General features: G+C 43.3%; 2 protein-coding genes across 2 annotated transcripts; one reads left to right on the forward strand and one right to left on the reverse strand.

The window, feature by feature from the left end:
* The first annotated feature begins 25,711 nt into the window (after positions 1-25,711).
* LOC116494367 (rho GTPase-activating protein 20-like) lies at positions 25,712-44,202 on the forward strand. The gene is made up of 14 exons (XM_032196230.1): positions 25,712-25,791; positions 28,402-28,572; positions 29,047-29,196; positions 30,951-30,992; positions 31,748-31,832; positions 32,675-32,752; positions 33,918-33,984; positions 35,398-35,586; positions 36,051-36,226; positions 36,581-36,742; positions 37,939-38,048; positions 38,947-39,136; positions 39,761-39,878; positions 40,449-44,202. Exons 1-14 carry the CDS (start codon positions 25,712-25,714, stop codon positions 42,167-42,169), a joined length of 3,339 nt encoding a protein of 1,112 aa, XP_032052121.1. The 3' UTR covers positions 42,170-44,202.
* A 2,633-nt stretch (positions 44,203-46,835) lies between these two features.
* LOC116494506 (adrenodoxin-like) lies at positions 46,836-52,675 on the reverse strand. The gene is made up of 4 exons (XM_032196423.1): positions 52,469-52,675; positions 47,895-48,019; positions 47,216-47,345; positions 46,836-46,967 (listed from the first exon to the last, which is right to left on the reverse strand). Exons 1-4 carry the CDS (start codon positions 52,645-52,647, stop codon positions 46,847-46,849), a joined length of 555 nt encoding a protein of 184 aa, XP_032052314.1. The 5' UTR covers positions 52,648-52,675; the 3' UTR covers positions 46,836-46,846.
* Between the last annotated feature and the right edge of the window lie 3,800 nt (positions 52,676-56,475).

Below are 56,475 nucleotides of genomic sequence, written 5' to 3' on the forward strand. Positions count from 1 at the left end.
CCTGTGGGAGAACTTTAAATGTATTGTAGTCACATTTTTCTCCTAGTCTAAATTATCCCTTGATTCTTTTTTCCACTCGCCTTCTTGTTTGGAAAAAAATAAAAAATAAAAAACACCTTTCATAAAGCAGAAAATCAGTCCTTTTCCTCTTGGCTTTTGCAGGACCCCTACGGACACATATACATACATACACACGTCTAATATTTTAAAGTACATCTAGTATCCATTCTCCCTCTGGCCCCACCTCAAAGAAAGAGGCCTCCGAAGCATCAGCCCCAGAGTATGATCTCTTCTGTACACTCACATAGGGATGTAGCTATATTTGCACTCTTCCATAGTTCCACATACACTCCCAGGCATATTCCCTTACAGCATCCCCTCCCTTTTTATTGGCCATGGTTCTGTGTGAGATCACAGGCTGAGTGTAAGAAAGGGCAATGACTGGAAATTGCAAACATTAAAAGGTGTTTAATAAGACTGTGGCAAGAAGGGCTGTTATAAAACAGACTTTTTGCCCTGAGGAAGGAAAGAAAAAGTAGTATCTGCCCTTAGGAAACATCTTAATTCAGTAGCCTTCATGGTCTTCAGACATGCCAAATCATTGTACAGACATCCTAATGGTATTTTCAGCTCCAAATGAAGCTACAGCAGAAAAATGAACCAGGCGAACAGGATGCCAGCAAGTCCTGCTAAAGGAAACATGATGTAAATCTGGGAGAGGAATACACAATGAATATAGAATGCATTTTTTCTATAGCAGGGGACAGCTAAACCTTTGGCTTGAGAACAAGATCCAGTCTAAGCAGCCATGTTAAATAACATTGTGTAGGAAGGAGGTGATGAGTCTTCATGTATCAAAGGTTATCATCAAAATTCAGGGCACAGGAACACAGACCTTTGTAAAGATCTAATCCATGCCCTGGTTAACCCAATTTCCTACTCCCAGTCACAGCCTGTGACTTAATTCTTCAAGGGAAGGAGGAATTTCCCTGTGTTTCAACTCACAGACAGTGCAGCACTAGACACAAATAAGTTTCTTAGGTGATCCCTACTCACCTCACTCTGTAAGCGTCAAATACAGACTGATGGACGTCAGTTCATTACAAATACAGGTAGCAATGTTAGCAGTATGGCAAATAGCAGTATGCAATAATGAGTCAAGTAGTATTTCTTCAGCACTGTAGTAAGGAAACAAATCCAGGAGCACAGTAAATTTATTTGTTGATCACATGTGTTGGCAAACTCTTTCAAATGGCTTCTCAGATAACAATAAAAAAATAAATAAAATAAAATCCAATCTGTTGAGAAATTTACTTTTAGCCAGCACCAGCCTGCTTCTGGTTGAGTTGCTCATGCCATACAGACACTTCATCATCTCTGCTCATGCAGCAGGGTCAAGAAGTTTGGAGAAAAAAGAAGTTTTCAGCCATGTCCCATAAACTAGAGAAGTATTCCAGGGCTTTCCCCTGCCTTCACAGGAGAATGAGGAATGGACTACACTCTGTTTTGAACCAACTCCATAACCAGCAAAAGAAAGAACTGTATTGTAGTGGAATTGCCTGACTGGTCCTTTATTTTGTAATGTAGATAGGGCCAGTTGTGTGGAATTAGGTCAGACTGAGATGCCTCCAATGTGATAATCTATAGTTTGCATCTTTCCAAAGCACAACAATTTGGAACAACAGTTGCCAGGCAATTTCTCTTGAATATCCTTTTGAAAAAGAATTCCCAACAGTTGCTGTTTGCTTTATTTTGGTGTGGTTTTTGGTTGGTTGGTTGTGTTGTGGATTGTTGGTGGCTTTTTTATTTGTTTGTGGGTTTTTGGGGGGGCAGGGAGCAGTGAATAATTCTAAAAACTTATTCTGAGTTCATTTTGATCTTTTTGCAAATGGGCTTCTCTGTTGGAAAAGGCTGTTTCAGTGGTGCACTGACATTTGGTGCCCCTTTGAAAGACATCAGGGACCTAAAGATCATTGATGCTCTCAGATTTCAAAAGCTGAATTCTTCCTCAGAATATCCAGGCTTGCAGCCGATTTGGTTGTCTTGGAGCAGTTTAATCTTTAAAAATGCTTGATGTGTATTCACATTAAAAAATAAAATACAAATACAAATACAAATACAAATACAAATAAAGGAAGAAATAGATTGCAGAATGATTCAGAAAGACAGGCATATGATGGAGTGGAACAACAAAGTCACAAGCAAAGACAACCCAAGAAGAAATGACCTTCCTTCCTAAATTCCATACCATCAGTTCTGCCTCTTGGAGAGAGTGCCTCAGCATTTATATCACAGTATGATATTTCCTTTCTCCATATCTGATCCTCTACACAGCTGCTGTGATATCATAAAACAAAACAGTCTGAGAAACCAGCAGGCTATATCTGAGCCCACTCTTATGAAGATGTACCACTCTCCAGAAAACGATTGTTCTTGCATGTTTCTAGAGGAGGATTCTAAGGGGAAGGAAGAAGATCCTCTAAGTTTCCTTGAAAATTTAGGAGAAATGTTCTCTTGACAAACTTTGCTGATCTATAAGACACACATATCCTGAAATCCTATGCCCATGCAATGGAAGTAAAATAAAACATAGCTGAACTATCTTAAGTTACCGCCATAAGTATAACAAGCTTAGAGGCTCTAGAGCACCTATATTTAATATAAAGAGTGTTATTCAACTCAGAAGTCAGAGGAACTTCCAACTACAAGGAAAAAATTTTTATGCTTTCTCTATTAGGAAAAAGGTACTAGCACTTTGGAAAGAAATGCTCAATAAATTTTTATCTGGAGATCTCCTTTGGAAAAGGCTGTACTATTTTCATTATAGTATTGTTGCTATAACAAGATAATGGGTAGAATTGTTACAGGATTGCAGATCAGGTACATAAAAATACGAATGGAAAGCACTATAAAGCACTAGAATTGTTTGAAATCTTAAATTTGTCTGGCCCATTTGTACTTTTGGGCCTACAGGAAATGCCTCCAAAGGTATTTCCCATGAGAACGCAAGCCGATAGGGAGGGATTACATGTGTGTTTTTTTTTGTAATACTCTGTGAACATATGCTGGCTGCCTTGTTTTTCTTTTTTTCCAAAAGTATCTCTCAAGTATCCTATGCTGAAAAATATTTGTAAGAGTTGTTTAGAGACAAAGCAGTGATGTCGTTACGGAAAAAGATCAACTTTTCAAATCTCGTATTCATAGAACAAACATAAAGATCAGATCACAGCATATCTGGCAGCAAATAAAGCATTCCTCATCTTTCGTTATAGTTTTTAAAAATCACTTGATTTTCCAAGACAGTCTGTGTGACTGAGATGTGGTGCATTTTTTTTTAAGAGTTTAGTTTATTTAACACTGTAAGTATGTGTTTGCATGACTGAACTTTTAATGTGGAAGAGATCAAAATCTTAGCATAGATTAGAGTACATTCTACCTCTTTAATGTATTCTTTTCAGTACATCTCCAGAGAGGATTTTATAGAACAGATATTTCCCCAGAGTGACAGAACTGTGAAAGCATCTGCCCTCGGTACATGTTTACCTTGAAATAGTCTCTGAAGCGGCTTCTTTCTCAACACAAATAGAGTTCCCCTCAGAGACAAAATTTTCCTGCAGAGCAAATTAGAAAGCTTTCTAAATAGAATTTCCTATTAAAAGTAAAAAAAAAAAAAAAAAAAAAAAAAAGAGGGGAGGCGGAGTTAAACTTGGTTCCTATTGCTTTTCATGTCTTCTCAATGGTAAACGGTCCCAGATACTTCAGCATGTGAGACATCCACATGGGCAGATCCCACTTTAAGCAGCACCAGTAATGAAGGATGGCAAGGAATTTGGGCATTTACATACCTCTCAACTCTGTTTATGATGGCAAAACATTCCCATGACAGAATCTTTAAAATCTTGGAGTAACGACTTAGTAGAATACCTACTGGCTTTAGCTTAACTTTCAGCAGGACTTAAGTCCCTGCTTAACAGTCTCTTTCAAAAAATTCCAGCCTTATACATTATGGTAACACTAACAAATACCATAATGATAAAACCTATTATCACAATTGTCATTAACTTGCTTCCTTGCAGAAAGATAAAGGAAGAGGTCAAACAAATATAGGAAGGAAGATAAGTAAGCCTTTCTCATAATGAGATAGCAGCTCTCCACCTAGAGCCAAGCATGAAAAGGGAATGATATAGGAGAAGCACGTGTATTCAGTCTGCATTGTGGTAGCACAGTAAGCTCCCTTTGCAAGGTCACCAGTCTTCTACCTTCTATAATGCACAAAGACTTGTTTAAAATATAAATAAATTAATACAGTTAAAAAAAAAAAATCATACACAGTAAATAAATGACAAAATGTTCCAAGTAGATATTTAATAAGAGAGCTACAAAGGGGAACAATACAGGCTTTGCCAGCACACAGAAGAAAGATGAAAGATCTAGAAGAAATGTTGATAAATGATGGCTCCCCACAAATATTCACCTAGTAATAATTAGAAAGGAAAAAGCAAGAGGATAATCTAGAAATCTTTCCAACACAAGAATCTGCATTGCTAAATGTCTTTCCTCTTTTACCATAACTCCCTTTGAGACCCATTGTATTTCTCATCCATCAGCCCTACCACAGGGTTGTGAACATTACACGTATGGTTGCTTCAAGTAGCAGGGAGGATCGCTGCATAGCAAGTTCTCTGTGAAAGACATAGAAGAGTAGAAAACTGGATGACTGCCAACATACGTTATTTCTGATCCCATGAAATGTGCTGCAGTCATGACTTTTGTCAATACAGGGGAAGCTGTAGGAATTTTATATGCTTTCCACAGTAGTTTCTGCCCAGCAATCATGGTGGAATTACAGAATTAATGTATGGAATTTCTACCTGCTCAGGAGCCCAAGGACACTGTAATTTGTGTCTGTTTTTGTAAGCCATCAGAACTGCCAGCAAAGAGACATGCCCCTCATGGAAACATTATCATCATAGATCCTTGGTCTTCCTGACCAGATACCAGGCATCAGATGCCTTCCTTGAAAGTAGGAACCCACTCACAAGGCCCCTGCATCTGATTGACCCACAGAAAACTGACCTGGTCTGTACTCATAGGCTCTGGAAACACAAAGTTTTCAGATAGACAGCTGTGAAGCTGAGCTGAGCTGCCCAAGCCAAAGTTTTCCCTTAATGGGCTTTTGCCCAAGTTCCATCAGATTTGCCAGAACAAACATGTTTCCCCAAATGTGAACTATTCATCTGTTTCCACTGGGGAGAAAAAAAAAGAAAAAAAAAAGAAAGGAAATGGAAGGGGAGGGGAGGGGAGGGGAGGGGAGGGGAGGGAAGGGAAGGGAAGGGAAGGGAAGGGAAGGGAAGGGAAGGGAAGGGAAGGGAAGGGAAGGGAAGGGAAGGGAAGGGAAGGGAAGGGAAGGGAAGGGAAGGGAAGGGAAGGGAAGGGAAGGGAAGGGAAGGGAAGGGAAGGGAAGGGAAGGGAAGGTTCTGCTGGAAAATTTCTGACCATTTCTTTAGTATTTGTATTGCATTAGATTGTAGACAGAAGTAGGACTGGTAGGTTGTGGTTGCAGTCTCTCACCCAAACAGCCACAATCTAACTGGAGAAAAGATGCAAAGTGGAAAGCCTGAAATGAAAGAGGTGAGAAAGCTGGAAGGAGGAAGAGGAGGGGTCAGCAGAAGATCATGTGATACAGAGGAAATGGCTACAACTTGATGGTTGCAAATACACTGATGTGTACCATTGAGCTGTAACCAAAATTTTCCTCCCGAAGGAATGAATGGACTGCTATGTTGGGCCAGATTTTAGGGGACTGTCTATGGAAATATGTAAGGAATGATACAGCAAAGTGGGAAGCCAACTGGTGTTAGAAGCTGGAAAATCAGGTGAGCAAGGCTATTCCGGTAGATCTGGGCATGAAAGTGAAGGAAGAAATTGGCAATACCTTGTAAAGTTATGCTGAGGTGCCTGGACTTGTAGGGACAACTGCTTTCCAGAGCAAGAACATGACCATCTCTGGCCCCATCAGTTCTTGGCTCTTCTGCTCAGTATGCCCACAAAAGCTATCTGTTAGCATGAATTTCTGTGTAGCTTTTTCACCATATTTAGCCCCTGACTCCACCCTTGGGCAATACCCACAGTGAAAAGTGAGTTTCTGCACCACTGGGGATAGCAAAAACATCTCCTAGCCCGCATTCTATGCCAGGTTCTCTTTGCGTTGCTTTGTAGTTTTCCAGCCTGCAACAACTTGTGCTTAAACCCTGCCCAGAAACACTTTCAAGAGGCAGATCCTGCCCTTTTCCTCCAGCACGACTCCTTTTTTTCTCTTTTTTTCTCCTCAGTGCTTTGAGCAAACAAAGGACCCTCAGGTGAACAAGGAGATGGGTGGATTCATCCCAGCAGGATGAGTCTGGCACATGCCAACCCACCACCCTCTTCGCGCTGGGTGAATTTTCCCACTCGTCGCGTTTCTCTGGAGGGAGCGCAGGCTGGGAGTGCCGGCAGACCTCGCTGCTGCTGCTCGCCCGCGGAGGACCGGGTCGTCCCCCCGGGCACCCACAGCCGGGCGGGTGAGCGGGCGAGGACGGCGCTCATCCCACGGGCCTTCCCACCTCCGCCAAGCTCCAGCCCCGCGTCCCCCCGCCGCCCGTGCCCGAGAGGAGCAGGGCGCCGCCCGGCCCCTCCGTCCCTCCCTCCGCCTGCCCGGCCCGCCCCGGCCGCCGCGCCCGGCCAATGCCGGCGCCGGGCGGAGCTGCCCCGCTCGCAGCGGCTCCGCGACTCCGCGGAGCTCCGCTCGCCGCCGCCGCCGCCGCCGCCGAGCGCGCAGCTCCCGCCGCTGCCGCCGCCGCCGCGAACCATGCGGCGCGCCGCGCCCCGGCCGCGGGCATGACTCGGCCGCAGCGCCCCGAGCTGCGCCGGGGGCTCCGCGCGGAGCCAGGCAAGTACCGCGGCGCCAGCGCTGCCGGCTGCCGGACTGGCCGCCCTCCGCCGAGCCGGTGCCCCCCGCCGGCCTCCCGCCGAGCTGCCCGTGGGTCGGGGGTCTCCGCCCGTCCCCCGGAGGTGGCGGCGTCCCTCGAGTAGGTGGGCGCCTTGGAGGGTCCGCCGAGCCGGGCGCGGAGGCGCTGGGGCCGGGGGAGCCGCCGGCAGCCGGAGGGGAGGCCGAGGGGCTGGCGTGCTCAGCCCGGCTGCGAAAGGGAAGGGAGGCAGGGGGAGGCGGGAGAGCTCGGGTGCGGGTGCGCACGTGGAGCCGGGGATCCGTCTGTCGTGGGACGGGTCAGGAAGGAAACAGCCGGAAAATTCCTGCAGCACGCAGTTTTGAGAGCGGTTTTGCTCGATGCATGTTTGCAGTAGGCTTCTCCAGAGTGGTGGCAGAATCACAGCGCTTTTGCCTCTACGTGCTTTTGCAGGAGACCCGTCGAATGAGTTTTACGTTTGTGTCAGGTCATTGTGACAGGCAAAACAGCCCTTGTGTTACTGCCTTGTGTTTTTAGACCCGTGTGTCCTGTGGTGTGAAGAGCATGTGGCGGTGACTCCAGCAAAGCAGAAAGCGTGCTGGTGGGGAAGAGATGCTCAGCCTGTACTGAGTGGCAGTTGCCTCTAGTGATTCTTTTAAAAGCAGTAAAGCAAACAATAGAGTATCAAACTAGCTTGGAGTTAGGCTGAAATAATGGAAAATAAGGGAAAACCGTAAACATTACTCAAAATGCCAGTTTGAAATTCTGAGAACAAATCATCCAGAACAAACAGTAGCTGAGTGGAACAATTTTCTTTGGAGGCTGTTTCCACTGGAATAAATAGCAAGTTCAGTTAAACAAACAAACAAAAAAAAAGGTCTGCAGTTAGTTGTGATACTAACAGTGCTTGCCAAGGGCTGGAGAGTGCCCACAACCAAGAGAGACTTGGAAAGATCCATACAATCCAGTGAAGTATTATTGCACCTTTTACTGCCTGTTCCAGGGATGCTTGTAGCTTTTACCTACAAAGCCCTAACTGGAGCAGTTGAGACTGATGTCTGGTTTTCCCTTTCCTTCCTGTCTTCTATTTTTAAAACATCCCTTAGCATTCCTTTTCCTAATGGGACCCTCTGCTGATGCCTTCTGTGTAATCCAAAGCATTGCTGTGATCTATTTTACCTGCGGATACAGAAAGCAAGGGCCTCAAACAGTCTGTTCTTTGCCTCAGCACCACAGCTGGCTGTTAGCTCACGCAGCTAGAGCAGTTGGACTGTGGGTGCCCACTTCTGCAGGAGCTCACAGCTCCTCCATGAATTGTGCTCCCTGGGATGCATAGGACGCCACAGGGCACAGCACCCCAACCTTCCCAGTGCTTTCTTCAACAACCTGATCATCAGTTTGTTCAGCATGGCTTTAAGCTAATTAAGCCACTGTTACTCAATGGGCTTTATATTAATGGCAGTGTTCTGTCACAGGACAGCTGCCCCATTGTCTTGCTGACACCTGACACAGCTCATGCCCAGCTTCAGGGAAGTTCTGGGGTGCGTTTCACAGGTCCCTGGGTGTTCTCCAGGACACACACTTAAAGAGAAGCATTTCATTTGTGAATATGAGAGAAAGTTGTCAGGTCATTGTGATATGCACAGATGTTTGAACACCTCTCCTCCCAGCAAGGTTTGCAGCTAAACAGCTTTCTCCAAGATCTCACCGCCTATACGAACAGTTGGGTTGATTGGGAAATCTATTTATTTATCGCCCTCTAGTGATGTTTTAAAAATTAACATAGATTATTTTCAAGAGGAAAATATATTAAATTTTATTGGTTAAAACAAACTTACATTTGCTGTGAGTCTACTGCTTCAGGGAATCCGTATCAAACACGACACCACATGCTGGGTCGGTGTACAACCTCGTTATTGACAGGCATCTCATGGAGGCAATATTCCACCAATAGCATTGGACACAGTTGCTTTTTCTTGATTTGTCTTTAAGTGTTGCTGCATTCTAGGTTTTGGCTGAACCCACACACAAATCACTTAATGTGACTAGGCTTGGTCAGCACGGATTGTCAGAAGGGACAATTTATGCTTCCCAGTGCTTCTGCTTTGTTCATTGTACTTCAGCTGGCCCAGAAATGGGAAGCCTGTGGCCTTGTCCTTGAAGATGAGGCTCCAGGACCTAGAACTGTTCTAGACTGTAATGAAGGGATGTGACTCAGACATTTGTAGTCAGGCTGGTTTTGCTTCATAGGAGTGTGAGATGCTGAGCAGTGTGAGGAGATATGGATTCTCTTAGCAGCTTTAAGATCTAGTATGCATTTGTTCCTTATGACTAGCCATGAGGGAACCTAGATTGCCTCATGCTTGTAATATGGGAGACTGATTTTATTTTTTTTTTTAAAAAGGGGAGGGCATTTTCCTTGGTAGTTTGTACATCAGTACACCAGCACTGTGAGACTGTCTTCTTAATATGAAAACTGTATCTTACTGTCAGATGTGAGAAGTGAAGCTGCTGGCAAATTTGCGGCTCTGATGATCCTTCTCCTGGATCCTTTCCCAGTCCCTTGTGGATAGTATCACATCAGTATGTTGTACTCTAACATCCTGCCTACCACAGGTTCACCACCCCTTTGCTCTTTCACCCTCTTTCTCATGCCAGAACCCTCACAAACACCCCAGACTCCTGTATTTGTGGAGTTCAACTTCTTCCAAAAGTACTCATTACTCCATGCTTGCTGGTCTGACCATCGCAGCAAGTAGCACCCCAGTAGCACACATCTCTGTAAATTCCTACAGTGGCACTCAGTCACTCATACTGTTATTGCATCAGCATCCCGCTTACAGCTGTGTAGTGTCACACATCTGACTGTACCCATCTCAAACAAACACCCTCAGCAGCCTCCAGAGCACCAGCAGCACATCACCCATTTGGCAGCACTGCTCAGGAGACAGCCTGTATCCTCTGGCTGGAAGCTGATATGCAGAGATCATCTAGAGGAGTTACTACAGTATGGTACACAAGTGATCTGCATGGTCACTTTCTCAGATAAAACATGGAAATCTAGCCTTGCCAGTTCCCCGCCTCTCCATGTCGCTCTGGTAAGGGACCTGGCATCTCCTTAGGATACTCACTTTGATTTACCTGTGAAAGCATCTTCACTATGATTACTTATGCCTTGAACAGCATATAGAAAGTCTGCTTAACAGCACCTTCTCCATTTCAGCCAAAGACCAGGCAGTGATGAAAACAAAACAAAACAAAACACTTTTGTTCATCTTCTTCTTGGCATTTTCTCATGAGGGGTGTTAGAACTGTGGGAGAAAGAACTGGAAGAGGGATGGGTGTGCATGGGCATGGGGTCAATCCCTCTGTTCTTGTCCACACTGTTCTACCCCTTCTCACATTTCTCTGAGATCAAATGGCGGGACAGATAATGACATGAAAGTTTCCAAAACCTGGCACTCATAGTTAGCCCCTCTGAAAACAGTTAGGGTGGAGTCCAGCTTGTGGCATGTAAGAGAGAAACTGAAGCAAAACAGGATGTGTTTGTGATTTAAAACTTACTTTTCATAATTCCTATTGAAAGGCATGGTTTGATTTGGTTTTGAAGTTGGCTGCAGTGTCTATCGGGAAAGCTCAAAAGAGCTTTGTGCATGTATGTTTATGTGTGCATCTGTCTGTGCACATGTGTTTGCATAGGGAAAGCAAATAAAGAGGCTACACATGGCAATTTTTTCCATGAAAAATTAATAAAGCTGATAGGGGCTAACAGCTAAGTGGTGGAAAAGATAAGCACTATCTTTATAGCTCTACTGTAAATTCTGCTGGATAATTGTTTTCTGCTCTGGATTCCTCAAAATCAGAAACATTCTGTCAGATTATAAAGTATTTTTCAAAGACCCACAAAAGCGCTCATGACTGGAGGTATGAGTTTACACATAAACCTGTGTTAAACCCAAGTGATGGGGAATGAAGTATAAGAGGCAGGTTAGGAAGCTTTTGGGGTCTTGTGTGCCTGCTAATGTGCCCTATGTTTGTCCTAGTTTAAGATGATAGAGTTTTCATGCTAGTTCCTGTAAAGATTAAGGCAAAAATGAAAAAGAAGTACTGGGGAAAAACAAAGGTGAGGAAAAGTATATGAATCAGAAGAATAATCTTTAAATAGAATGTTTCTCAGAGTTTTCCACTGCCAGTTTCTTTAGGCTGCACCAGAAATACAGGCATAGAGAGTGCTATGTCAGAAAAGCACCACGGCCGCTTGCACTCCCTAGTGCCAGTGCAGGCTGGGTGCAACCTCTGCGTCCCCATGGCTACTTTATGCCTGCCTGTGCTACAGAGCAAAAATGCCTCCCCAACCCAAGCCTGTGCCTGTGCATGGGATATGCAGAGTCATTAATGTATGTAGCCTTTGTCTGATTCATTGGTGGTGCTGTACCCACTCTTATAAATCATAGCCCCTGTAAAGCACTGGCATTGTATCATGGACTTGAGTGGAACAAGGTGTTTTCTGCCTTAGTCATTTCTTCTCCTTGGCTCATCTATGACTTTCTGCAGTAGCCTGCAGCAGTTGCTCCCATGGGATAATTATTACAGCCTCGTGCAAGGATCTTAATGGGAATAATTTCATTCTACTGCTTATCTTTTTCCATCTCTTCTGCCATCCAAAAACTGGAACATGTTCTTTAACACCACACAACTTTACTTGCATTGGTTCGTAGCAAGAGTTTTCTTTTTACTGTAAGAATGTACGTATTTCCTTGTGTGCCTCACTTGGCCAACCATCCTGACTTCCAGGTTATTTGATCTCTGAGCTATTTGTCCTCTGTAATTAGCTTCTCTCCTTCCCTTTCTCAATCCACTAGCATTTCTTTCAGGCTGTGTTTTCAGGCCCCTCCTTCACACCTTCTTTTTTACATGGACCTTAGCCTGCCTTTCCATTCCTAATCTTTGCCTAGCTGCTCAGTGATGTCTCTCTTGGCCTCTTTCAGTGTTACACCCCTAACGTCTTCCTGCAACTACAAAAAAAAAAAAAATGGCAAAAATGTGCAATTGTTTGAGCCAAAGTCTGCTTATACTTGCCCAGCTCGTGTAACTTTAGACTTGCAGCTCCACTGAAATTCATGATGTTTGGATCCTCATTTTCATCAACTTCAAAATTCTGTGGGATTAAATCCTGCAATTCAGCACAAACCTAAAATGAGTTTTGAGGAGGGGTTCAACAGGGGATATTACTAGCAAGTGTGTTAGCCGTCCTGTTTCTGACAGGCAGATGAGCAAACAACAAAAAGCAGAAATTGCCTTTCATGGTGCATGCGCTAGAAAAGGTGTTGGTTTTGGCCCATTTTTCAGCCACCAAGCTCTAAGAATGCCATTTAACAACTCCAAGTCTGTATAGCGCTAACAGGATACTTATAAGTCATAAAGGGATTAATGTTCAGCTCTAATGCAAACCAGATGCACAGAGCTGCCTCTTTTCAAGTTCTATTCCAAGGCTAAGCTGCCAATAAAATGATCTAATCATTCTAAATGCATGCGAAACACCAGGCTTAAACTCACAGGCACCAAAGTCTGCTGGCAGTTACCTGTTGGAGAGGACTGAGTTACCCACTGATGCTTTGCTTGCAACAAGATTGATTATTAATTAGGTGGGAACTTGGGACCTTTCCTGGGGACCACCATTCATGCACATATTTTCATTCAGGCTGAGGGAAGGTGGCTTGGAAGTAAGTCTGCTTCTACCCCTAAGAGAAAGCTAAGGCAAATATAAAGCTGATGTGTGTCTAGTCAGTCTCTGTCAGGGATCTGTCGGAGGTCAGCTAAGAACTTGTCAGCTCACAATGAATGTGCGTCCTCTGGGGTGGCAGGCAGAGGGAGAGGTGTGTTCAAGTGGAGATGTGCTGCCTGCTCAGTGGGCCTTAAGTGCTGCTGTCTCATAACTTTTTGTAGTTAACATTTTCACTTCCTCATGCAATTTGTATCTTCTTGTATCACATGCTGAAAACAGGTACTGTGCATTTCAGATGCCGGTAGATAATCTGGTCCCTAGTGGAGGCTGGGCCTGCATACTCAAGCTTAGAAGCTCTGCTTTGGAAAGACTGAAGTAATTCTGTAATTGGGCAGATCCAGCTGTCCAGCTTTGAATTTTTAATTTTTAATATGGCAGGAGGAGGAGTTTTGAACCAGGAGAAGGAAAGAAAAAGGGGTTATTTTAAAGACACAAAGGAATATTTTACATTCTTCTGTTCTTCAGGTTTGGCTGCTCTGCAAGCTTTTCATTTTTCCAAATCTCAATTCAGTGAATTATTTATTTGCATTAAAAAAAAAAAAAAAAAGAAAAAAAAAAAAAAGAGAGAGAGAGAAAGAAAGAGCCTGGTTCTTAATTTACTTTGGCCTCAATGATGAATTTTTATGCTCTGAAATCCAGTAAGCTCCCTCCCAATATTATATATATAAATCTAACTCTAAAATAGAAACTTCTGCTCCGAAGTACCCACCTGCATTAAATGGTTTAACAGGCTTTTTAGAAGCGTGCACCCACTAATTTCCCACGAGTCCTGTAATTAGTCACCTGATGCTAGAGATCAAATGCACATGTAGAGCTATGCAGAGGTTTTCTTTCGAGCTATAGAGGCAAGAAGGTGTTCTTGCTGAGAGGTTCCTGGGGTAGCTTTTGGCGTTGATTCAAAGGAAGGAAATAGATAAGAAAAGAGTCCCTTTACTACTATGAGAGATTTTAAAGTTGTATCAAAACATGTGAGTGAAGTCACTTGCAGTGGGTTTTCACCATGGGCATGAGCACTGCAGGAAAACCCCAACAGGTGATGATGTCTAATCTGTTGTTAGTAAATATTTCAAATTTACTTGGCCCTGGACATCAGAATTACTGCCAAACCTTCAGGACCTCCAAGAATAGATTAAAATATTTTGCAAAACAAGGTTTTACTTTTCCCACTATTTTTGGCCTCCTGAATTGGTGCTAGCAGGGGGAAGTGCTTCCTTCAGTGGCTTAGTTTTTCTGCAGCCCAGATGCACAAAGTACAGAAACATTTCTAAATCAACATTGATATTTATTTTTTTGTTTGTTTGTTTGTTTGTTTTTAATCTTGTATTCACCAGTTATCACATCTGTCTTGTACTGGATACCATAGCAAGGAAGTACAGAGCTCCGTTTGGGTACCCAGGTGTTTACAGAGGCACAGTTTATTTTCCTGCTTAAAGCTTTTGGTGACCCTTTTTAGGTACCTGTCCTGCAGCTTGAGTGACAGCTAAGAGTTCTGCTTGGTTTTAGGACACCCTGGGCAATGTTAGAGCAAGGGACCAAAACCTTGTACTAATCTCCATCCGTGCACGCTCTCTTGGTGGAGGCTGGCACTATGCAAGCAAGGCTGGGTTCAGTAACTGGAAACACAGGTCCAAGCCTTGACAAATTCAAAGTGTTTTGATTTGGGATCCAGTGCAGTGTCATTTAAGAACATGGGCCAATACATCCACTGTTCAGAAAGATCAGCTTCAGTCTGGAAGGCCTGTGGTGTTTCCATGAGGTGTCAGTCCTCTGCGTTTTTCAGGACATCCTCATTCTTTGCCATCTGCTGTAAATGTTGTGCCAGTAATCCTAAGGAAGGAAGGCCTCACAGGCACAAATAACCCATGAAAGCAGGGGAAAAAAATGAGATGGAATAGATTAGCGTGAGTCAAACTAGTCCCCAGTCACCTCTGGGTGGAAAACTCACTTGGCCTTTGGCAGCCAAGAATTGTTTCTCCCAGACCCCTTATATGGGACATTTTAAAATAAACCAGCAGGGCTCCATTTCTTGGAAGGAAAAGGAAATGTTTCAAAGTGTGTCCTTGCAAACTGATTTAGTGCCATCAGGCTCTGCGTATTTTAAGAAATGTTTGCATTTGTTTGGAGCTGCTTTTTAACAGTGAGGAAGAGGGAAGCAATTAGTGAAACAACATCTGAAGATGAACTTGTGTAAAACGTCTCAGATAAATATTTACACCCAAGTTTCGTAGGTCTGAGTTCACATTAAACTCTACTCCATCTCTTTGAAGGGACTTGCATCCACAATAAAATATGGTGCTGTGGCCACTCAACATTATTTTACTCTTCTTCCTCTGATTAAGCTAACTATGAATCTAAAATAGGTCAAAGGGTTAAAGTGGCAGGAGAGCTAAAGATTCTCCATAGCATTGCAAGGAAGTGTTAATGCTTTACCATGTGCCCTTGCTGACAAAATTCACTCCAAAGAGATCATAAAGCAGCTGCACTTCTATTATTTTTTCCCTATCTTCTGTACCCTGAATTTTCACCCTGTTTGGAGCAAAGTAATGTGAACCATTAAAATGTAAATGGACAGACAGGCACGCCCTTACCCGAGTGCAGTAATATGGAAAAAATAGGCTGGATGAACTGGAACAGCATTGCCTTATCCAGAAAACGTAATGGACTGCCAGTGTCTCAGTGTCAGGAGGCATGGGGCAGTTACTGTAGTGTTAATTGAGCTGCGTGTGCACTTCGAATTGCTCCTTGTTAGATGGAATGAGTCATCTCTGTTACAGAGAAACTTCCCCAGTGTTAATAAAGGAGCCTGCTTCTTCAGACAGGTGGAGGATGGCAGATTTTTAGGTATCAGGAATTCCTAGTAATATGCCATGAGATTTGATCTGTTATGATTCTGTCTGCTCACAGATGTCGTTGGTTTGTGCTTTGGATAAGCTCCTTGGGCAGGAACCATGTAGGTCTTGTTTTTGCAATGAAAATGTCACAATAATAACTTTGGGGGAATATGTAACTTTTGATTTTAGGAGAAAGGAGATCTAGTTTTGACCTTTCACAGAAGGAAGACCTAGCTTCCAAGTCTGGCTCTGTCAGTATGTTTCTGCACCACTGTGGACACGCTCCTTAAGTCTTTGTTCTGAGCCTCAGTTTCTCCATTTTCCAAGCAGTCGCTTTGAAGCTAAAGTAGACGTGTAGGATACGGATAAAGAAGTGCTTGGCTGAATAAAAACTGTAGTATGTTTTAGAACCCATGAACTAGAAGGAATCATGGTGAAACAGTTATATAGAGGGAAAAGCAGAAAGCCACTTTGCTAAGGGCATCAGTATCTGGCAAAGAGACTATGCCAGTCCTTGTAGCACTGACACTAGTCTCAGTCCTAAAAGAGCTCCTCACTTGGCCACTTGTAGCAGTAGGTATTCCTCTAGACATTCATGGTTTGCTTCTCTTCCCCTATTCACCTGCCCTGGAGTGTATCTAGAGCAAGCACAAAGGACTCACACACTGCAGGGATGCCCACGTGGCATCCATTTGGGAGCTGGGCATGGGGTGGTGTCACGGCACAAGGCGTGGAGCTGCTCCTACAGCTGCTGGAAACGTTTCTGTCCCTGGAATTAGAAGCTGGGCAGTTGGCACATGAGCGCTATGAGCTGGATGTCTGAGCCTGCTTCATTTTCTCCTGGTTATTCTGAGTTATGGGAAAAGGCTCATCTGGTATCTTGGGGTGGAATATATGACAGAGGTGTGAAGCTTGCCTGCAAAGCCCAGCTCTGCACAGAGACAGAGAATGTGCAACAACTGCAGCTGTGGATAATAAGTTTAGAGGTGCTGTAGGCCAGGCACCAAGCAGGCAAAATACATTAGTTTTCGGCTGGCTTCCTCTCAAAATGAGGTACTTGCTGTCACACTGAGGACTGAGAGGGGATTGAACCCTGAGGGGATTGCTCAGACCAGCAAAGTCTGAGCTTGTTGGTGGGCAGAGAGGTCTCAGCAGCTGGGGAAGTGGCAGTAGACTCTGGAAAGGAATCCAGCTGTGGCATCTCACAGCCCTACTGCTCTGAAGGGTGATCCTGACACCCCTCCCCCCCCCTTGGCAGAAGATAGCCACAGGTAGCAGAGTCCCATTTAACACAGTTCAACCTAACTAGTGATGAAGTTGTAGGAAATAAACTGAACTGTACAGCAACATATTCAGCCCTCTGCCCTGAGATTTCACATGCTCCGTGGTGAAGCCAGCTGCTGCAGTTGTTGACACTCGTGGTCGTCATATGCACTCCAACTTGGGGGAAACTAAGGGAAGGACAAATACAGGAGGTCTTCTTTAAAATGTGCTTCTCTTTCCTCTAGTCAACACTTCCATGAATGTTTTCATCTCCTGCCTGGCTCACTTTGTCTGCATATGCAGGCTCACTCCCTGTTACATGCCTTACAGCATGTGCTGCAGGCACTGCTGATCCACCTTCTGACATCATTCCTGTTTGCTGATGTCAATAGGCACTGCACTTCCACGGATAAAAAATGTTAGGCATAGCATACTTTATGGATGTCTTCTGAAGACACCTACATTAAATGTGCGTAATGCTACTGACTATAGTGGACCAGAAATGATTTACCTCAGCTGAAGATCTGGTCATCTTTACTGGCCTCTGCTCAGTCCTGGAGATACTCAGCAAGGTCTGTGACAGTCTCCTGTCTTTCCATTTCCCTCCTCCTTCACAAAGCCCCTGAGACCTTCCTTACTGCAAACACCAGATCTGGGGTTGTTTTCAGCCTGCCTCTCGAGGCCCAACTTCTCTGGGAATATCAGTGAGGTTACATTCATGCCGGGATGGTGGAGCAGGAGGGAGGGGAGGTCTCAGGCCAGCAGTCTGTGCAGGACACAGCTGGTCCTCTCAAGACCTCCAGGTTCACACACAGTGTGTTTTTTGGAGGGCCTTCTCCCTTCTGGCCGTCAGGCTGTACTGGCCTGCCTGACTGGCAGCAAGCTGGAAGGAAGCTGATTAACAGTGCCTAATCGTGATCACCATCATAACAGATCTCTGCTATATATAGCATCTTCCTCTGACTGGGAACTGGGCAAAGATGGGGAAACCAGCACGGGAACCGAGTCACAGCCCAGGCTTTTGTCTGTCCTGGGACTCCAAACACTTACCTTTTAAGGGATGCTTGGAGGAGAATTAGAGAGGGTTTATCTTATTATGGGTAGTAAGCTGGGCAGGAAATCAAGGCTGCAAAGAAAACAAGTCCTCTTCCAAGGGGCTGGTGGAACGGTGTAGGAAAGAGTGTGGCTTTTCAAGCCTATATCACCCAATATCAGACTGGCAGAGAGTTGTATGGGCACACCTGGATGAGATGCAGAGCAGGAACACGTGTCTGAGGCTGCTGCCCAGTAAGGAGATACTGGGCATCTTGCAGGGTATTTTGCCATCTAAGGGCAAATAGAGGATGATATCAAGGCAACAGCTGTTAGAGCCCCTGCTAAATCTGCTCCTGGTCATGGGGTTACATTCAAGTCTGCAGTTTCTCAGGTGACAGATGAAATCTGGTAACAAGGGGGAAGGACGCAGCAGCTGTACAAACACAGTACACAAGAGGGTGGAAGGACTGCGGCAGCAGGTAGTGCTGGTGTTGCAGGGAGGGCAGATAGTACATGGCTTCATTTTCCTTCCCGCTGTGCCTGGTGAATTATGCCAGTGGACCACTCTGCTGCACAGTGTTCCTCCTGGTCTTACAACAGTCCTGAGGATTGTGGGAGGATTTTATTTGTAAAGTTATTAATCAAGCACTTTTTTCTCTACACTAATTTTAAATGCAAATCAGCATGATAAAATGACAAGCCCACTTCTTGTTCTTGTAACCTAGTGCGAGATGTCCTTTTTTTGCAGTGAGCAATCTCTTCTTTTTCTTTATCTGTCTCTAATTCAATTTTCTAACTAGAAATGCAACTGCAGTATTATACAGGTACTTTGTAAAGCATTCTACATTCACATAAACAAAGGATATAACAGAGCTGAAGCCAGAAGTGTTTCGCATTATCTCACATTAAGATACTTCTGCAGGAATTCTGCTGCTAACATAAACTCATTGGATGGAAGAGCAGCAGCAGTTTTTTTCACATGGATGAATCTAAGCCCAAGCCATCAGTTAATTGTTTCTGCACTCTTAAATGGATTCTTTAATATTTTTAGAGCTAAATAGCCATGTGCTACATTTCTGCAGTAACTTTTGCTTTTATGTGCATTTACTGGGATCAGTTGATTAATAACAGAAATCAGCTATCTACTCTAACACAACATACAAATACTGTGATGAAAGTATCCATAGGAAGAGAGTGTTTCACAAGATCTATCCAAGAGTGAGAATAATATTGGTGTTATTGGCTCTGAGCAATCTGTGATACTCCAAATAATCTAAGACATTGTAGCTGATGTATTGTTCTCTCTGACAGTGTCCTTAGCAATGTAAGCCTCCCTAACTGATCTAAATGTCAGCATGGAATTGACTTGGAGTCCACATTTATGAACACACATATATATATATTTAAGAGGATGTGATACCCTTTCACTGTTTTCACATTAGAAAGTAGACTGTCTAAGACTTTGGAGATTGACATGGAGAGCCAAATCTTCCACATGAAAAAGTAGCAGAAATTAAAAGGTCAGAGTGGTGGGAGAAGCGAGTTTGCTTTGGAATTGTGAGCCGGGTACCTACAGCCATACTAGTGACATTTTGGTAGGGTTGCAATCCTTTTTCTCTGTTCAGCAGTATGCAAAGAACTCATGGTGAAACATCAATATGCTGAAAATAAGGGTAGACCTAAATTAGCTATCTCCCTACATCTGATCATACTGCTTTTAACTCCCCTGAATACAGGAAAGCTAGTCCAGTGTCAGGTGTGAAGTTGGTCTAAAATGCAGTTTCAGAGCTCTTTAAATCCTACTTGTCAGTGTAAGAGCTCAATAAACAATCACATAGAAAGGAACAGAGAGGGAAATGGTTAAGCTAAATTCAGAGCTCATTGGGGTAGATGGACTTCTCATTCACAACAGATTAGATACTGATGGGTGAATGTCCTAGATCTAAAGTCATGTCTTCATTTTTAGACTACGTCCATCTCTAGCAAGGGTCAACTAGTAAAGTCAGTGTACAATGCTTCCATTGTCCAGAAAAGGGAGGCGGTAGCAATCATCTTTGCTTCAATAGAGAGCACATGGGATGGACATAGGCTAACTGACTGATCTTCTTCTGTGTTCAGTGCTCATAAAGAACATGTTTCCACTACTAGCTGCAGGGTGGCATGGATGTACCAGGCTAGTTTTAAAGCTGCTAGTTAACCTTGTGTAGTGGCAGAGGCTCTGCAGAGCTCCATACTATTATTTCTACACTGCTATTTGTTTTCAGACTGGCTCGACAATCTGTTTTAGTGATGACATACCCCATGGCCAAAGAACTATCCACAAACTTTTTGATGGTGTATTTTTTCCCTGGAAAATGCAGATTCATTGAAAACAAGCATTTTTATGGAAATACCGCTTTGGAAGTGCCTTCCAGTAAACTGAAAAGATGGCTCTTAGAGAACTCTTCCTACCACAATGGATCTTAAAGCTTTTTGTCCAGCACGTTTCTATGGGAAAACATCCTTGTTTTGTGCCAGCTTACCCACCCTGTGTCATAGTTTCTACTGTTGCAGAAGCCTGTATTGTATGGCTTAACATAGAATTCAAAGTCCTGTAGATCTGCCACATCTTACCATGCAGGTAGTCATAGAATGGCCTGGGTTGAAAAGGCCCTTAAAGATCATCTAGTTTCAACTCCCCTGCACAGTGCAGGGTTGCCAACCGCTAGAGCAGGCTGTCCAGAGCTGCATCCAGCCTGGCCTTGAATGCCTCCAGGGATGGGGCATCCACAACCTCTCCGGGCAACCTGTTCCAGTGCCTTACCACCCTAAGTCCTGGGCTTGCAGATGGCCAAGCCAACCCACTGTCAGTCTTGGCTGTCTAGCTCCCACATTCAGTCAAAAAGTAGGATCTCTGATCCATGCCTTTATAACCTACAGTCTTCCATAGCATGAGAAGCCTGTGAGTGATAGAGATGTGTTTCCCTGCTGCTTTGCACTGACCGATAGAGATGAGACTGACCAGGCAGCTTCCCACTGCTCCTGGCAGAATGCACTGGTCTTGTCAACTTGCACCAGCTGCTGGGGTCCAAGAAAACACATGGTGTTTTTGTAAACATGTGTCAGTGTTTCTGAAACAAATATTTTAATTTATGCTTTGCAGAGAAATTGAACTATTAAAAAAAAACTATTTCTGAATATGAGCTAAACCAGACATTACAAACTTTGACCAGCTATCAAGAGAAGGAAAATCTACCCTGTACTAAGCAGGTGTCATTATTTTTCATCTCCCTTCCACCTTAACTATCTGAAGAATAACATTCAAGCACAGAGGTCAGGGAGGGGTGCGGGGGCATGGAATCTGCTCGTGCTGGCCAATTGAACCGATATTGCAGGCCTTACATGGGTTTGGAATGAGGGGTATTAGACTCACAACTTTCCCAGAGCCAAGAAATACGCAGCTAAAATTGGCAGCTCTGAGATGAGTAATGCACAAACACAGTCCGGAGTGTTGCAAGTGTTCAAGCACTTTCAGAGTATGTTGGGTAAATGAGTATCTGTTTCCGTGGTAACAAAACAGCACAGATTATGGCCCTGTGAGTGTTCTCTAATTCAAGTGCCTGGTTAGTGTGAACAGAGCTGACTTCCAGCAAAAACACTCCCTGGCTCAAACATGACGGAGCACAGCAAAGTGTTCTCTTCATCTGAAAATACTGCTTTTGTGGAAATGTGTGATGCTGTCCCATGTCCAGGTGAGCCCCAGCAGCTCACCAGCAGCAGCCTCCAGGCTCCAGCAGTTCTGAAGGCAAGGAGGCTGTGGCCATGTAGAAAGCTCCTAACTGAGACAAAGGCCTTGTGGTGTTTCATCCATATAGTAAGATGGGATGCAGGTGCTGGAGTTGCCCATTCCATAGAGTGCATGGGAATGAAGCGAGTATCTGGGCCACCTACCTGCTGGTCAGAGATGGCTATGCTGGTTCAGGGATTCCAGTTCTGGTTAGTGAAGAGCATCCATTAGAGGCAGTGCAGTGTGATGTTTCAGATTTGTTACAGGAGTGGTCTCTGAGCTGTTCACATGTATGTTAATAAATAATTAGCCGCAAGTATCGATCACGTTAAAGAAAAACATGACCTATTTTTCTCCTATTGTTGCACCTGTGAAAATGCTTACATTGCATTTCAATTTAATTCTCACAAATGATTTCTTGACATGTTCAGAGATCACCTCAAAGAGCATAGCTTACATTACCACCATCAATTGCTTAAGTTTAATCACAACCGCGTGAGGCAAATAAAAGTACTGCTTCACTTGCTAACAGAAAAATGAATGCACCAGGAAGGTGACTCTCCTTAGTCTTCTTACTATCGTTAACAGCCGAGCAAGAGCAAGAACCCAAGAGTTCAGCCTCATACAACTTTTATCTGTCAGTCCATAGTGTCAATGACCTGTAAGACAAGAAAAACATTCTAGAGGGCTGATTGTGGTACAAGGTTTCCCTTAGGGCCCTGGTGTAATGAAAGCCCAACCAGACTCCTGCAAAGATTTAGGCTAAACATCTAGAGGCAAGACTAGTCCACCAGTTCTCTGCAGCAGAGCTAGAGCAGAGAAGCATGAACTGAATAGAGTGGCATGTCCTGTCCTGTAATCGTGAGATTTAGAGTGCAGATAATATCAGATGATAGAGAGCTGTCATGTGTGGTTTTTTAATGTCCTTCCATTAGTGACATACGACAACAGATGTTGGTATTAGAAGTCATATGATATTTAAGCAGGCTCCAGAGCACTTTTTACATGTCACTGAAAGAACACGCAAAGTGTTAGGAGACTCTTTCCTCGTCTAGCAGCTTCTTAAAGATACATCATTTACATTGGCTAGCCTATGCAAACCAAAATTGCGTGAAATGGGGTACATAGCTAAGGAAGGAGGAAATGAGCAACTGATTAACCTTACACAGCTACAGAACAATTTATTATTCCTCTACTAAATATGCAAATAAAATATATTAAACATGAGATTATGCCATTCAGCTGTGTCCTTTTCCCTCAGTAAGATGCCACTTGTGTGATCTCGTGGCCATCATTTCAGTGGTGTCCTGCCAAGGAGACTCAACTGGCTGAGATCACAGAGACTCTCGATGAGGATTTGGAAAGAAATTTGCTCGTTTCCCTACAGTCTGTTTTGCATCAGACAACTGGACCTCTGTGCAACCAGTGAGCAAAGTCTTTTATTTGGAGATAGTGAGTATGGGGAATAACTTGTGTCTTGTAGTCACATTTCACAAAAAAAAAAAAAAAAAAAAAAAAAAAAGTTCTGTCTTGATTGAGAGGCTTTCATAGGTAGTCCAGTGGCTGCTGGAAGCAGTACTAGTGAACAGGTCCTCAGACTTCTCTGGAGAAAGCATGGGCAAAGACAAGGCTTCTTGGAGGGCATTGCTGCCAATATTCAGGTACAATCTGGAACCATTCCTGATGGTCAGAAGAAGAAATCCACCAGTACTTTTCCCTCTATCAGCTGTATAGTAAATCCCGACTCTCTAATGTCTCCCATGAAATGTATTCTGAGTAAAATGTTCTCGTACGCTACACGCACATCATATATATCATTGCTACTCTTTACCACCTTATACCACAGAGAAGACTAGTTTTGGGGTGGCCAAAATGATTGTTTTATCTACAGTGTGATTATTACATGCCATAGGATTCTTCAGAGCAGAGGATTCCGTCACTTGCAAAGTTTTTCTGCCGTGGCATTCAAAATGTTAAAATAAAGTCCCTGGCTTAGAGATGCATTAGATCTCCCAGCATGCTTGCTTTATTCATTCAAGAGACCTTTGCAGCTGACAGCCACTCAGGGTTTTCCACCAAGCAACCACACCCTATGATATGGCATGACTGATGCTTTACTGTACTATGTTTTGTAGGAACATTTTATCTTATTAAAGCACTTCTGAAAGGCAGATGTTCTCTTTCAGTATGGACTTTTAAATTATATATATATATATTCATGTTATTTTTATTTAGTTCTGTATGTGAAACTTCCAAGGAAGGAATATTGTTTGGCAAGGTCATATCAAGCAATGAGGGAGAAACTGCTGTCCATCTGTCCCTCAGTCTACATATGTACTCATACATAAAGAAACTACTTGGAGAGCATTAGGGATGTTGCAAAGCTGAGCATTCATACATTAGAAAATGACTTAATTAAATTGCACTTGTAACCCTACTCCAACTTTGAGTTATATGACCATACATTATCTTTCACAAAGCCACCTGTACTTTGGAGGGCTCAGATGGACATGATCAGGTATTATTCAGCAGTCTGTGTTGTAGAAAACCGTTGCCTGTTGAGTTCCCTGGTCTCTTGTCACAGGAGTCCAGAAGCATATTGTAAACTAAATGCGATGTGAGTAAGCATGAGCCTTCTCTGGCAGCTGTATTCCATCCCTCCTCTGCCACAGATTTTCTTCCTTTAGTGTGGTAAATAATTTCCACCAACTTTTGAAGTGGTTACTAATGTCTTGTTCTTAATTTGGGGGATTCCTCACATAAATGCTAGGAGACAGACTTATAGATGTGCTGAGCCCTTGTAGCTCTAGCAAAAAACGAGCAAGGAGAGTGCTTCAAACAAACCCCCTAATCCACCCTTTCTGTCTACACAGAAAAAGCAGATCCAATGTGTAGAACAGTGGGCACCCAAATTCATTGTAATCCTTTGTTCTTGGCCTTTTCATCAGTGAAATGGGGATAATAACTTCCTCTAACATCATAAGAATGTCATGTTAACATGATTAATATAAGGTACCAAGCTCTAATAGCGTAAAGTACTCAGAGATTGTACTAATGAGTTCACATGAAATGACTATTTCTACATCCAGCATAGTTTGAAAAGTATGTGGTTGATAAAAGGAACACACTTTATCCGCAAGATTTCAACTAGCAATCCTAGTTTCTTTTATTCTTTGGATATTCCATATTTTAATATGTTCAGAAGTCAGAAGATCAATAATTCTGAACATAATCTTAACCTCCTGGTACTTAAAGCTCTAGCACAAGCGAATGCTGAAATTAGATATGAGGTAAGGGAAAGATTTTCCCATGCTTACTAAATATGAGGCACTCAAGTGCTGATTTGTTTCCCAGGCTAAAATATGGCATCTTTCTCCAGCACAAAATTCATTTAGCAACTAAAAGAAGACCCGTGACCTTCTGTGTATATGTTGACATATACGTATGGATGGTTATCGGGTCTAACTCACAAGTCTCACCATTACAGTCACCTCATTTACGTGTCATACAAGACTGTGGCTAAGGTGTTAAAAAAGATACACATGTCTTGAGGTTACGTTACCTGCAGAGGATATAATAGTCTATTTGATGAATCTATAAATCATGGAAAATAAAGAGAGAGAGAGAAATCTAATAAGTAAACTCATCCATTCCTTCAGCCCATAAAATATGGGTACCTATGGCATTAAATGCTGTCCATAGCTCTGTTCAGTCCAGTTTTAAAGTGGATTTCCTTGCTCTTCCTTAAAAGACTATTCCACTGTCTACTAGGTAAGAGTGTTAGGAAGTTTTCCTGACCTTCATCCCATGCTTTTTTCTCTGCCTAATTTCATGTCATTACTTTGAATTTTGGCTGTGAAAACTGGAAGTGTTTCAAGGTAGGAAAGATTTAAGTGTCCCACATAAATGGGAGACTTTACAAGTGTTTGAAAAGTAAGTATGGAAGGGAAAGTGTCTCACATCATGGCTTTCAGTGGTGAGGTATGATAAATTTTGGCAAGATAAAAAGAGAAATTGTAGAGTGCAGTAAGCAAATCTGCTTCCAAGGTGGCCAAACTAACTGGAAAGTATTTTTCTCTTGCAGAAGATGAAGCCCATAGTCCAAAGAAGACGATCTACGCCTTCTGCCATTACTAAAGCTCTCAGCAAGTCAAAGTACCATTCCAGGTAAAGGAAATACCTTTCGGACTCCTTTTTCACTTTTCTGCCTATACAGGCTGAAAAGAAACTGCTTTTAAAATTAATTTAACAGTGTCAAGGGCAATTGGTTTGTGGACACATCTGGAAGATTTTCTTTTTTACTGCAACATACTTTAAAAATGCAGTGCAGAGGATGTAAAGTGCCAGACAATGACATGAGCTGCAAATGAGACAAACTTCCTGTGCCATTCTAGCTGGGCAGTCAACGTGTGTTTAGCTGACAGATTCATGGCTGTTTAGTCTGCCATATAACCCGCAGCAAGCAGCAGTATGAGAAGGTGAACAGAGGTACTCTAAGAAATGAAACAACTGATGTCTTAGGAAGTGAGACTGGTACATGAGGGCCTCCTTTGTTCAGCAGTACATTGCCGTGGGTGAGAAGCACAATTGCAAATTGTCAGAAAGCAGACTTCAGTGCAGAGAGGCTGCATATGGGCCTGCCTGTGTTCTGCAAATGTCCACTGATTTGGGTGAGAGCAGTCATCCCCATCCCCTCAGTCCTAACTGCAGTGAGGGGCTGCAGTTTGGATTAATAGGAAAGGGACCATAAACAGTCCCCAAGTGAGCAGGTGTGGAAGGAGCTGCTCCAAGGAGAAGAAGGCTGCACCAGCCACAAGTCTTGTCAGGAGAACAGGCAGCCCTGGGGACACATCCTGGCCCTGCAACCAGGGGGACTCTCCACTGGGGAACTCTCCACAGGAGACCTCTCTGCCCTCTGCTCTGCCTGCTAGCCTGTCTGTGGGAAGGGTTGGCTTTGAGATTTGGCTCTGTTTCAGATACAAATTCACTTGGGAGTGTGAGGAGGCTGGGAGCTGCTTTGGGTAACAAGGGGAGTGCTGGGAGGTCTCTACGAGAACTGTGTGTGTGGCATCATCTCTGGCCATTTGCTGAGAGAGGTACGAGGATCCATCCTTCCTCTAGGACAATCATGTCCCCTGTCAGAAGACAGCAGCTTCCTCTTGCTACTAGCTTGGGTGGACAGGTTAAGTGACAACCTTAACATGAAAAGCTCCCTCTCCTGCCTGCAGCTCCAGAGTCATCCAGTGTTGTCCTGATGGTTTGCCCGTTAAGATATAAAGCACCAGGAGTGTCAGCAGATAGAGCTAGGTACAAACATGCCAGATTTGCAAATCTTCCACTGAAATATCAAGTGCTAGCTATGAATTGAGCTCCTTTGTCCTTACATGGGAACTGAACCCTAGTCAATGTCATGCTCTCTTCCTCCTGCAGCACCATGTAACTACTAGACATAGCTAAGGGGACACCATGCTCCTTTCTGCCTTGCACTAATAATGATCTTATAAATAACACTTCCTGAGGTATTAGTCTAGTTTGATCTTTTTTTTCTTTATAAGAAAAAGTTGATAAAGCTGAACTGCTTTACATTTTGATGCTGACCAGCCCTTCTGAAAAATACACCTTTTATGTTACACCATAGGTAATTGATGCATAGTACATCCTGCTTTTCTGAAACAACTGTCTGAGGTCAATCTTGCAGGATCATTTAAAATAAAGATCAGGACTGATTTTCATTTGGTCATCTCCTAACCAAATTATGTGGCTTCTTTGCTATTTCTCCCTCCTTTAAGTTGCACTAAGAAAAAAAAAAAAAAGAGAGAGAGAGAAAGAAACAAATTCTTGACTTTATTTGGCTGAAGAATATCCTCGTGAGGGAGGGAAATTTTAAACATTTCTCATGATGGATTGCTGTAGAAGGAGCTGGTACAATGCCATCTTTGCTTAGGCCACCAGAATATCGGTGAGATATTCTTTTTTGCTGTCCTGCTGTGTAAGCTGTGTAACTCCTCCAGCTTTAGGACATCCACTGCTGAGCTTGTGTGATGATGTGGCTCCCACTGCTCAGTTAATGCACATGGAAAGCTTTTAATAGCAAGTTTAAAGGTGATTTAACTTCTCACTTGCAGTGGCAACAGATGTATAAGCCAAGAATTCACTTGTTGGTGACTGGGGTGAGGAGGGAAGAATGTAGTTTTTCTGTAACTGGGGAATGATTTTCAAAAGCAGTTAATAGCTAGCTTTAACCTCAGTCCCATGAAATCAAAGAGGCCTCGTTATGAGATCAGTGGAAATGGAGTTAGACTAATGATGTCAAAAGTAGTACCCCTAAATTTCATGTGTTTTCTGATTTGCCTGTATAGAGACTGCCCTCCAACTAGAGAAGTATTGCAGAGGGGTGTAGGGATGGCAAGTATCTTTTACATGCACCCTTGCCTGCACGCAAGGTGCACATTTTTGTCTGTGTAGAGACAGGAGGATCTCTGTTACTCTCGATCTACATAAATCTAGGGCCATTTCTCAGAGGTTAGCTAGTTCAGTCGGGATCAGGTACAAAAAACAAGGTCTTTGAACAGACTCAGCCAGGAACTATTGCTTGTTAGTTCAGCACAATCCCACCTGCAGAGTGAGGGTAGACCCAGGAAATGATGGTGTGGGACCTGGTGTATGGTCTGCACTGATGATGACAGGCTGTTTGTTGCAAAACAGTCACCAGTGTTCAGCCACAAAACCTTATGAGAAAAGCTGCTGACAGTCATACAATTTTTTGTCCTCTTCCAGGGAAACTACCCTCTCCTCTTCCCATTCAGACAATGGGCTGCCAAGTTGGATGTTCAGCAGCCCAGGCTCCACTTTCATCCTGGATGAGCGAGTACAGCTAACTGTGGGCTTACAGACCCAGGAGAGACATTTGATCTTGTTCAGTGACATGCTGATCATCGCCAAGTCCAAGTAAGGAATTTGCAAATTTTGGATCTAAAATGTGGCATCTCCCCCTTCCACCTAAAGAAATTCTTCTTGGTATTAATGTTTCACTCCATTTTTCTGAAGGACAAGGTAGTTTTTGCCCCATTCCTCATGGGATTTCTTGTAGAAATCACATGAGGGTAAGAGACAGTAAGTACAGAAAACAGATTCTTGGTCTCACTGTTTCTGCCACATTTTCATGTAACACATGGTTACAACAATAGTTAGCCCAAATCATTACCTGCCTGTGGCTCTAGTGAAACACATTGCCCACAAGTGGAGCCGCCAACACCAAAATCCACTTGCAAAACTTTCCTACAGGTCCTCCACATCCCCAGACATTTAGTTTTAGAGGACTGCTAGTGTTGCTGTATCTGCAGGACAGGATGGTGGCACGAACAAACGTTGGAGGCATAGTTGTTAGAATATGGCCTAAGAAATTCATAATTTGAATTGCAGGTCTTCTGCCAGCCTGAAGCTGAAAAAGCAGGTACATCTGAGTGAAGTGTGGACTGGCACCTGTCTCAGTGAAGTGACAGAGAAAAAGATGAGTCCTGAGAATTCGTTTGTCATCGGCTGGCCTATCATCAACTATGTTGTCACCTTCAGGTATCACATCAGACATCAGACCTCTCTCCAACCAGGCAGCTGCCCAAGTCTTCCATGTGTCAAGAGAAATGATGACTGAGGATGCAAGACCCTGAACTCTACCACAGCCCTTCTCCCCATTGAGTGCATGACTCACATTAGGCAGTGTGGTAAAAATTTAGATCTTGGGAGACAGTCGTATTTTAAAATTATCTGCAGGCTAGTCCATGAGAGACTTTTAAACTAGAGGACCATGCCTTGCAAGTGGTATTGTAGCAAGAGCTGGCCCTGCCAAAGAATATACTGGAACATCGCATCCAAATCAGCCATAGCAAACTGGCTTGTGCCATCTTATAACCTACATACCTGTTGTTTCAGCACCTGCCAGCAGACATTTCATAGAATCATTGAACAGCTTGGGTTGGAAGAGACCTTAAAGATCTAGTTCCAACTCCCCTGCCATGGGCAGGGACACCACCTACTAGATCAGGTTGCCAAGGGTCTTGAACACATCCAGCCTAGTCTTGAACACCTCCAGGAATGGGGCATCCACTACTTTTCTGGGCATTTCTGTAGATTAGTCCTAGTTTGGGAATTTTTCACTTCAAAGGATGGTTTAGTTACATTAATGAAAATGCCAGATGGCTTTGTTCAGGGATTAAATTCCTTTATGCACCACTAATGTGGCATGGACAGCTTCTGGGTAAACCTTGCTGCTGGAGTCATCTTCCAGGATGTCTCGTGCCCACAACAATAGCCTGTAAAGATGACAAGGATTGTCAAGATAGGTCTGCAAAAGCAGCACAGTCCAGACCTGTTTAGTCCTTCCTAACCCCAACATCAGAAATGCAGGAGAGTGTGAAGCAGGCTAGAGAGAAACCAGATCATGTTCAATGCCATCTGAAAGGCTATTCAAGTGTTGATCCTGAGCTCATAAAGCTCACCAAAAAGAGTGTGACTTTTTTTTTTAGCTTGGGCTCAGTCTAGCCTGGCCAAATTGAATCTAGAGCTGGTATATCCACAAGGAGCTCAGGTCACTGCTAGCTCAGGCATCTCCACTTCACAGTCTGTTGCGAAACTGGGAGGCCAGCAATCTTCAAGGGTCATTCTGACCTTAGGGGTCTGCTGACTTGGCTAGAAAGACTGATCTAGTGTGATGCTTTTCCTTTTGTGGGGCAGCTGTCCTTGTGGGAAAAGAAATGGGAACCATACCCTACTTTCGCACTTGCTGCCTCATAATTTCCAAGGGTCAGGATGGTCTCTTCTGGGTGATGGATTCCTGGCCTTAGGACTCATGCTCTGACATGCAAGCAGTCATTTTTTGTCTTAGTCCAAACTCAAAAACAGTTGCTATTCCTTCATGTCACTGAGACCTGGGTAACCCACATTGGCAGCAGAAGCTTCTAAGAACAGCAGACATTGGAAAGGAAATAATAGTAGAAACAAAATAGTAATTAAAGGTCACCACAAAAATAATAAAGGCCCACAAAATGAGTTAACTCCAGAACCACACGAAGATATTTGTTCCTTAACTGAACACATGCCAGCCTGGGCGGGAAATGTAGTCTAGTTTGTTCTTGGGATTTTTTTGTTATGGTTATTATTGTTGTTTGTTGAAATAGGAACAGAAGTAGGAAAGGACTGTGCTTTTGTTCCAGGGCTTTGCAGGAAGGAACTTGACTTACAGCTATATATAAATGAAACTGGGTAAAGTTTCCAAAGGCTGTTACCCACTCAGCACTTGTTTGATGATCTGCCTCCCTTTTTATCTTCAGCTCAGCTGACGTGAAGGAACAATGGCTGTCTGCATTACTATGGTAAGTGACTCTCCTTTTATCCTTCTTCGGGGTGGTTCCTCTACAATACTCAGGAAATTTGTCATTCTTGATATCAGATTGCTCTCTGATTTTCAGCACAGTGAGTGTCTAGCTACTGTTTGAAAAATCTACCTTTGAAGTCTGATTGTAGAATCCATTGGTGAAAGCAAAAGTAGTGTTTACAGTCCAGAAAATATGAACTCCACTAGAAGATATTATTATTGGAGCATCTTATTCCTTTGGTGCTGGAGGTTGGCTTTCCTAATCACTGTGGAAATTCCGTAACTGGTATTGATTCTTCAGATGTTTTTTTGATTTGATTTAAAGTTTGTATTTCATGGCATCTGGAGGCTCCAGTTGTTTCTTTTTAATGTTATGTTTTTATATGTCATTTCCACGAACATTCAGGCAGAAGTGTTTGTATATGTAGAGAGAGGGGAAAAGGTTATCTCCCGATTCTTGGAGAACAATAACGATCCAAAGAATGATGGAAGGTGTTAAGTTAGGCACGTCTATCTGCATTAGCATTGCCATGTGGAGTTTTCCTAGCCTGTGGCCTCAAAGAAAGATTAATAGTTAGTAAAGCACATGACCACTCTGTAAACATTGCATGTTAATAATACTGTTGTAGTTGCTCTGTATTGATTGCAGTGCCAAGGAGCAGTTCTCTTGCATCTCTTGGATTCAAACTTTAGGGTCCTTCTTGAGTTTTCCTTAGAAATTATATTCCCCCCCTCTCTTTCCTTGACTTTCAGGCATATCAGTGAGATAAAACAGAATGAATATCTGAAGAATCTAACCCTTCAAATCTTTGTGCTGGATGCTGATAGCTGTTCTTCTGTAAGTAAAACTACAGCAGCTGTTGCTGCTACAGCTATCCTTGTTTAAAATTCAAGTCCCACCTGAAGAGATTTTACAGGGTGCATATCTGTGTAGCTGCATACTTCCTGCTGGAAGCCCACTCAGAGGGTTTTGGCTTGGGAAATCATGAGGTATCCAGACCCTTATCAAAGAATACTAAAGTCTTAAAATTATTCTTGGCTGCTGGCTTCTGTACTCCTTTTGCTTTACTTCAATATTGGTGATGCTTTGTGGTAGAGTGACCAGTAATTCCTATTTTCAATGCAGTAAGTGAAGATACTGATCCTGAAAGAATCACTGGCTTACTCTCCTGAATTATTTTACTAGAATATGTCCTGGTCTCTTCATATTTATAGCACTTATTTCTAGGCTTGACACCAAGCTTGGTGGGTCACCTTTACCTTTTAGCAAGTTGTCTTTCAGAGAGGGACCCCAGGCCATTTTGACTTATTAGCTTTATGCCATGTTCACCCTTTGAACTAACAATGGCATTGTTGTCAAATACCAATGTGATCAAATACAGTATCTGAACACCACCCAGTTCTTTTGTTTTCTACAGGATGAAGCCTTTGTATTCTAATAAACCAATGATGGAAATAGCTGACAATAGTTTTCACAATGTATAACCATCACCTATAACAATGATTCCAATGTAGTTCAAATTAATGCAACTGTTCTAAACATTTAGTTTAGAACATTTAGGAAAGACAGACAATAGACAGATGAGTGATATTTTTTGCCAGATTTTCAAGCTACAAGAAACTGCAACCAATCTCCATGCCTTCTTAATGGCTTCCCACATTTTCTCCTTTCCTTTCTAGACCACTGCAGTCAATGTGTCCAATGTGGAAACTGCAGAGAGTGTGATGAAGAAGACACTTCTACAGATTGGACTTCCTGTAAGTGACTGTTGCATAGATTTGCCAGATCTTAGCTAGGGGAGCTGGTAACATCTGGGTTTCAGGACACTGCAGATACACTGTAGATAGGTTTTGGGACAGTGCAGATAATAAGTCTACATTTGCTGTAGTTAACCAGTAAGACATTGATACTCTCTGGACTAGAAGATGAAGAAATTGGTTTGTGTGGATGCAAAAATTTACAAAGACGCTCATGCTTATGTTCCTACATTAAATTCAAACTTTGTAAAGTGATCCAGCATTAGGCTTGAGTCTAGCTTGTCAAAGAATTATTAATATAGCCATGAAATAGTGAACAAATCAGTAATGTTATCAGATGAGTCTTTCCCATTGCAATGGTCCAGCAATTACAGTGTTTGGTAGCTTTTACGGTGTCCAGTAATATAATACCAAGGAAAGGTGTGGAACACGTTGCTAAAATAGTCCTGGAAAATGCTCATTCTCTTTCTGTAAAAAGGAAATCACTTCTATTGTGTCATATGCGTATGTGTAATTATGTGAAAAAGTGTCTGGGCATACTCCATATCATTGCAGTCTTAAGAGAGACATGAATATTTCTCATCTTTCTTCAGCTTGCAGAACACATGATGCCAATACATCATACAAGTATGGCAGTGCTGTGGCATGCTAGGGGATAGGGAAGTAGGGAATAGCTGTGACAGCAAGAACCCAAATATGCCAATCTGTAATCTGACCTGGCAGCCACACCTAAATTCATTGGACTGTTGAGGCTGAAAATGGTACTGCGCTCTGTGTTCTCCATATACAATGTGGGACACCAGCATTCCTGAAAAAGCATGTCGACTTGACTGGTAGTGCTTCTCTGGTTGTGTCAAGGGATTTCTTCACTCAGAGCCTACTGGGTGGACGGTCAGGAAACCATTACATGGCTTTACAACCTCATGGCGCTCAGTCTGTTCTTCTTCTGAACCTTTTCCCTTTCACTCTCTATCAGACAGCATGACCCAGAGCACCCATCCCTCCCATCCATGTGTCCTGCAGTTAGCTATACACTTCTGCTGCTTCTTGGCCTGTTCAGACATTATCTCTCTCTGTTGTTTTCTGAGTAGAATGCAACTCCTTGGATCCTCATCCTGGTCCGCTTCACCTGATATTTTTTTCTTTTCTGTTCTTCAACCACCAGGGCAGGACAAATGACCATCATCTCTGGGTGATCTCAGGAAAAGATGAGCCTGCTTACCCTCTCATTGGTAAGAGCTCTCCCATTTTCTCTTAATTCTAGCACCACAGAAGTAAGTGAAAAATGACACTGGTGTATGTAGCAGAGAAATATCTGAAACAGTGCATTCTTCACATAAAAAAGCAATTGTAGGGGGACCGTATCAAGCTGATGTAGAATGTCACTTGGCTCTTATGGTGTCAGGATACACATTTAATGAAGGTATGTTGACATCTTTGAATATCTTCACACTTACTTCCCTTTTTCAAGCAAATCTGTGCATGTCTGGACCTGAAATCGTGACACTTCTCAGTAGACAAACCAAATTTACAGATTTTTAAGCTGGGTGAAGAATCTCTTTCCTTTTGGTGCTTGTGATGCAAGGGGCTGTAGGTAGGACATAGAAGAAAGCTTGCTCCTATCCCCCTGGCTGCTGGTATGAGCTTTCAGGTTGGTTTGCTTGGTGACTGGTCATTCTGTCCAGCACTTCTTGGAAGGCTTCTGCTCCTTACAGACAGTGCCTGTGGTCTGGGGCAGCCTCTGTCTGCCTTCACTGCCTGTGATAGAGATATACACTGATGTCCATCCAAACATCATCAGGAGCATCTCTGGACACCTTCTCAGCATTTTGTATTGAGGCCCTATGAGAAGTAAAACAAGTCATTGCAGTTAGGTGGCCACTCAGCAGAAGCATGCTAGGTCCAGGGGAAAGCAGTTGAGCAGCTTTCCCCTGCAGACATAACAGAAGAATGCAGAATTTTTAGGTGGATCCACTGGTGATTTGTAAGCTTTTTATGAAGAAGATAAGATATTTGTCTAACTTTTTTGGTACTTATTTATCTTTCATTTCATTGCAGTTCACAAATAATGAAACTGTTTTTTATGGAAAATCTTTATATGGAAGATCAAAGCCAATTTGTTTCATAAGGCTCCTTATAGTTGTCCTCTGAATCTCCACTTTAATCCAATACTGATCTGATCACACAAAGACATGGGCCACCGTAAGCAATGCCCTTTGCAGGTTGTTTATTTGAAAAGTTTGCTTTTCCAAGTTCTCATGCCACATGCTTATTTTTTGTATCTGTCCAGTACATACTAGACTATCATAGGTTGCTGACTGCAGCACAGAGCAATGCTTACAGTATTTTATTAGTGTAATGGGGTTCAAAAGTCTATTACTGAGGACTTGAACCATAATGTTCTGAAGAGCTGCTAATGAAGCTGGCCAGGTTTAATTTGATGAACTTATTTGTAAAGCAATGATCATATATGCACAGAGGCACCCTAGCCTCTTTAGTCCTCAGGTGGAGCTTTTGAGCAACATTGCTTAAAGGCCTGGCTGCAGTAAGAGCCATTGGATGTGGCTGCTTCCTCGCGCCCAGATTTAAATCTGTTTTCACGTCTGCATCTTTACTTGCCCTTTACACACCTCTTTGTTCCACAGGGCACGAGCATCCTTTCAGCATTGCATTGAACTGTCTCCGAGATTCTGTTGACCAGCAACAAGGAACCAACAATAACACCCTGCTGGCTGATGGGTCAGAAGCCTCCTTCCTTGAGCAGCTTCCAAAAGAAAAACAGTGTCAGTTTGTCCTGAAACCCAGGCTCCAAGTTCCATTGCAGCTGAAGAGAGGTAGGAGCTGCAGAAGTGCCTCACAACCAGACAGATTTTTCTGTTTTACGGGGCAGTGCCAAATTCTTCCAAGCATTGTACATGTATCCCAGAGTCACTCTCATACCTTACTGCATGCATAGAGGATGGGATTGCAGAGGGGCTAAAAAATTGTTGGTGCAAATGTTCAGAATTAGCTCTCAGTTCCTGAGTAGCTTTCAACTGCAAGCCATTCAAAACATTGCATAGATGATAAAGTTCCCTAAAGAACAGTGAATGAGTAAGACTTCTGATGATGGTTGAGAGATGAACAAGTGTTTTCACTGCAGTGGTTTCTACCTGCCTATCCCCCTTAACAGTGTATTTATTATCAATGAGATGGTAGAAACTTCTTGCTTTGCTGGGAACTCTGACTCCCCTGCAGGTCACTCACTGGCCAGTAGGAAGGACAATCACATGTATAATGAAGATCTGTTTCCTTTTAGAGTCACTGCAGAAACACACCAAGAGGAAGAAGTCATTGATTGACTGGGCCCTGCGCCGTAGCACCAGCACACCCACAGACAGCCCTCCTTCACAGTCACCTACCACCCCACGGAAGCTCTTTGGCCTGTCTCTATCCTCTGTCTGTCCTGATGGGATCCTTCCCAAGCCAATCATGGTAAAGAGCAGCCTACGCTGTTCATTCTGACATAAATGCGATGCGTTCGGTCAAGAATTTAAAGAAGACAACCAACATTTGCCTGTGGTGTCAGTGGACTATGTACATATACGTTGTCTAAATCTCATTCACTACAAGAGTCCACTGGACTCTCGCTTGCCACAGGATAGGAGTGCCCATGTGAACTGTACACGCAACTAAGGCTCTTGTCCCTGTTCAAGTCATGACAAACCTCTTCTACGTCTGTCCTCTTCCCAGTGCTGACTAGGTCTTACACTAATTATGTGAGGGATAATATACACAAACAACATGATAAAGTATTAGGTTCTTACATATAACTGAGCTTTCTCTTAGGATATGCTGCTCCTGCTGTACCATGAAGGTCCCTCCACTAGGGGCATTTTCAGACGTTCTGCCAATGCCAAGACTTGCAAGGAATTGAAAGAGAAGCTGAACTCTGGAGATGATGTCCAGGTGGACGGAGAGTCAGTCTTTGTGGCTGCAGCTGTCATCACGGTATGTTGGGCCAAGTAACTCAGCTGTCTGAGCTAATCGTGCCTTCCTTCTTTTAGTAAGAAAGCAACATGAGTCTTTACGGGGAGGGATGATTCAAAGCAGGGCAGGGCAGGGGGGTTGCACAAACCATTTCCAGCAAGGCACATTCTCAGTTGACAGCTTTGTCCTCTATGTGCACAAACGTATCTGTCTGACCCAGTGGTGGTTGCTTTAACGTGCAGGTATGTGCAGTGGCCCTCAAGCCAGTGTTTCATTTTGTACCTCCCTTGTACAAAACAGCCTCCACCAGCAGTTCTAGTAACATCTACCTCCAAAGTAACTATGGCTACTGTGCAGGAATTATCTCACAGTGCCAAATACCATGACAGTGCCTGAACTCAGCAATTCAGATGCTAGACACAGTAGGTCATTAAGCCCTGTGGTGACAGCACTGTAATTGTTTTTTGTCCTTTTCGGACACATAGAGGAGCGTGGAGGGAGATGTGGGAGGACTAGTGCCATTTGACTGCAACCACTCTGTATTCCCCGCAGAGAGGCCATGCAAAGGAGATGGCTTGTACGATCTAGGCTCTGAGCCTTCACCCTCTAATCAGACAGCAAGCAAGAGGAAAGCTGCCAAGTCCAAGCAGAGGCATTGTAGTGGATGGGGGATGAAGCTTGGAATAAGACACAACTTTTGATAAGAAAAAGCCTATCTTTTGCATTTAATTTGCAATTAAATGTGGTCACAACAATTCAGACACTAAAGTGCCAAAAACATTCCTACATCTTGTTCTAGTTGACCTAATATAAAAAGCTGTTGACTGGGAGGATATTCAGGCATTTTACATGCAAAACGTATGTTAAGTTGTTACAAAGTCCTCTCATAAAAACAGCAATCCTTATTGATTAAAAATATTTCAGACAGAACTATGCATAGCCTTAGATACCAGTCCTTGGCCTACTGTAGCAGAGATCAACCCTGTTCTGGAGGAGGGGCAGGCATGAGCATGTTCTTCTGCCATAAACTGTAAACACAGTTCTGCAGTGCTGCAAATGAAGAGCTTGGTGGAAGTGGGGAGGGAAGGAGAAATGTATTTGTGTCGCGTCTCATTTTATCTTCTTAATATGAATAAACACTAACTATATGCATCATGAAACCAAAACAAGGAATTCAAAACTGACCAGACTGCTCTGCATATATATATTTAATTCAGGATTTTCTCCGAAATATACCTGACAGTGTTCTATCCTCAGACATGCACGGACTGTGGATGGAAGCTGTGGATACAGAAAATCGGGCACATAAAATTGAAGCTATCAAAAGGTTTGTAAAAGCCTTTGTAAAAGCTTGTTTTGGTGGGAGAAGGCAAAACATAGGGCCCTAATCATAGACTTCATCTTCTGGGAGACTCCTGTTGCTGTTCCAGGCCACAGTAGAGCTGTTGCTGGTTGCTACTGTCACTGGTCAAAACCTTTCAGTGGTCTTTTGTTAACATTTCTGACGCAGGAAAATAAATTTCTTTTCTGATGACCAATTCAAATTACCAGAACCAGCAAACTGAAAAACCACAGTAATTCAGTCACCAGAAGTACATCAGATATTAGTGGAATTAGATCTTTAGCAATGGTAACTTTTTTTCTATGTGCACAAAATAAAGATAATCATATTGGCAGTTAGAAGAAATACGCCTACCAAGATGGTGACTGGAACCTTGAAAACAGCTCTACTGCCTTGAAACTGCTGCCCCAAGCAAGAAAAGTGTATTAGGAGCAAGCAGGATAAGCAGTATATTGAATCTCTTCTTGATAGTGGCTTTTGACCCTTGCTGTTTGACCTGGATCTCCTTCTTGCATTGTCTCTATAGCACAGGACACGGGCAATGGCATTGTCTCATGCGCTGCTGGCATGGAGCTGTATGCAACTCCTTTGGGTGGTCTTTATTTTGTTAAGACTTCTACCCACAAGTTGTGGATATAAGTCCCTTGGTCTCCCCCCCCAGGCTTTGTGAACAGAATGGTTGGGCAATATGAATGTAAAACTGTGGCTCTCACATACATTGAAGAGGGAAATGTCTTACTTTATTATCAGATGAGAATGTCTCAGACTGGTTATAAAAGGGCAGAAAGGGACAAAAGCTTTGGGAAGCAACCTCCAGTACTTGAAGACCAGATTTTTATAGTCTGTTACATTTGCTGTTTTCCTGTTATCACTCTCTTAACAGCCTAGTCAATCAGCTCCCAGACGCCAACCTCATCTTACTCAGACACCTCTTTGGAGTTCTTCATCACATTGAGCAGAATTCTGGTGTGAATCAGATGAATGCCTTTAACCTGGCTCTTTGTATAGCACCCAATATGCTGTGGCTACCTAGTCCCACTGGGCCTGAGGAGGAGAGCAGGTCTACAAAGAAGGTAATTTCTCATAGGTTTGACCTCATGATTGTCTTTACATTTTGTCACTTTTTATGGGCACTGTATTTTGTAGACTAAATGGAAGCATAGTTATCAGTGATATTGTAAGCTGAGTGGCATCAGAGCTTCATCCTTTCCCCTATGCAGTCATGCCCAAGCTAGTGAGTCAATTTAGCTACTTAGGTTATGTAGGGTGGAAAGGGAAGCCGTGGTTGCTTTACCAGGTGAAGTCCTTTATGGACAAGCATGTTCAAGAAAGATGGGGCAGCTGAAGTTAGACACTGCCAGTTCAGCTCAATCTAAAGCTATCCTGCAGAGACAAAGTGAGCAATAAACATGATGGAGTATCAGAGGGGAGGAATGCTTGCTTGTAGTTTGTGAGGTGTTACCAATAGTAAGGAAAATCATAGAATGTTCTGTATCTGGCTCACTTCACCAATGCACATAGTTCATATTCCTTCCACAGGTGTATTTAATAAATAGGTATTGCTGCATCCTTAACAACATTTTGAGCAAATGATTCTGTAGGAAATTGCATCTTTGTCAAAGAAAAAAGAACTTTTGGGGACTTACTTGATTTGCTATATATTCATGAAACTGACTGTAAATTCATGTCTTTGCCAGGTAGCTATGTTAGTGCAGTTTCTGATTGAAAACTCGGCAGAGATTTTTGGAGGTGACATTGCTTCCTTGTTTCAAAGATCAGACAAAAAGGAGTCCAAAAACTCTGAGGAATCTGTGGGTAAGTTGGCCATACTGTATCTTCAAGAAAATGTTAAAATCTTGTAATAGATAAACTCTTCATGCAGAAGAGTTTGTTTCTCCTTCACTGCCAAAGAAAAGCACTGAAAAACAACAGGTTTGGATTTTCTCTTTCCCTGTAAGACATAGGCAAAAAGCAAAGGGAAAACAGAGTGCTGAGGTGTGACACCTCAAACACATCCCTGAATATGGTTGTCTTTCTCTGTGGCTGCTGTTCAATCTATTCCAGCCATTCCAAATTAAAGCACTATCACAGGAATTTAGTGTAGCCTTAGCAATGCCATGTTCCAGCAGTCTTTCAGATTAGTTCTACAGAGCTAAATCATAAGGTTGTATGGAAAGAGATACAGTTGTTGACTACCCTGGGTTGTCAACCCAGAATTTTTGGTATTGTTCCCAGTACTGTTCTAGTCCCTGGGAAAATAATAGATCATCCTTGCTTTCCTGTCGGCAAAATGTGGATGATAATATTTCCCCTGCCTTGATTGTAAGGTGCTGTATGCAGTTGGGAGACATAGGCAGCAGATAAATTTTGTGTTCTCTGCCCTAGGCATAGGCTTGGCTCAGAATGATGATTCCTCCGATGAGCTGGAATTTTCTGCTTGTGACCCAGAAAGACCAAAGCATTGTCTGGTACCTGAAACAGATGCCATTTTTGAACAGTCTAGCAGCTTGTTACTCGATGAGGAGCAAGAAGACTGGGACTTGTTCAGTGAGATCACAGCCTGCTACCAAAGCAAAGTCCAGAATAACACCAGTGCGGATAGCTATGACCTCCTAGAAGAGGAGGGCTCTTTCTGCTCCATTGGCTCAATACGCTCACTCAGCCCAGCCAGGGACCGGTGCTCGTCAGAGCCCAGTGTCTGCCTTAGCTCCCAGCTTCCTGCTCAGAGCCATGAGCCCGTGGCTCGCCAGTCTAGCTGTGATGCAACCATCATGCACAGCCATACAGACTGCATCCACAGGCTCAAGCAACTACAGGTGGAGAGCCAGAAGTTGATTGATGAAGGCCTAAGCCCTGGGGGTAATAAGGTCAGGCAGAATTTGTGGCAGTCACCTCAGACCAGCTCTAGGGTGAAGAAATCCAGCCTGTCCAACAGGTCCAGCTTCTCTAGTCTGTCCTCCACCACCACATCTCCATCTGCCTCTTCACTTAGCTCCTTAGACAGTGCTTTCTCCTACTGCTCAGAGTCATCAGCTGTTAGTCCTACAGATGGCTCGTCCCTGCCATTCATGTTTGGCACATCTGCCAGACTTCATGCTGTGTCTCCCAAGATTGCCAAGAGATCTCCAAAGGAGTGGCACAAGTCTTTCACCTCTCCTATGCCTTTACATCTGTGTGACGTTGACAGTTTCAATGAGTGTGAACCCAAGGCTTTAGACAGCAGCCATTTTGGGGGGGAGAGGAAAAGTTCTGCATCTGTCAGCAGAGCTGCAGTGGGAAGCCCACTAACCAACACTGACTGGGAAAAAGAGGAGAGACAGCTGAGTTCTGCAGGGGGCTCTGGTCCAGGGCTCAGAAGCCAGGATTGTGCCAAGGAGCTAGAACAAACTCCCGAGCCCTCAACTGGCAGCCCAACTGGTGATAAATTCCCACCGATCAGCCAACAGCAGCAGAGGGAGAAGGCAGTGAAGCACATTGAAATCAAAAGCATTGATGACTGCCCTCCAACTCAGGAAAGCCTGAAGCGCACCAAGATAACCTTTTACATGGCCCCAGATAAAGAAAGCTGTCGGGCATCTCCAGTGGAAGAGGAGCGTTCCAAGACAAACACCAGCAGCAGCAACTCACCCAGTAGCAGCAATGAGCAAAGCCTGTCTAAGAGCTTGCAGACTGTGAGAGTCCATATTCCCCAGACAGTTTTCTATGGGCAGAATACCCCCCTTGTCCTGCAGTCCACCTCCAGGCGACACCACCATGAACCAACAATCCTGTCCTTACAGGCAGAGCACAAAGAGAGTCCCCAGAGTTTCTCCACTCCCAGTGAGCTGGAGAGCAAGCGACTGGAAGTGGTGCAGGCACCAGTCCAGAGTAGGGGCTTCAACACATTCAGCCACACTATCCGTATCATCCTCCCTGCCTCCATTCGAAACACTGTCAGGGAATATTTCAAACACAATGAAACCAAGACCTGTCCCATGGCTGAGGCAGAAGCAGTGGAAAATGAACTTCTTCGGAGCAAGATGGAGTGGCTCAGGAGCCAGCCACTGGCAGAAGTGACCACGGAGGAGTGTGATGCAGTTGCATTTGCAGAAGAGACACTTGTCTAGAGAGATGACGGTGGAAGAACTGAATATTTTTTGTGTATATGCAGCAGAAAATATTCTGTAAGATATGATCAAGGTGTGAAGAATCTAGTGGGCTGCATTGGCAATAAGTGTAAAGTTACTCTAATGTGTATGTAATATAATGTGGGGGTCTACAATTCATTTTGATTGGGCTGGGGGGGAGGGCATCTTGTTTTTCCTTTACATTTTTTTTATACTTCAGAGACTTCACCGACTAGGTGTCAATTGGTCTGAATGCCACCAGACTCCATCCGTGAATTAGCTGACATGTACAGAGTCTGATCCATTTCTTTTTAAAGCAGGAAAGGGAAATTCTGCTTTGTTTTCTCCAGTCACCAATGTGTGTGGATGACTGGAGAACCAGGACAGCAAATACTCTATCAGAATTAAGTTAAAGAATTTAAGCTTGCACAAAATTCTCTACTATTTGCTGTTCATTGTTACATGAACAGCTAGTGCTGTTCATTCATCCAAAAGAAGACCCTTCACCCCCATTCCACAAATCACTGCTTCTCTCTGCTCATCTTCCTTTTGTCCCCCAGTGGTAACAGTTTGCGTTCATTACTGCTTGAGAAAGAAACACCAAATGGAGCCCAGCTTTCATTGACAAGGCATATGTAATGTTTAACCCCAATATGTTTTGTTTGTTTGTTTGTTTGTTTTTTCCCAAGTTTATATTGATTCTCTCTTGTCATACCTCCTCCAAAGCTAGCATTTGACAGAGCCACAGTTACTATAAAGGGCACAGTTACTATAAAGAACATCAGTGAAGTTCTGTCACTTCAGAAGGGCTAAGAATATCTGTGTTCTATGGTATTCTCTGGGAGAAGATGGTCCTTTCAGTCTCAGTAAAAGGTGACATTTTTCTGTGAATGATGGTGACATTTCAGACAGCCCTTTCCAGAGGCAGCGTGAATGGGACTCCTAATCAAATCCCTAGTCATTCTGGGAAGGACTCGAGCAGTATTTGGCTTTAGCATGAAGTTAAGGAGTTGTGGAAGTAGTCAAGAATGTTGTTAAGTGGATGCTGCAGCAAAGTCCCATCCAGCCAGAAAGCTGACAGACACTCTATAGGCTAACTGTCCAGGTTTTGACAGCACTGATGTCAGAGTAGTCAAAGTAGTAGTGAGATCCCACACATCAAAGACCATAGCCCATGGCACTCCAGCAGAATTAAATATGGAAAAGTGACAGGCAGGGATGTGTTAAGAAGCCTGTTTATATTTTACCACTAAAGAAATGCAGCCAGTAAACTCCTGGAGCATCCCCATGATTCCACTCAAGACAATGCTCAGAATGGTTTTTGCCGTGATGGGACTTAATGGGACTCTAAAAAGACTTGTCTAAGAAGATGCTAAGAGCACTACGTTAGCTTGACTGGTATTAAGAAAATGATGGGAAAAGTCTCAAAGGTTAAAATGTTCAGGGTGCTTCATCTGAAAGTTACGTAAGAGTTTTCTACAGTGGTTTCTCTCAGAGTGAGACAGCCCTTTTACTCAGTTACTAGTGAATGGGTGAAGGACAAGAGAAATACATGAATCTTAGTGATCAAATGGCTATCCTTGTGGAGTAAGTGCCCCATGCAGGTTGCCAAGTATATGCCATAGCCATGCCTGGGATTGCTTGTCATCAGCTGTGGTTCAGCCCTTGCACAGAGGGGACATTACCTTTGTAAAATGATCCAGTAAGTATCTTCCAGGTGCCAGTGACAGGGCCTGTTAGCTGGCCCAGGACTCAAAGTTCACACCACATTCCTCTAGGGATTGAAGGAGCCCCAAGTCCACTTTATAAGGTGTATAGAAAATGATTTGTCCTGCTTAGTGTTTAATTCTCAGATGTGGCATTCTCTGTCCCAGCTCACCTTGGTGGCCCTTGTTGATGATGAACGGTATATATAATTGTAGTACAAACCACCTGCCATCATTTCTCTGCACTCACAAAACACTACAGAGTCATTCAGTTTTTTTTTCAAGAGCTATGGTTGTAACTATTTCAATAAAAAGAGACAGTTTGCATGTGATGTGGCAATTGCCTTTTGTTCCCTCTTTGCTCCTACTTTCCCTCTCTTCTGTGCTTGGGTGGTCGTGCTTGCAACCATGCCATGAACTGAACCATGCCATGATACATGCACATGCATCCCACTCAAGCTGTGACACTGGGTCTTGCTCACAAGGAACCCTCTCCCAGCTCCCTTGCTTCTCTAGCCCTCATTATTTGAGCTCCCCTCCAGGGGAATACACCTACCCACACTGCATCAAGGAGAAGGCAATAGATAACATTACTGCTGTTTTAACAAAGTAGCCCACAGAAGGCTTTAACCAGAGTTAAAGTACGTGTTGGTCTTCTTCAGGGAGGTTTAAATGGATGTGAATACTTCCAGGTCAGGGAGGGCACATTGAGCCTGACACTGACTACAGCACAGTGTCTGCAGCACTGTGCCCTGATAGGCCAAGCAAGTCCAGCTCATTTGCCTTGAGAAGACGAGTCATGCACTTCAGCGTCTTCGTTTCTGTTTGGCATGTATACTTTGTTCCCTTATCCCTCAGGCTGACTGAAACTGATAGAAGTGCCTAAGGGCAACTACAGTTGTTTATTTTAACTGTCTTAATTCCACTTCTTATATGCCAATAGAGTCAGGAAAGTCAGGTATCCACAGACAAATTCAGAAGGGATTCTACCCTCATCCTTGGCAGATAGCCCCTTTGTGCAGCATACTCACCTGTACCCTATAGCAACTTTGAGTGTTAGACTTGCAGAAGGGAAGCATAGGCTATTTTTGCTACCTGCATTTCAAAGCAACGTGCCCTAGAAACCTTTTCTTTGAAGGGCAACAATGCTCTGAAGAGGAATGTGACAGCCACTCAGCCATTTTAAGCCAGCAGCTAGTGCCTCACTTGCCCCCCCCAACAGCACATGGCTTCAATGCCTCTGTGCAGAGAAGTGACATCTTTCAGCCGCAAACTGTGGTCCAGCTTTGGGCTTACAAACAGGAGGTGACTGATGAGAGGGACTGCAAAGCCACAAATCATCTCTGCTTTGCAAATGGATAGTGGCAGAAACAGGGAGACGTGAAGTGGTACTGAAACTGGTGGCTTCACTGCTTTCATTTAACCTCTTTTACAACCTATGGTAAATCACAAGCAAGTGTTCAGCACCAGAAAAATCCCACCATTGTATACCCTTGTCTTAGTCTCCCAGCATAAAATTTTGTATGGATGAATGGACCAGAGAGGAAACCAAGGTTTGTACCTGGGGATATACAGGATGTCACTCTTCACCTGTGAGCCCCACACTGACACTGGACTACGCTTAGAGGGGCAGAACTCATGTCAACATTACTCCTGCCCTGGGGAAAGGTATGGAGGTAGCAGCTGAAATCAAACATGGATAACTGCTCTGAGCCTTCCAAGACAGAGCTAGTCATGACTCAGTGTAAGAGATTGAGGAAAGAACAGAAATAAAACGAAGTCAAGGAAATTCAGGTTCGAGTCACATCCTCTTCCCTTCTGCTTGCAGTTTCACGAGTTGCTGATGTAGAGCGAGCTCCACCTGGTGTCTGTTTGTTCAGATGCAATCTGACACTGTGAGACACGCTGCATAGTCTTGGCATTTTGATGCTAGAGACCAAAAAGCTGTGGGAGGAGAGAAGATTATAAAAATTAAAAATAAATAAATAATGCCCAAGACAATTGTGAACACCCTAATATCAGCTAAAAGTACTTTAAATTTATAAGCCTTTTATGCAGTTGATACCTTGCCTAAGAACAGTAGATTGTTTATTTAAATTGGCTGCTAAGTACAGCCTGGGTTATAATTAAGTCTGTAGCAAAATGCTGGAAAACTCAATTGTGTGTCATGGATTCTCTACAGCATTCATACTTCACATATTTGCTTAAACATAAGGAGGAAAAAAAAGTCACAGATTATTCCACATAAATTACCTTCAAACTGATTGGACTGTAACCAGGCTGATGTTACCAGGAAAGTACAGGTCTAAAAGCCTGAGTAGTAGAATTTTGACATACACAGTAATACAAAAATTTATTATTTGGAAAAATTATTGGATCATGGCACATAATTCAGTGACATGTAACATCTCAAATTTATAGAAAGTGGTTCATTCTTACAGGAAACAAATATTTATCAGTATGTCCCTGTGATCCAGACTCAGTTCAAGCGAAACAGCACACTGTCTTGCATTGGGAACAACTATTTCTTCTCAAGCTTCCCAAACTGGGAAAAATCTGCTCCAGTTAAATAGCCAAGCCTTACAAAATTTCCAGTAGTTATTTAGAGAATAGCAGGTTTCCCTAAATGGAAAAGGGGAGAGTGATTCACACACAGCACAGATGTTTACTGTCACCCACCCAAGGAAACGTAAAGCCATATATTTTCATCCAGTTGCTTCAGCAGAGCACAAAAGCAAACACTTAAAACACATACTTAATATCCTAGTATCTTTATTTAAAGAAAAGCTTTATTTAAAGAAGAGCTTTCAATCAACCTTTATTTAAAGAAGAGATTTGCTGAACAGTCGTACATACTAAGTCAGACTTCCATTGTCTACTGCAAGCCAGCCCCAAAGAGCACCAGTGTTAACCAAAAGCAAAGTGCCCTGCCACACCTAAAGGAAGTGGGTTGGGCAGGAGTCATTTCCAGTTACTGTTTGCTTTGCTTTCCGACCTCCAGCTGCCTCCTGATGTCTGATACCTCCATGGGGACCTGCACTGTCAGACCATCCATCGACTTCTTAATGCGCACCTGGCAACCAAGGCGAGATCTGAGAAGAAAAAGATTAAGTGAGGTTCATCAGTTCCCACAGTAAGGGAAGAAATTCCTAACCCACGTCGGAATGTCTGGTCCAGGCTTGCTTTTCATGAAAGTTCCTGTTAAAGATAAAAGACACAAGAGAAAGCAGCTCTACAGGCATAATTGCAATACAGGATATAATCCTGTCTCCTTGGAAATAGGTGCTGAGATTCTGTCTGAGAGGTTTGAGTATCTACTGCAATCAGTAGGGATGCTTACGTCTCAGTGAGTCCATATGCCAAGTCCAGCATGTCCATCTCTTCATCTGAGATGGCATCCAGCTTTTGAAAGGTATCCTTCTCAAAGATGAGGTGACAGGTGGAGCAGGCTAATGTCCCTTCACATGCACCTGGTGCAGAAGTGGGGGGAATAACAGCAAATCAGAAAAAAAAGATGGTAAAGGGTGATCATCTTTGGAAACACTGGGAGGAAGTGTCCTTTAACAGATCTAGAGCATGTCAAAATAGATGCCGGAAAACAAAATAGATGTAGGCAGACTTCAGCCTGCCTCTGCTTTGAGAGGATCGCATCAGTTTTCAAATTCATACTTCAATTCCAACCAACCACAGTACCACTGAAATCCCAGCAGCCAGAGGGTTGAAGTCACACTGCCACGTCAGTGCAGTAAGCCAGCCCAAGCAAGCAGCTGTTGGGGAAGAGAAGCTTGCCAGTGGGTGGATACAAATCAGGGCTCCAAGCTTAAGTAATTTGAGTAAGCTGACTGAAAAGCAAAAGTGCTGATGACCAAATTAGCAAAGGAAGCATATGCATCCTCCCTGTGCTCCATGCTCTCACCAGAGCACAGTAGCATGTGTACAGTTGTACTATTCCCAGGTATTCACTGGTCAAAGCACAAACACAGAACTCTTAAGAGTACATACCCTTCTGCAACACCTACCAAATCCATCAATGGCCAAGTTTTGATTGACTACCACTTCTAGCAAACTCTCCCCTTCTTTGGCTGTGGTTGTAAGTCGCTCTCCATCCCGATTTATAAAATGCACTGTCACCTGGTCTGCAGAGCTGTAATAAAAATATGCAAAAGAAAAAAAACATCAGAGGAACCTACTTTCTTCTGCACATCCACTGCCAAGGTCTTTTGTGTGAACACTAGAGCCACAGCATTCAGAGATAAATGTGTATACAAATAATGTTTCCAGAAGGATTACGCTACATGTGCTAAAAAACTTTAAGGTTGTTGGTTCTCAGTGGAAATAGACAAACTTGAACAGTTCAAAAATGAGCTGACCAGAATATTTTCCATTTTACCAAACTTCCCTCAAAATACATGTTGGCTGTGAGTCAACAAGTGCAGATGTTCTGCACTGACTCTGCCTTGGTCTGGCTGGCAGAGGAAGCGTTTGTAGACAAGGAAAGCATTTGCAGCTCCTGGAGCCTGGGATGTAATCCTGGTTGGAGTAATAAAGCCTTTAGGATCAGTTACTAATAATGAAATAAGGGATGCTGTCATTCACATGGTGCTTCCCAAGGGGATTACTTGCTGACTACTCCTTTTCTGCTCTTTGTTCTTTCATGAAGCATCCACTCTTTCCCTGAACTCGGTCTCAGGGAGACTTCTTGTGATGAGACATGCTTAGCCCCAGTTTACAGAGCAACCATGTTGAATAACCTTCTCTGAGCTAACACAATCCTTGTTCGTGAGAAACCACTAGTTGTATTGACAGCCTGCAGAATTCAATCTGGTAGTGTGTTAAGGACAAGGTCACCAGCATTGCTCAGTGCTGACTTGCAGAAACTGTGTCTACAAACAAGAAGGAAACAGCGTCCACCTCACCTCCTCCAGACCAGGCCCTCCCTACCAGTGTGGAGGCTGCCACCCTGAAAAGCAGTGTCAGGGATTTCTCAACAAGACCGTGTATTCTGAGACTGTTTTATTTGTCATGAAAAGCACCAAGCAACAGCAATCTTTCTTAGTGCCTGTACCCAAATGGTCATGTAGGAGCAGGAGGTCCCAGTTATCCCAAACCCTACCTCCTGTGCTGACACTGGGCAGCACCCCAGAAGCAGTGGGTATTTTGTTCAGTATCTCAGTGTGGCACTGCCAAAGTGCCCATCATCTCAAAGTCCAGGACACTGTCCAGTGGCAGAAGATGGGCCACATTCTTTCATGAGGCCAGCGATGCAGACCTGTCTCCCAAATCTCTGGAAAGAGCCATAGCTCTCCCCCACAACTCTGGTATGCTTCTGAGGACTGGAAGTGTCAGTGTTGCCCCCATGGCCTTTCTGCTGTCATTTCTGACATCAGAAGAAAGAACTATGGCCTTGAAGTGAGAACAGGCCAAGTTTACAATCCCCTGATGTCCTACTTAGATGAGGATGAATGAAGCAACATCCACCTTTTTCCAATAAAGGTGTTGCTTGGAACACTCAGTAAAGCTTGGTAAAAATTACTTTTCTGGAAGCCCTGGGGCTACTGAAACATGGAGAAAGTGTGGCTCAGAGCTCTGAGAATTTCAAATATTATGGCCTGATTTCTAGCAATTTGCTGTACACAATGAATACAAGCTGTCACTGCCAAAAAAAAAGACACGTTACAGCAAATCCTCTGGCCAAGGAAGCATGACAGCACCTGCACTCCTTGTGCTGAGCATCCTCATGAAAGTCACAGAGATTAGGAGGAAGAATTGGTTGAATGGGTTCTGTGTCTGAGATAGCAACAGCAGCAGCAACTGGAAGGACTTAACCTGTCTGCTCATCCCTCTCTGCTCTGAGGCAGATGAAAATGAAATGTGCAAAGATCTCTGCTCATGTAAATTAAGAAAGAGCAAAGGGAATTGCTCAGACTTGATTCTTATATATTTCTGTACTTAAAGGAAATCAGCACAGTTGGAGTACAGGGGATGTGTCCTGTTCAGCTGAATACAGGAAAGAAATTCTGTAAAAATGTAATGGAGAAAAGAGAAGAAATTTTTTTTTTTTTTCAAGTTTGCAGGTCAGTTTATCCCCCTTCCCATAAATCACAGTCACCATATAGGTCTAATCCCCTTTACCTGCTAACAAGTCGTTGCAGGATATCTCTGAGTGACTCAAGATGCCGTCACTTAAATTGCTGACATACAGATTGTATCAGCAAGCCTACAGGAGTAGAAAATTTCAAATAATTCTCACTTTGGAAAGGTGGTCCTATTTCACTGAAATTTAGAAGTGGAGAAAAGAGATTAATATTCTTGCATTCTCTGATCTTTTTTCAGCTGTGGCTTGATTCAGTTAAAAAGAACGGAACACAGGGGCCACTGTACCTTCATGTGAGGAGATCAGCTTCCTGTTTTTCAGAAAGCTTAGTCAGAAAACAATGCCTGGGTCATTGGTCTGTGACAGGGTCCCCTGGTTATGAAAACAGCTGTGAAGTTAGCACTAAGGCCGTGCTGCAGCGGGAAGTTTCCCATACACAGAAAGAAAAGATCATCGTGTTGCAGTCACGTGACCAAGCAGGACCCCCTATTTGACAAAGCAAACAGTCAAAGAACTTCTCCAAGACATTTCAGTCTCCTTCATAACAAGACCCACAAATATTTCTCTGTAAATAAGCAATAAATAAGTCTAGTTCTCAATTGTCAAAACAAAGCAAAAACACCCTTCCTCTATTTTGATGAAGTGGACCCATTTGTTTTTATTTATCTATTTACTTTTAAATCACAAATATCCACGTTTCCCTTCAATGTTTGTTTTACAGCTATGGGTGAAATAATTTGTTACACAATAGGTATGGTAAAATCATAGGACTTCACTTACTGCTACAACTCGACATATTTATCACAAGGATTATAGAAGGCAGCCACCTGCAAGAACAGACTTCTGGATTCAACAGTCCCCAAAACTGCACAGATACTTATGCATAGAAAAATCAATTCATATTATCTTGAAGGCAACCTGAATCTTGAGCCAACATCCATGCCAGAAGGATCCCTGCACTTGGGATCCCGCAAATGCTAGGGGAATTCATTCCCTGCAGTTGCAGGGTTTTAGTTGTTGCCACCAGTTAAATGAGCCATGAGAGAGCAGAGTTGCAGCCTGAGAAAGCACACAGGGTATTCACTTAGATACAAGAAAGTACAGATGCTATTGTCATTGATCCCCTGCATAACTTTGGACAAGCCTGGGTGTAACAATTTACCATTTTAGAGAACAACGTAGGGATGATGACAAACACTTATAGACCATTACATAGAAAGCACCTGTAAGCATCTTCTGCTGGCTGTAGGGGAAACTTAAGTTGCTTGTGTTTTTAATATAGATGCCTTTGTTGGGGGCATAAACCCAACCTGATTAGTCCCTATTTTTACTGTTCAGTTATCTCCTGTAGATCCACTCGTACTGGCCTAGTCATCTTCATATTCCCCTGAACTAGTCCCAGTCTCAAGTCTCCTCTGGTGGACTCCTGCTTTGGGCACCCAAGGTTTCAGGAGAAACAGGAAAGAAAACATATCTTTTGTTTTCTATTTAGCATTTGATTTTGTTTGAAGTTGGTTTCAAAAATACCAATAAAAGAAATCACGAAGAAAAAAAATCCTTTCACATTTTGTTAATAATTTTGAACCAAGATTTTGAAAACAACTCAGAACTGATGAGATCGACTTTTGTTTTGTTTAGGCTGAACTATTTTACAATGGCATTACTGTCAGGCACATTCAGGGCTTTGGAAAGATGTTATCCAGACATAAGCTCAGCCCTGCAAATTCAGCACATGCCAACTGATTACTCCCCTTTAAAAATCTTAAACTTTCTGTGACAAAGAGAGCTAGTGGAGGGGTTCAAAGATGGTGTTTCTTCCTTGACAGTGTTTTTCCCTAAAAGATTATCTCCATATAGGGCATATACTGCCAGCAATAACTTCATATGCAACAAAGAAATTAGAAAGAAAACCCATTGATAATGAGACTTCATAAATCCCATTAAGTAGGATTATCAGCATAATTTTTCAGGAAGAACACGCCAGGAAGACATGAGAGCTTATAGTGGGGATTCCAATGACCTAGAGAGGGTGTTTTGCTCCCTGGGACTGCAGAAAACATTAGCTCCCCACTCCACCTTTCCAGCAGCAGGTACATGAAACCTGAAAGAATCTGCAATTCCCAGAGTAACCCAGCAGTCATCCCAATTTCTGCCCAGCTGACTGACCTGCTATGCCCACCATTCCCATTCCTCAAAGGCTCATGACTGGACCCCAGCAGTCCATGGACTCATATGTCACATTGTCATCTCTGTGCCACTAGTGGTAGCCTCTGTGGCTCCAGAGGCAGGGGAGCTACACCTCTCACATCAGCTCCCTGTACCATCTTCATCTCATCAGCATCTGCTTAGACTACACTTCCTCATTCACCACCCCTTTACAGGTCATGTTTTGTATCAGCCTCTCCTCTCCCTTCTGTGGGGTGAGGTAGAGGTCAGTGCATTTCTCTCTTGAAATGGCCCTTCCCAACACAGTGATGTATGGTTCATCCTTTTACTTACCTTGACTCTCTGGGGGCACCCTGGAGATTGCACGTTGAGCTGAAACCCCTTCTTGACACCTGCTTTGCTGGCATACAATTCTGTTCTGTCATCCCACAGAGAAAAACAAAGCGAGTTTTGCTCACATTCAGTCCACTGCACAGGGGTCGCATGAACCCCAAGATGCCTTGAGCTATCATGCTACTTGGGTGTTGCTTCGTGTCTCCTGGGCTGTCTTTTGTTGCAAGGCCAGCTAGATTAAGAGTTATAAATATGGCTGGGAAGGGGAAGAAAAAAAAAGGCAACACATGAGGACAGCCTCCCTGGGGGTGGAGGAAGGGAGGGAGGAAAATGAGGGATGGATAGTGGGATTACACTTTGATCTTGCTGCAGTCCAGCCCAGTTGTGGATGTTTCGTGGCACAGGTATTGAGAAAAGTATGGTAATGAGTATTGTCACCCCATACCCACCCCCAAGCCAGACTCATCTTGTTTTGCCTTACAGACTTCCCTTTTAGGAACTAAACCTAAATGCAAGTTTAGGCATCAATATTCAATGCAATGTCTAATGACAGAAGGGGTTGCAAGCTGAGGGTTGGTAGAACAGACTAACAGGAACACTGAATGCCTGGATGATGCCACCTTGTGAAGGCAGGTTGGGGTACCAGTTCTTACAGCAACAGAGTGAGAGTTAGGCTTACGGAGTCTGCTCCTGACACAGATAACATCTGGCCACATAATTGCCTTCCCCAATACTGCAGGCTCAGTAAATATGTCCCAGTAATACTGCCTTCCCCAATACTGCAGGAGATGTAATATGTGATTATTCACCTACTTTGCAGGACAGTCATGAGAAGCAACCACTGTTTATTCATTCATTAAATCCTGTTGAAAAGTGACAAAGACACAGATAAGTATCACTCATTTCAAGCTGATATTTCATGCAAGTGAGACTTCCTTAGAAGAAAATGCTTTATTTTCTATTTTTACTATTTACATTAGCCTACGCCCTCTGCCCCAGGCTAATTAAAATTTCCCCTGAGGACCAAAATGCTACAGTAGAGACATGTTCACTTCCTGTTTTTTGTGGAGTTTGAGAACAACTCTCATCTCAGGACCCTTAATTGCCCCTAATACCAAACTAACAGCTCATATTTTGGTAGAATGCTTACACAGACGTCCTGCCCAGTCTTGTCTTTACTTTTCAGGCACCATGAAGAGATGCAGCAGGCAGCTCAGTTATCCAAACAAACAAACCACAGAGCATCTTATCTCTCTAGCAAACCTTGAAATGAGAGATACAGTAGATATATGTGCAGCAGTTCTCACAGCAAGGACATTCATGTGTTTGCTTGGCACTGACTTCTCTCCTTGCCAGGAACTCTGAACACAGCAAGTGAGAGGTCAATGCCACCAGAGGAGAACACAGAGAGGGAAGTTAGGTCAGAGATCAACACATCCAGTCCTGTAGGGAAGTGAGAAGCAGCAAAGAGGACAACTGTCCTCTGGTGAAAACAGGAACACCACCACTAGTGCAGGATAGAACCATGCCCTGCACTAGACTGGTATGTTATTTTAAGGTTTTTGAAACAGGGCAAAGAAAAAACAGAAGTAAGGTCTGTCTTTCCCTCTAACAGCAAGCCTAGAAGTAAAATCAGCATTTCCAGAGTAAACCCTTGTTCATTTAGTCCAAGCTACAAACAGAAATCCAGACGAATAAGTATTCATCTCAAACAAACAAAAAAAAAGAAAAAAAAAAAAGAAAAAAACTCAGAACATTTTCTTTTTTCTTTTTGTGTAAAGAATTCTACAATTCTTTATGAGCAGGACAGGCAGAGCCGAAGTGAATCTTTAGCTCCATTTCATAGAAATTTGGCAGGAACCATGTTTCTACTAGCAACCATACACAGACATGCACACACACATCCCATCTCACTTGCCAGCAGGTCACACTGCCATCAGTGCAGTGGCTGTGCTGATGTTTAGTAATGTCTTAGCACACACAGGGAAGGAAGTGGTTTTCTAGCCTGAAACACATTACCCAGTTTCTTTTGCACCACACAAAGAACAGTTTCCTCTCCTCCCCAGTCTAGGGACTCTCACAAAAATGGACAAAACAGCTAAGAGGCACCATTATCCCCCTTGTCCCTGATTGCTACATCAGATGTAATTGCTACATCAGATGTAAACACACTGATATCCGCACAGGACTGGTCCAGCAGGACATTATACAGTGGTGCTGCAGCTCTCCAGAGCCAGAACCACTCAGACTTACTGGATACCAGACCCAGCTCCTCTGACCACTGTTTCAATCCTTCTGAGGGACAGTTCAGCAAATATGTATGCAGTCAGCACAAGGCAGACTTGCATCTGTTCCCTTAGGTAGAAAGCACTGTGTGCAAACAACTCTAACCAAAAGAGCTCTTCTAACTTTGTGGCTTGCAGGAGACCCTAGATGGATGGTTCAAAATTAATCTACTAGTCTACTGCCTCTCTGAAAGCACAATCACAGAATCATCTAAGTTGGAAAAGACCTCCAAGATCACCTAGTCCAACGTCTGACCTAACACTGACAAGTAATCCACTAAACCATATCACTAAGCTCTACAGCTAAACATCTTTTAAAGACCTCCCAGGTTGAAAATAAAATCATGCTTTAATCCTGTAGTTATTAATGTAAAAAGCCACCACAGTTCTGTCAGAATAAATCTGCTACCATTTGAATCAACATTTCACAAATCTAGTAAATTAAGGTAGGAATAAGTCCCTCCTGAGAGAGAGAGGGAGGAGGGATCAGAAAAAGCAGCCTGTTCTGCAGCAGATCAGCCACAAAGATGGGAGAGGAAAGAGCCAAAATCAGACGCATCAGAAATAACCTCGTCCCTACCCATGAACAAGCTGCAAGACACACAGGAGTACAAATGTCATCCAGGTCAGCACATCAGCACCCACTTGCTCCAATGTGCTCAACAGTGGATCAGGAAATGTGTCTAGAGGAAAGAGAGAACTTGAGTAAACAGTTCAATAAATTGTGGCAAAGCTGAAGGCCAGCACTCTGCTCCAGTAAAGAATTGGCTCCATTCATGTTTGGAGCAAGCAGGACTGATCCATGCTCTCCTCCAGGTTTGTGGGAAGGCAGGCAGTCTGGACATGTGTGAAGGCAGAGCTGGAAGTCTGAGCTGAGTTCCATGAAATGGGTCATGAGGTTCCTTCACAACTCTGTACTGCCATGGAAGAAAGGCATCATCTTCTGTGCCATGTTTTACCTCTAAGATAAATGGAGAAAAAAGATTCCTGGTTGGCCTCTGAGAAGCATGAATGAGGGATGATAGATAAAATGGATACCTGAGACAGAAATTCTCTTGCCAGAGTTATACAGAGCTGCTCTGGATTAGTCCCTGCCAAGAGGCAGGGAGAGAATCAAGGCCTGTGCTGCTCCCACAGGTGAAGTCTCGGGGACTGCAGAGCAGCAGACACAGAACCAGGAATAATGAAGGCTACCAGAATACCTCCTACCAAAGCCCATCACCTCACAAATACTGCAGAGTAAGGAAATTGATACAGGCTGCTTACACAGACAGAACTAAGTCCACTAAACAAAACCGAAATTCCCAATCCTCATAATCACCACAAAAACCCACCAATGACCATTTCCTGTCCCCAAACAAACTGTTAATAAAATCAAACTGGACAACTTGTGCTTATCCTGCTTTCTCCAAGCCCACAAGCCCAGGTACAGAGGACTGCCCCAAAAACAATATGTTAAACTCAGACCTGCAAAGTGCTTACATCAAGTGTTTTCAAGTCTCAGATACTGAGCGTTATAGGCTGGAAGGTATGTGGGAAGGCTTTCAATGTGCCTCAGTTTCTACATCTGTCAAATGAGAAAATCAGTTGCCCACTCTGACCTCTCTCTAGATGTTCAGCAACATCTTTAGTATTGCTATAAACAAAAGAAGCAAGGGACAAATTTTCACCACCGGAAGCAAGAGGACAGTAATGCTATCACAGATGAGCTAACAAATCCAT

This window comes from Aythya fuligula, chromosome 13 (genome assembly GCF_009819795.1).
Source record: "Aythya fuligula isolate bAytFul2 chromosome 13, bAytFul2.pri, whole genome shotgun sequence".
In the NCBI taxonomy this organism is placed as follows: Eukaryota; Metazoa; Chordata; class Aves; order Anseriformes; family Anatidae; genus Aythya; species Aythya fuligula.

What these genes read in the sequence shown, in the direction of transcription:
- LOC116494367 (XM_032196230.1), top strand. Translation starts at nt 25,712, where the DNA reads ATGAAGCCCATAGTCCAAAGAAGACGATCTACGCCTTCTGCCATTACT. An exon ending in TTCTACAGATTGGACTTCCT is followed by an intron (nt 32,753 to 33,917) that starts GTAAGTGACTGT and finishes TTCAACCACCAG; the next exon opens with GGCAGGACAAATGACCATCA. An exon ending in GCCTGCTTACCCTCTCATTG is followed by an intron (nt 33,985 to 35,397) that starts GTAAGAGCTCTC and finishes TTTGTTCCACAG; the next exon opens with GGCACGAGCATCCTTTCAGC.
- LOC116494506 (XM_032196423.1), bottom strand. Translation starts at nt 52,647, where the DNA reads ATGATAGCTCAAGGCATCTTGGGGTTCATGCGACCCCTGTGCAGTGGA. An exon ending in CTTGGCCATTGATGGATTTG is followed by an intron (nt 47,346 to 47,894) that starts GTAGGTGTTGCA and finishes CTTCTGCACCAG; the next exon opens with GTGCATGTGAAGGGACATTA. An exon ending in GCATATGGACTCACTGAGAC is followed by an intron (nt 46,968 to 47,215) that starts GTAAGCATCCCT and finishes TTTTCTTCTCAG; the next exon opens with ATCTCGCCTTGGTTGCCAGG.